The 72,089-nt window shown below is 38.4% G+C and overlaps 1 protein-coding gene across 1 annotated transcript; it reads left to right on the top strand.

Moving 5' to 3' along the window:
• Positions 1–23,505: 23,505 nt before the first annotated feature.
• Positions 23,506–51,566, top strand: CBLN4 (cerebellin 4 precursor). The gene is made up of 3 exons (XM_039343162.1): positions 23,506–24,472; positions 31,402–31,518; positions 50,027–51,566. Exons 1-3 carry the CDS (start codon positions 24,182–24,184, stop codon positions 50,222–50,224), a joined length of 606 nt encoding a protein of 201 aa, XP_039199096.1. The 5' UTR covers positions 23,506–24,181; the 3' UTR covers positions 50,225–51,566.
• Positions 51,567–72,089: the final 20,523 nt, after the last annotated feature.

Genomic DNA, 72,089 nt, shown 5'->3' on the forward strand with positions numbered 1-72,089 from the left:
CTGTTTTTTTTATGAATGTAATAGAAAGACTGACTAATATAATTCTATATGATAAAGGTTTAATTCTATGTTAAAAATTGCTTTCCTTATGTATAACATTATGTACTTCCTCTTTTTAAAATCCCCCTTTCCCTGTTTTTACTCTTTTTGTATCTTTTTTTTCTTTTCTGCTATACAAAAGCAATGCAAGTAAATCTTTAAAAGGGTTACAGAGTTTATAACATAGCTTGCCAACATATTTTGAGTTAGATAAATTTTCTAGGGCTTTTTCAATGTTACCCTAATATGCAAAAAGAGGCAAACTTGGGGACTTGAGGGAATTTTTGAGCAAATGTTGTGAGTATGCACCCAAAATGATTGTTGTGCATGTGGATATTCTTTATTCATAAAATAGCTTCCATGACAGATAGCCGTTCTCAAAACCTCAGTTGAAAGACAGACTGATGAAGCTACAAACTAGCAATTAAGATACCTGCCAGAAGCCAGTGAAAGTCTTTCTAATAATGATCTTATCACTGTATATTTTAGAGAGATGGAAATGGGTCTCTTTCAGGTTCTCACCCAATCAGTTCACTTCTCTTTGGCAAAGACACAGTACCAAGCAGAAAGCAACAAAATAACAGAATAACAGAGTTAGAAGGGACCTTGGAGGTCTTCTAGTCCAACCCCCTGCTCAAACTCTATACCATTTCAGACAAATGGCTGTCCAGTCTCTTAAAAATCTCCAGTGATGGAGCACCCACAACTTCTGGAGGCAAGCCATTCCACTGGTTAATTGTTCTCACTGCCAGGAAATTTCTCCTCCTTGATTTGTTTCCATCCATTGCTTCTTGTCCTGCCCTTCAGGTGCTTTGGAAAATAGGTTGGCCCCCTCTTCTCCAAAGTAGTTGGATTCACCCCTTCCAGCAATCTCAGACTGAACAAACTGAAACGTATCCATTTACTTGGATAAAAACCTCCTTCATTTATCTCAGAAGACTGTATATGGAGTCCAGGTTGGAGTGGACATGTGTCTTTTAGCAGCCAAGGATTTTGTAAACATTTCACAGCAGGTTTCATATTATTCTTCCTCACTACACTGTAAGATACCATTATACCTAAAGGAGGTTTCATTTGATATTTTCCTTCTACCAACAAGAATCAGGAGGCATTTATTCTTACAAAAAATTCTTTCACTGGGCAGTTACAAGCATCCATGACAGATATTTCTGTAATATTGATTGCTGGAATAAGTACTTTTGATATCATAGCACAGCTACAAGACCTGTATCTAGGACAGTGGTTGCAAACCTATGGCACAGGTTCTAGAGATGGCACTCAGAGCCCTCTCTGTGGGCATGCACACCATCGCCCCAGTCCTAGGCCTTCAGCTGGGTTTTATAAAACCTTTTCACTTTAGGCCTCCACCGCCGTGTTCCCCCCCCCCAAAAAAGGTTCAATCAATTTCAACTTCTCGTGGGAAAAAAAAGATCTTGCAAAGTTGGAATTGATTATTGAACTTTTTAGTCCCACCCAGTCTGCCATTACCACTGCAGCCATGCCCACCCAATGGGCCACGCCCATCCAATGGGCACACCCACCTGGCACTCAACGATTCATAAGTGGGTTTTCGGTTGCAGTTTGGGTATTCAGTCTCTAAAAGGTTTGCCATCGCTGATTTAGGATGTTTGTCTGTGATGCTGGTAATCAACATACAGCCACAGTCATTATTTGACTGAATTTAATAAATTGTGTCAAGTTGTCTTGTTCACCTAACCAAAGAGATCAGAGATGCTTCAAATTTCAATTTTGTTATTTTTTTTGTGAGCTATACAAATTATGGCATATAATTTCACTTTCATGAGTGAAACAATATCATGATGTAATACTTTTTTACCTGACTGATTCCAATTTTAAGAGAAAACACTCTTCTTCTGACCCAAAGGTGCTTTTTTCAAAAGGCAACTGGACTTTGTTTTTCCTTGAAGACATTTCACTTCTCATCTAAGAAGTTTCTTCAGTTCTGACTAGAGAACTGAACTGAACCCAAGAAGCTTCTTGGATAAGAAACAAAATGTCTCCAAGGAAAAACAAAGTCCAGTTGCTTTTTGAAAGAGCACTTTTGGGATAACCATGACGTGGATGACTGAGAATCTCCATAGACATTCTTCTTCTGGCGTTGGTGGAAAAGTTAACTGTCAGGATACAAAAGAGAGAGTGGAAAAAATTAATTAGTTGCATAGAATCCTAATAAAGCATTTCTCAGCTAACTAACTATATTTCTTCATCCATATCGTAACTTACTATTGATTGATATAAGTGGTAGAAGGAGAACAAATTACTTATAAGAGATGGGGGAAATGAACATTCATTTGAAGACAGAATTTTGTTTCATCATCTGATCTTAAAAATAGAAAACAGTTATCACATATATTTACAGGCAAGGGAAAATAAGAAATAAGAAATTCTGGTTTTCTTTTTTCCTTCTCTCCCCATTCAAATAGATGTGATTCAAAATCAGTAACTGTGAGAGGGGCCTTGGAGTCCTAGTGGACGATCACTTGACTCTGAGCCAGCAGTGTGCAGCAGCAGCCAAAAAAGCTAATAAAATCCTAGATTGTATAAACAGAGGCACAGAATCAAGATCATGTGAAGTATTAGTACTGCTTTATAAAACCCTAGTAAAACCACACCTGGAATACTGCAACCAATTTTGGTCACCATACTACAGGAAAGACGTTGAGACTTTGGAAAAAGTTCAGAGAAGAGCAACTAAAATGATCAAAGGCCTGGAGACTAAAATATGTGAATAACCAGTGCTTTTTTTCTAGAAAAAAAAAAGTGCTGGAACTCATACGTCATATAACCTGTCCTGCCTACCCTACAAGGTTCCATCCAAAAAAGGTGCCGGAACTCCGTTCTGGGCGTTCTATGAGAAAAAAAGCCCTGTGAATAACCACTGCAGACTTGGGTTTGGTTAATCTAAAGAAAAGAAAAAATAAGGGCAACACAATAGCAGTATTCCCATATCTGAGGGGCTGTCACAAAGAAGAGGGGGTCAAATTATTCTCCAAAACACCAGGGGGCAGGACAAGAAACAATGGTTGGAAACTGACCAAAGAGAGAAACAACCTGGAATTAAAGAGAAACTTTCTGACAGTGAGGACAATTAACCAGTGGAACAACTTGCCTTCAGAAATTGTGGGCACTCCATCACTGGAGGTCTTTAAGAAAAAACTAGACAGCCACTTATCTGAAACGGTATAGGTTCTCCTGCTTGAGCAAGGGGCTGGACTAGAAGACCTCCAAGGTTCTATTCTATTCTATTCTATTCTATTCTATTCTATTCTATTCTATTCTATTCTATTCTATTCTATTCTATTCTACTCTACTCTACTCTACTCTACTCTACTCTACTCTACTCTACTCTACTCTACTCTACTCTACTCTATTCTATTCTATTCTTGTAACTGGACCTTTTAAAATACTGCAAAATTTATAAATTCAGCTCAGTACATTCATTCAACCACACATCCTACTTCCCACTTTCCAATTTGTAGGAGATACTAATATTAACATGCCCATGACAGAACATGAAGGCATTGGAACTGGGATTAATTGGCATATTGCTCCTGAAAGGATATTCCATTTTACAAAGGATATTCCATTTTACAATGGTTTTATGCAGGAGCAAGAATATACTAAGATTTTGCCTGTGTCTATCAAATGTACTTGAAGAAGAGCCTCTCCTGTTCATCATAAAAGATGGATAGGTTGATTAAGCAACAACAAAGGCATCATTATGTCTGGAACAATGATGACAAAGAAGACATGAAGAGAAAGCAAGAGGAGGAAGAACAAAAGAGTTAATACCATCAAAAGAACCCAAAGAATTTCACAAAGAGCTTGAAACATTGTCGGAAATGTAAGGAGGTCTTGAACTATGAACAAATGCAGCAGAAACTTGAAGTGAGTAGTTTCGATTCAGCTGTAATTTTCAATTAAAGTAATCTTGCTTGAGCCCCAAGGACAGCAAAGTAAATAAATCTCAACTAAGTAAAACTGTTGTTGGCTGTAATGTTATGCATTTGGGGGAACAATCTGTTTCATACAAGCTAATTAAAAGAAGCCTAAAATGAGTATGAATTGCAAAATCATATACCTAAGTTCAATACAAATCTTCATTACATTTGAGAATTAATTAAAAACTTTGTTAGATACAAAGATGTCTCAGTTTTCTATCTTGCAGGCACATCTTGTAAAATGCTACTTCATACACAAAAGAGATGAGTAGACTCACATTTATAAACACACCAGAGTATTAAAGATTTCAACTTTGTGTTCAGCTTTAATGCAATATTTAATAGCCTACATCTTGAAATAAGTTCAGGATATATACTTATTAAAATACTTCCATTTGGGGGACTGATAAAAGAAAAAAAAAGAAATGGGGAATGTAGTTTACGTGGGAATTTACAATGAATTACTCTATCCGAGATAACAAAAAAAATGGGAAAATATTGTCAGTATATTGCTATAATCACAACCAAAACTAGTATCAAAGGTTATTTAGATAGGGTTCAAATATAATGCTTATATATAATGTCATTGTTTGCTTTTGGCTTATATCCGTATCTTATGGCATAACATTATGTCTGAACGAATTTATTTCTGCTTGTTTTGTTTAGTAAACTATGGTTAAAAAATATGGAATAGAATAGTCTCACAGCATCTGAATAGAATCTTATTTCATGGATAAAAGTGAATAGCACATGATCAAATGACTATTATTGTCTATTAGCTAATATGTACCATCTGCCTACTATCCAGGAAACAAAGAAAAACAGCTTTAGTAATTTTAAATTTTTAGTAATTTTAAAGTATTTAGGTAGAAACACTTAGCCAATTTTTGGTTAGTATTAGGACAGAAGACTATGGCAATATTCCTCACCTATAAGCTAGACTGGGAATTTGTTTTTGTTTTTTGTTTTTTAAAAAAACATAAACAGCAAATCATTTTATATCACTGCCAGAAAACTATGAGGACATGACCATAAAATGAAAAGAAAGCTTGATGTGAGAAATACTTTACTCTGTTATACATCTGGGACTGATCTTGAAATCAAATCTGGGTTGGTCACCAGGACCAGAGATTTACTCTTCCAAGATCTGAAGATTTACTCTTGATCTCAAAATGTTAGAGATACTACAAGGAAGTTTCAGGCCTGAGTCTAAGTTGGGGAGTGAAGCAAAATCTCTTAAATATCTATGGAGATTCTCAGTCATCCAGGTCATGGTTGTCCCAAAGCTGCTTTTTTTCACTAAACAACTGGATTTCCTTGTTTTTCTTTAAAGACATTTCACTTCTCATCCAAGAAGCTTCTTCAGTTCTGACTGGATGGTGAGGAATGGCAGGATTTATACTCCTTGCAGACAGCATTCTTTTAGTGAGTTGTTGAAGCCCCTAGAGGCTTATCTATGTTGTCAGGGTCACCTGTGTAGTGCAAATGGGTGTGGAGCCTTTTTGAAACTGTTCAAAGGACTGTGTTGTAGACCGGAGATAGATGATGTTGTATCCCTCCCCCTCTGTTAAAAATTTCTTAAAGAAATCTATGGCAAACCACTTTTCTATTCTGACTAGCTCATTCCATATGGTCACTAAGATCAAGGGAGACTTAACTGAAGAAGAAACTACTATGATTTTTAACAAACCAGCATAGAAAATGAGATTTGAAACTTTTCAAAGACTTGTTTATTTTGAGGAGGAAGGTTCTTCTTTAAGGCTAAAGTTCCCCCCATCCTTGATTGTGGGGATTAGGGCCATAGGATGTTGTGGACTTTCTCAGTAGGAATAGAAGGAGATGGATAGATGACCACAAGTCCACCATTCAAAGCTTTCTTACCTGGAGAACTGAAAATGTCATCCACACATAATTCCTTGGTGATCAGGGTTCTTTAGGGGCAAAAAAGATACATGTTGGAGACAACTTGTGGAACTTGAAGTATTTTCTTCCCATCGATGAATTTCCAACAAAATTGGTATGGGTGGGAATAATGCTACACCAATCTGGTAAACTACCATATTTATTTATCAATTTGCATTCTATCTCAGTCATCAAAGTAACTCTAGGTGGCCTGCAAGTTGATCAATACTACTGAACCAAGGACTCCACAATTAAACCCTGAGCTACAGATATTTTCTTCTATTGGAACTTGAATACTTGAAGCTGCTTTAGTCAGCATGGAACAAAGTCCTGACTCTAACTCCATACTCCATACACAATCCCTAACCAGCTCCCTAATTTCTAATCTAGCTTCTCTCCTCCTCTCCTCATCTACCCAACAACATCCTTTGAAAAGAAGGGGTTCATTGGGATGCTAATGGAGGCTAGTAAGAGTGATCAACAAGATCATTCCCTCTTGGAAAAGATCACCTCCCAAATAGCAGAAATTGGCAATAGTCTGTGTTAATTAGGCAAGACCAGAGGGCAGGATGGCCTAATGACACTCACTGCTGGAAAGACATACAGGCCACAGAGAAAAACAGAAAATGCACGTACAACTTTGAAAACTTACTCTTATTTTTGCAGCAGTAATAATTTTGGCTGGTATGTGTAAGCTTAGCTTAGCATCCATTGTTCTCATATTCAAGTAATGTAAAGCTGTTCCACTTGTGCAGAATTCTATAGTTAGGTTAATCCTGAACCCCTATTTGGAATATTGAGAGCTGAATTAAATTTTCAGATGTATTGAAATAAACCAGCATGAGGGTGTAATTTTCATTAGTGCAAAAGAGAATAAAGTAAGTGCCTCTGACTGGCCACATTATAGAAGCTGAGAGCTAGAAAAGTGAATGAATCCTAAAGAGTTTAATGTGGTGATAAATCTCATTGACTGGTAGGTCATGTCAAAGTCACACAGCCGATTGCACCACTCAACCAATCTCTCCATTTCCCTTTATACAGAAATGAAGTTGCAACATGTCATTTGCTAGCGGTAACACATCTAAAACATGAAGAGAACCAGTGGTGGGATTCAGCCAGTTCTCACCAGTTCGGCAGAACTGGTAGCTAATTTTTTGTTGCCCAGACTCAGAATGGACTTCCGGAAGTGGCATCCACACAGAGAACTGGCTGTTCACATATTTGAAGCCCACCACTGAAGAGAACCCACTAAATCGATTAAGCACCTCCAAAACACTTTAATGGGATTCACATCTGATTTGTCCTTTCAAAATGATTCCTGCTTCAGTTCATGAATCTACCTTAAAGTGATGATACGATGAAAATTCCCTGAACTCAATCACCCGTTTGAAATTTTGCAAAGCCCTGTTGTGTATGTCTGTTTCTTCTCAGCACATTCTATTTTTTCCCCCACTGATGGCATCTAATGCTATTGAAGGGCAATGGGGGGCCTACTTAGAGAAGCAAGTTGACATATCCAGCCATTTCCTACTGCTTAGAGAGAATCAGAAGAGCCATGTAATTTTATCTAGCATATAAGATGCTCCTTTGTAGTTGTAATCCCTCACAAGTAAGTATATATTTCAATGATTACCTTGCCTCATGTTCCCAAGACTAAGTATTTTCATTTTTCAACATTCTTTCTTGGTTTCATTACTCTACTTAGGGCTGGACAGTGCCAATAACCAAAGTTAAGCTGATTTAGGTGAAATCTATTTTTCTTATTCCTGTTACGTTCTTCATGGTAAACATCTCTTTGTTTCTATGTGAATTGTGTAAAACAACACTGAACCCAAGTGGTATTTCTATGATATCAGAACCCTAATGCTATAGCCCTTCCTTCCATCATCATCATCATCATCATCATCATCATCATCATCATCATCATCATCAAGTTGGAAGGGACCTTGGAGGTCATCTAGTCCAACCCCCTGCTCAAGCAGGAAACCCTATACCATTTTGGACAAATGGCTGTCCAGTCTCTTCTTAAAAACTTCCAGTGTTGAAGCATTCACCACTTCTGGAGGCAGGTTGTTCCACTGGTTAATTGTTCTAACTGTCAGGAAGTTTCTCCTTAGTTCTAGGTTGCTTCTCTCCTTGATTAGTTTCCATTCGTTGCTTCTTGTCCTGCCTTCAGGCGCTTTGGAAAATAGCTTGACTCCCTCTTTTTTGTGGCAGCCCCTGAGATATTGGAATACTGCTATCATGTTCCCCCTCATCCTTCTCTTCATTAAACTAGACATACCCAATTCCAGCAGCCTTTCCTTATATGCTTTAGCCTCCAGTCCTCTAACCATCTTTGTTGCTCTTCTCTGTACTCTTTCTAGAGTCTCAACATCTTTTTTACATTGTGGTGACCAAAACTGGATGCACTATTCCAAGTGTGGTCTTACCAAGACATTATAAAGTGGTATTAAATCATGTGATCTTGATTCTATCTCTCTGTTAATGCAGCCTAACACTGTGTTGGCCTTTTTGGCAGCTGCAGCACACTGTTGGCTCATATTTAGGTCATTTTCCACTATGACTCCGAGGTCCTTCTCACAGTTACTACTATTGAGCAAGGTACCCCCTATACTATATCTGTGCATTTGGTTTTTCTTGCCTAAATGTAGAACCTTTTTTCACCATTGAATTTCATTTTGTTAGATAGTGCCCAGTGTTCAAGTCTGTCCAGATCCTTCTGTATCTTAAGCCTGTCTTCTGGAGTGTTGGCTATTCCTACCAGCTTGGTGTCATCTGCAAATTTGATGAGTTCCCCATCTATCCCATCATCCAAATCGTTGATGAAGATGTTGAAGAGCACTGGGCCCTTCCTTCCTTCCTTCCTTCCTTCCTTCCTTCCTTCCTTCCTTCCTTCCTTCCTTCCTTCCTTCCTTCCTTCCTTCCTTCCTTCCTTCCTTCCTTCCTTCTTACCTACCTACCCACCTCCCCCACCCTCCCTCCCTCCCAGCCAGTGGATATATTTTATTCTAAGAGACAGAATAAGTAAAAATATATATGCTTGTATATACATTTTGTACTATAGCAATAAGAATTTGCAAAAGGACATAAAACCAAACAAAACCAGCTAGCACAGCTCAGCTCAAAATTCCCCTTTTCCTGCCTGCCAAAGAATTCATCACTCCCTCTCCAAACAGCTAGAGCAATGCAACTCACGCAGCACCAGGTCCCCAACTTTCCTCAAAGTCCCCAAGAAAGCCGCATGTCACAAACATCAATGCTGCTTGTGAGGTTTCCTGCAGTTTAAGGTGTGTCGCTTCAGCTATGACACGCGAGTGTTTCTACTTCTCAGGAGGCAGTTGAGGGTCAACCAGAAGCTCTTCAATACAGCTCACAAATTAAAAATGGATGTCAACAGCAGAGAGAAAAAAGGAGGGAGAAAGGGAAGGGGGTAGAAGCAGGAGGAGGGAAAACATCACATCCAATATCTGGAGGAACTGAAGGACCATTCTGAAAAATACAGTTTGTCATTGTTTGCTGCCTTTTCTTCCAGAAAGGATGCCACACAAAGCGACCATTCATTTATCTAGGAAAAACAAAAGGGGAGAAAAAAAGCATTTCATTGGGAATGTAATCAAGACTGTTTTATTATCAGATTCTCAGTCTCCAATGCAATCTATTATAAGTGCTCCTATCTGTTTCTTTAAAAAAAAAAAGATTTTAAAGACACATACCATTAGAATATGTCTGAGTTGTGCCCAGAGTATATTAAAGCTTCACCCACTGATTAAGAGGGAAGGAATAGCATCCCACACTAGCCTTATCCACGCTAGAGATGATCCATGGGCCATATTTTCTTCTGGCTATCCATGCAGCATTCATGGTAAATCTGGCCCTCTTTGAAATATTAAGCTATAAGCATTTAAGCCTATTTGAGAGGCTGGGGGATCCTGGTCTATTCTTATTGCAAGAAAGAGTGCTTTGTGGATCTATTTGCTGGGCGAGGGTTCTTCAAGCTGGCTCCCTCGCAATGTGTTGAAGCTGCAACTCTCAGAATCCCAAGAAAGCCTGGAGGGAGGGGAGGAGATTTTTGAACACGTGCTATGTATGGTAGAGCAGCGTACACCAATTAGGGAAAACAGCAGATTTCAACTCCAGATTTATTTTAACGATAGCAAGGTTGATTGGGGAATGATCAGAAATGAAGGCCACAGAGCTGGAGTCAGGTGGCACAACTTTCACCCAGAGTTTAGACTCATATCAGGGAACCGTGGTCTGAAATGTGGGATGGACTGCATTATTGGATGCCTTTGAATCATGGAGAGAAGGAGAAGGACTGCTCAGCTCAGTCCCCTCATTGTCAATTAAATAACAAATGATAGCGGCTGACCTGGCATTTAGGAGCAACAGCTGAAAGCCAGGCCCTCTGCAGTCCTGCTGCCTGGGTTCAGGGGCTCAGACTGGGACTGAGACTGACCTGGGACATAAGAAGAGATAGAGGGACAGAGAGACAGAGAAGAGCAACAAATGATTAGGGGACTGGAGGTTAAAACATATAAGGAACGGTTGCTGGAAATGGTATGTCTAGTTTAATGAAGAGGACTAGGGATGATATGATAGCAGTGTTCCAATATCTAAGAGGATTCCACAAAGAAGAAAGGATCAACTATTTTTCAAAGCACCTGAAGGCAGGACCAGAAGCAACAGATGGAAACTAACCAAAGAGAGAAGCAACCTAGAACTAAGGAGAAATTTCCTGACAGTTAGAACAATTAATCAGTGGAACAACCTGCCTCCAGAAGTGGTGAATGCTCCAACACTGGAAGTTTTTAAGAAGAGACTGGACAGCCATTTATCTGAAATGGTATAGGGTTTCCTGCCTGAGCAGGGGGTTGGAATAGATGACGTCCAAAGTCCCTTCCATTACTACTACTACTACTACTACTACTACTACTACTACTACTACTACTACTATTATTAAACTGGTACAAGACATCAGCCTCTCATTGTTTGAGAATGGCCACTTCCTGTCTCCCACTGTCTCCACACACCTGTAATCGCCATAACAGTTTGGTACATCCCCATCTCCTTAAAGCAGTGGTTCTCAACCTGTGGGTTGGACCCCATTTGGGGTCGAACGACCATTTCACAGGGGTCGCCAAACAACGCAGTCCGCCATTTCCCCCCCCTTTTCCTTAGCTGTGCTACTCCCTTTTATTCTATTGGCTTTTGAAAGCCAATAGAATAGACTCTCTTGAATAGAGTCTAATTCTATTGGCTTTCAAAAGCCAATAAGAATTGTCCAGGCTGTCTCTGCCCTGCTGAGCCCGCCAAAAGTCCCATTCTGCAAACGGTGCTGCACCAGTTGAGTAGTCCTCGACTTACGACCGGTTGAGTAGTCCTCGACTTACGACCGGTTGGGGGTTGTGGCATTAAAAAGGTTGAGAACCACTGCCTTAAAGGCAACACCATCCCCCAATCTAGGCTCTCTAATTCTCTGGTGGTGATCTCCCTCCATCTGTTCTCAACATCACCATCCCAGGGCCAGGCACAGGGAGGTACTTTAGCTAAATATTGGCTAACTATTCCATTTTGGTTAGGTTTTAATACAGTTTTAAACTTACAAATTTTACAAGCTTCCCTGGGTACTTTTAGTAGGGGTATTAATGCTGAAAAAGCAAACCAGAAAGCAAACCTACTAATGAAGCCTGGAAGAAATAGCAAGTAATCTATTGCAGTAACATAACAATGTACCTTCATTACTTCGAGTGTATCCAATTTGCTTCTTGTCCATGGGACTGAAATACTCTGCAGCTAGAAGGGAGATGCAAAGCAACAGGAATTTTAAACCAGGAATTTTCTTGAAGTTATCTAAAAAGCTCCTAGAGGCATTGCAGCTAAGGTCCCGAGCATCCTTGCTTTGAAATGAGATTCAGTCTTTTTCAATAGGAATTATTTTCTAAACACGTTTCAGATTGCAATTTATAGCTTGGGAATGCAAACGACATAGTATGTTTTGTAAGATAATAATCAATCATGGGAAAGAAAGCTACGGGTTAAAATATTATTGGTATGGCAATAAGTAGGACGTGCCTACAGATTCAAATCAAAACATAGTTGGTGCCTTCAAAAGGACACTGAGTTTGCATACTTCTGTTTCTAATCACTTTTGGAAAATTGTCAACTATTTTAGAGCTATTAGGAATTCTGGATTGTTAAATTTACAGTATCAAATGAGTTTTATGTAATCCTTAGTGAAAGAAGTTTTAAGTACAAGTTCAAAAACTTATTTTTTTTCTGGAATAAAGAGCAAAAAGTTGATTTTATAAAGTTACAAATAGACTATGATTCCAGATTAATTTGAAATAAAATTTTAGAATTAGCTATAAAGAATATGTCACATGGGAAAAATACTTTTGTTTAGAATTATTTTTTAAAAAAATAAGATTAGACTTTAAAAATCTATTACAATTTTGAAGATTACAATTAAAAGAAAAAACTCAAATTTGACTTACTAAAATGAAGCAAAATATTTTAAATATTAAATATTTAATTGGACCTATTGAAATATATTTTTGAACAATGAGTTCATAAATTAATTTTAAGAAGGTCTGCTTCTAGGGATAGACTGTTTAAAAGATGCTGGGGACATGATAGCAGTGTTCCAATATCTCAGTGGCTGCCACAAAGAAGAGGGAGTCATGCTATTTTCCAAGGCGCCTGAAGGCAGAACAAGAAGCAACGGATGGAAACTAATCAAGGAGAGAAGCAACCTAGAACTAAGGAGAAACTTCCTGACAGTTAGAACAATTAACCAGTGGAACAACCTGCCTCCAGGAGCGGAGAATGCCCCAACACTGGAAGTTTTTAAGAAGAGACTGGACAGCCATTTGTCTGAAATGGTATAAGGTTTCCCGCCTGAGCTGGGGGTTAGACTAGATGACCACCAAGGTCCCTTCCAACTTTTTTATATTATTATTATTATTATTATTATTATTATTACTACTTTAGGTGAATGAGATTGATTTAAAAGTGAATGTAAAAATGACAGGCTACAAAAATGATATGGAAAAAGATGTTACATTGGACATACAAAAGAAACCAATTCATATTTTAATAATTAAAAGGGATATACAGATAACAGAACAAAAGAGTGATCTAGATAATTTTCCTATATTGGATCTATAAAAGGGGCTAAATTTGAAGAATTTTGTAACTGGGAAAAAAAAATAAAAAGTTGATTTATTTGATGAAGCTTAAAATAGATGTGTTGTCATCTCTGTTAAGCCTGAAAGGATTTTGGGTGAACTGAAATGACGATGCTTTCTGGATTTGTTTATAGATACTGTAAGATATAGAAAATGGAGATCATTTGTTGCATTTGACAAGATGGTAAATTACTAAAATTGTTTATACTTGTTGTAAAGAAGAAGGAAGTCATTCTTTTATATATATTCATTTTCTTTTTCTTCATTATATTCTTTTTTCTTTTCTTTTTTTTTTTACTTTGCATTAGTTTTTATGGCTGCAAATTGTAATCTTTATTAAAATTTCTATAGAAGAGAGAAAAAATGAATAGCATGCCTTTCTAGTTTGTTTCATGCTAATGCTTTCTTAAGAGTGGAAGCAAAAGACATTAACATGAAGAAAAAAAATATGCACAAATATCCCTGCATACTATAATCACCCAGATTCTTGAATTTGTGAACAGCTCTTTAATGCTATTCATATGAATGAAATGCTCAAATATGCATATATTATTTCATTGGCATTAAATGTTTTAACCATGGAAAACTCTGGCATTTTATTAATATTCAGCATCAGAAATATACCAATATTTAATGGTTGTCAGGGATTATTATATTTTTGAAAATCTTTAACCATATTTCCCTAAATGAACCACTTCCTTTTTGATACATGTCTCTAGCTATTTTCCTATCCCATAAACCTAAAATTATAATACTAATATTAGATGGAAATAATCCCTGCAAACAATAAGAAATAAAGATTATCATAGCAGTTTGTGAATACTAAAAGGCACCTTCCTGATCTTTGTAAACTGCTGAATACAGTTAAGGCACCTTAAGGGAAATGGTTTCTCTGCATTTATTGGGCATAGCCTGCTGATTATGTCAAAAGGGAAGAAAAAAAATCACCATCTTATCAGTCCTTTGGATTAATCTTTATATTAACTCAGCTGTAATTACTTGCGTCAAAACAGCAGCTCCTGATGGGACTATGAATCCTCATCTGCATCAGACTCTTCAGTGAATTGGTTTAATAATGATAACCTGGGTGACTGACTGAAGAGTTGCCTCATTGATTGACATTTATTGTCATAATAGATGAATAGATGGAACTGTCCTGACTGCATGAAATGCAGCATTAAATATATGCTACAATGCAAGTTGTCGATTGCTGTGTCATGCCCTCGGCCCATCTGGCTATCTTTACTGTCAATTTTGGTAGAGATTCTCTACTTGTCAACAACAGCCACAGCAAACTGCCGTGATGGCAAAAAAATGACAATTGTGTAATGACATAAAACACATATTTGCATATTTGGTTAAAATGTTGATGAAGACACACAAGTTGCGCATATGATCATGCACATGTCATAATTTGCCCATTTTGGACTTTATGCAAGCAAGAGATGAACATTGCAATTGATCTGTTTTAATTTACAAGAACAATTGCTTTGATATTACAATCTTAAGGGATATGTGTGCACGGGTGAACCATCCTTATTTTAAGAATGTTTTATTTGAAAGAAGTGCTTGAATCATTGCTTATGAAAAAATGTCTATCCTATTAAATATTATTATTATTGTTGTTATATTATTATTCTAATAACCTAATATTAACAATTATATAATTTAACATTAATAAAATACAATAGAAATAAAGGTGAAAGGAATAAAATAGCACTTATGAAAACTGCCTTTAAGGAAGTGATTCCCTCAAAAAATGTCTCATGCAATCAAACAAGATGTATTTATTGGATATTGGAAGCTCTTTATTCCTTTATCTTCTCAGTATCTTCTTTCCAATGTCAATTTTTTTCTGATCAATTTAGCCTTCTCATGTAAACTATATTATTTTGCAGTGTGCTCATGTGTGTCTCTTTCTGTGTTCTCAGCAACTGTGAAATAGAAAAGATTAAATATCATAACTTAGCTCTTGAATCTAATGTTGTCATCAATGTCTTGGACATCAATTTCAGAAGTGTCAGGTTTTATATCCCCTTGCAAAGGATAGATCATTAGAAAGCATACTGAGTCCTTCTCTTGACAGGAATCTTAAACCTCTGGATGTGAATTCATCATGTGAATTCATTAGGTTTCCATATGGTGGCTCATAAGAGAGGTAATTGATAAATTGACTGGGTTTCTTCTCCTTCCAGAATGGAAATCTTGAAGAAAAACAGAAAATTGGATAACTAAGGCAGTTGTTCAGTTGTTGATTTGTTGCAGGTGTCAATGATGATGATGATGACAGCTGTCTTCATCACCACCTCAGTTCCCATGAGATCATTATATTTTACAAGATTTTGGAATTTAATCCTCTAGTTCTTGAGGATCTTATTCATGAATACAAAATTTTTGCTAAAATCTCTAAAATCATCTAAAATCTCAAGCAATTTTGCACTTAGGCAACATTCTTGCCTATGTGCAAAAATGCTGAAATCTCACAAGGTGAAATGTTGGCCCTCTTTAATTTTGCAAATAGTATTTTTTATTGTTAGATGTCTGCAGATGCCATTTTGTAGTTCCTGTTGGGTGGGTATGAGCTCCTCCATAACTCCTTAGTACATCCTCTTCCAGGAACTCTTCCTCAAATTTCTCTCTCATGCTCACTTCCTTCAAATCTCTTTTCACATTACTCCTCTCTTCTCTGTCTTTTAAAGCAGAGGTCTTCACCTAATTCCAGTTCTTCATTTCAAGCATCATTAGTTAAAAATGTGTCACTATGGATTCCTTGATACTGAGTGTGGTAGTTTGCTTGTAGTCATTTCATTATCCAACTAGCAACATTGTCAATCTTCTGATGGTGTTACCTAGATGGACAATGAAACATCTGCAAACATCCACACTCAGAAAACACCAAGGATCCCACAGTTCAACTCTGAGCTACAAATATTCTTTCTATTGAAATATTTAACTATCTTTGTTTATAGCTAAATATCTATGGAGATTCTCAGTCATCCAGATCATGGTTGTCCGAAAAGTGCTTTTTCAAAAGGCAACTGGACTTTGTTTTTCCTTGAAGATGTTTCACTTCTTATCCAAGAAGCTGAAGAAACTTCTTGGATGAGAAGTGAAATATCTTCAAGGAAAAACAAAGTCCAGTTGCCTTTTGAAAAAGTATCTTTGGGATATCTATGTTTATGTTAATCTCTTAAAGTCTTTCACTCCCTTTCCTCTTTTTTTCCTCTGAAACCCAAGGCATTTATATTTTAACATTGTAACTTAACTTATATAATAGATTCTTGCCATACACACAACAATGGAAAAATAGTACAAACAGACCTGACGTTTTTTTTAAAGGCATTAATTATTTGTATATATAAATGAAAATAAGAATTAAGAATTTGATCCGGAATGCCATTAAAATTTTAGGGAGCTGCAAGAGAAGAAGAACAACATGAGAGGGCAGGCTTATCTCCTGTTGGTGATCACTCCAGCTAATGTGAAAAACAAAATGCTGGACTAACTTGAGTCTTGCCCTAATCCAGTAGGGCTGTTCCTATATTCTTAATTAGCCTTCCTTCAGAAATGCAGGGTCACTGGTCTTTATGTCCAAATTAACCACAGAAAAATATTTGCTTTATTCAAATATCACTACAGTAAATAGAGTTAGGAAGTGAGGTTGTACCGAGTGACAAGCTTTATACACTTGAAGCACAGTTCTTTGATAATGCAGAGCCATGCTGAGGCTAGATGATCATTTATAGGGTTGATTACTGCTTTAAAAACACTTTAAAACAACACTGTGAAGACGATGAGCAATTAAGAAAGGTTTAACGTGATTGCCATTTGATTCAGCTTCTTATTGCATCAGTGTGCATAGTTCTCCATTTTGGGATATTTATACACAAAAATACTACAGGGAAAAACTGAACTGGAAAACAGTAACCGTAAAATTTAGTTTCTTAATTGGTTTGCAACTTGTCCCAATATATATATATATATAATTAGGAATTTAAACACATTAGCACACTTCTATTGATCTTACAATTTCTGTGTAATGAAAATGGGAAATTCAGAATGGATCACATAAACTGATTAAGTTTGTTGTCTCTCTAATCCAAAATCGTTATTCAATTCTTCCAATCAAGCAGCTGAATTCACACAATTTTTCTTTTCTGGTCTAAAGCTTGTGTGTTATTTTTTTTAAAGCTGATAAATGCATTGCCTCAAACAGACATTGAGATTTTCTCATAGCTGATGCATCTGCTTTTGCCTTTGCAATTCTATACATCAATATGGGTGCATATATGTGTATTTACATAGACATTTTCTTATTTTTTCTCACTTGCATTTTAGATACATTCAGCTACTTTGACTAGAAAGGTGATGTAGAAATTAAATGAAAAAAAAAATTAAATGTTCTCACATTCTGACATTCTGTCATTAGAGTTACTTATAAAAAAATAAAGGCAGGATAAAAATCAAATAAATAAATAAATTAGTGCTGTTTGCCTTCCAGGTCAGTACATACATATCCTTTACAGAAACATTCATTGTTTTATTCTCTAGAAATGGAAATTATAAACAAAATCTAAGCTAGAATTGTACTAAAATTTTGAAATATCACTAGGGGCCACATTAAGAACATGGCTTGGTGCAGTTAACACGCTGATATTTTTTAATCAATCTTTCTTTTCTCTTCATCATATTTCAAGGGATAGATTTATTTTATGCCACTGCTGACACAAGACACTTAAGAGGGAATCAATGCACATTTAGAATATAATAATATAATAACATTGCTTTCTCTTTTCAAAAATAGAGCTTGGGGCATGCTAAAATCCACAATCCTGTGATTTTTAAACTGGAAATATTGTTTATGGTGATGATCTCAGCTCCAAAGTTCAAGAATAAAAGGCTGTGCTAGCTAATTGGACTGTGTTGTATATAAGCTGTTAAATTAATAGAGAATTCACACTTTCATGGAAATTCATCTCAGACATCTTTTATTATTTGAAGTGTGCTGAGCCAGGGAGAATAAAGGAAGAGCTGCTGTGACAACTGATGTCATGTCAGACAAGAGAAGACAAAGTGACAAAGAGGATTGCCAGTGACATCATTATACATCAGGGATGCTAAGGTCCTTGGTAACCTGCTAAAATTGCCTTCCACCATGGCATCAGATAGTTATAATGGCCCGATCTTCAACTCTGCAAATAAACAGTGGTATTTCAAATATCTATCTAAAGAAGGATAATTAGAAGGTGGAAGGAGAATGAACTAAAATCAGTTTGATCTGTATTCACACAACACGTCTCACCTGGTTAATGACTTGGCTTATTTTCTGGTTTTGCACAATGTGTTGACTAAATTAACCAAGTGGGATGAATTAACATAGAATTCTAAACTATCACTATCCCACTGAAAGAACCCAAACAAGGAATTTAAATGTGTTGGGAAAATGCAGATGTTAGATGTTTACCTGGCCTGGTTAAGTATGTTGTGTGGATATACCTAGTATATAAGAGGAAAACAGATTACAAGGAGACCTTGACTTATGACCGGTTGCTTGGTGACTGTCTGAAGTTACAATGTCCAGGTCCCTCCTGAATAACTGTATTTTGGATGCTGAGCAACTGACCTGCATTTATGGCCATTTACAGCACCCCGTAGTCACATTATTGTAATTTCTGACATTTTTGTCAGAAATAGATATTTATAATGACCATGATGTTCATTTAAAGACCATGACATTTGCTTTACAACCATTGCAAAAAAAGGTTGTAAAATTGGTCACAGTCAGGTGGGAACCCATTTTATGACTCTCATTATTTACGACCAAAATTGCAGACTCAGTTATGGTCATAAGTCGAGGACTACCTGCATTTAAGGCCAGTTAAGTCCTTACTTAATTTTTTTTTAAAATCAATCATCCAGGTCATAGTTGTCTCAAAGGTGCTTTTTTAAAAAGGCAACTGGACTGTTTTCCTTGAAGAGGAAGAAGAAGTTTCACTTCTCATCCAAGAAACTTCTTCGGTTCTGCCAAGATGATGGGGGGTGATGGAAGGATTAGTTATGGGGGGGAGGGGAGTGGAAGGTTCACGTTTCTTTGCAGTCTTTAAAAAAATTAAATTAATTTTTTAAAATTATTCATACTGAGATGAACATAGCTCTTTATCAGTTTCCTACAGTACATGGGAAATTGTGAGAACCAGGACAAAGAAATTAGACTTCCATTGAGAAAACAGCTGCTTCCAAAACTGAATTGATCAGTTATGATTAGAACAACCAGTCAATGTGTATAAAATCCAGAAAGCACTGAACATTAAATAAAGGCCTAAATGTAAAGCTAGTAACACAATGCTCATTTCACGTTGAAAAAGACTGATCCAATCTGATAATTCTGCGCTGCAGATACTGAGCTGTATATAGTTTGTCCTTTACTCCTTCCAAACTACAGGAAACGCACTGCATATTGAATAATGGGCAGTTTGAAAAGGTATTATAGGTTAATTCCAAAGAGGTAACTATGTCACTCCACTATAATTACAATTCACTGGCACATTTATTGAACCCAAAGTAGAATAGGGACTATTCTAGCAAGCTGTCTTTTTTTTTAAGTTCCTTTTTCTTTCCAATCTTTGTCCTATGAATATGAACCTATAAACAATTCCCACTTAAGTAATTGGGATTAGAGACAGTGGGGAGGAGAGTCAGCATTGCTTTGCTCCTTTTGTATTTGTGTTGTGATGTCATATACACACACCAAAGGAGTGGAGCTTGCATCATGACACTGAGATGTTGCTTTCAGTTTGACAGAAGCTTCAGATCCTGTGGACCATGAGACTCTGCTATGATTTTAAGTGTGAGAAAGGTGTTAAGTCATTTTTTTTAGTGCCATCATAATTCTGAACAGTCACTAATGAATGGTGGTAAGTCAAGGACAAAATGTAGCCATGAAAATGTAGTCAAAGAGCAAGAAATGCTTATGATTCATAGAGGCAGGGAAATACAGTTATTTTGAAAGTCGGTGAAAAGGGCTAAACAAGGAGTCTCCAGCTGAATGGATTGAATTAAAAGAGGTAAAATTATTTGAGATGAAACTGAAATATGGAATGAGCATGTCAAAGATTTATATGGGAATTAAAGTGAGTTGCCAAAACCTAGAATGAAAACGAAACTATAAATATTAGGTCTCATTTTTTAAAAAAAAGAAACGAAAATCATAAATGCTATGAGGACATTGAAAAATAGAAAGACTTCAGATGTAGATAGTGTAATTGGAGAAACAGGTAGATGTGGGTGTAGTTTGCTCGAAGTGTCTGTCAATTGTTTAATAGAGTGTGCAGAGCACATCTGTGGGTATGATTGGAAGAATGCTATTATTTCCTCCTTTACATAAAATGAAAAATGGATGTAAAAACTGTGTTAATTTGTGGTTAATTTGTTAAGTTAAAGTGGTTAATTTGTTAAGTTAAAGATTTTGACAGAATTTCATCTGAAAGAATATGTCAGCCTTGCAAGGTAGTTTGGACAGGAAGCATACTTAAATGAACTGGAGGATAAGACATATAAGGAACGGTTGCTGGAATTGGGTATGTCTAGTTTAATGAAGAGAAGGACGAGGGGGGGGGGACATGATAGCAGTGTTCCAATATCTCAGGGGTTGCCACAAAGAAGAGGGAGTCAAACTATTCTCAAAAGCGCCTGAGGGCAGGGCAACAAGAAACAGATGGAAACTAATCAAGGAGAGAAGCAACCTAGAACTAAGGAGAAACTTCCTGACAGTTAGAACAATTAACCAGTGGAACAACCTGCCTCCAGAAGCGGTGAATGCTCCAACACTGGAAGTTTTAAAGAAGAGACTGGACAGCCATTTGTCTGAAATGGTATAGGGTTACCTGCCTGAGCAGAGGGTTGGACTTGATGACCTCCAAGGTCCCTTCCAACTTTATTATTATTATTATTATTATTATTATTATTATTATTATTATTATTAACTAATTCTAAGTTATTATAAGGTTTCATTAACAGAAACTTGTAAGTACTTCTCCCCAGGACTTTTGCAGCCAAAGAAATTAGAAAGGGTCCATTCTCAGACATCTGCCATGCCCACCTTCCTTCTGCAGACTCAGCTGCCCCTTATCTGACCAGTCCCCTGGCTGCAGCTCTTCCCCCTGTCTCCCATGGTCATTCTCATATATCATTACAGGATTTGAGTGTGAGCAAAATTTGAAAAAAATGGCTTTATGTCACATCTGTAGAAGCACAGAGATGTCCTTGGAGAAGCTAGGCAGAGGCAGTAATGGCACATAAACAGGATTAAACTTTAACCCTGGGCAATAGTGAAAAAGCAAATGATAAAGTGTGATAAAGTGTGCTGCAGCTGCCAAAAAAAGCCAACACAGTTCTAGGCTGTATTAACAGAGGGATAGAATCAAGATCACGTGAAGTGTTAATACCACTTTACAATGCCTTGGTAAGGCCACACTTGGAATACTGCATCCAGTTTTGGTCACCATGATGTAAAAAAGATGTTGAGACTCTAGAAAGAGTGCAGAGAAGAGCAACAAAGATGATTAGGGAACTGGAGGCTAAAACATATAAAGAACAGTTGTTGGAATTGGGTATATCTCTAGTCTAATGAAGAGAAGGACGAGGGCTGACATGATAGCTGTGTTCCAATACTCAGGAGCTGCCATAAAGAAGAGGGAGTTAAGCTATTCTCCTGAAGGCAAGACAAGAAGCAATGGATGGAAACTAATCAAGAAGAGAAGCAACCTAGAACTGAGGAAAAATTTCTTGACAGTTCGAATAATTAACCAGTGGAACAACCTGCCTCCAGAAGCTGTGAATGGTCCAACATTGGAAGTTTTTAAGAAGAGACTGGACAGCCATGTGTCTAAAATGATATAGGGTTTCCTACCTGAGCAGGGGGTTGGACTAGATGACCTCCAAGGTCCCTTCCAACTCCATCATCATCATCATCATCATCATCATCATCATTATTATATCGTTATTGTTATTAATTGAATGGACTTGAATTATAGAATGTTTTCAGTTAATATAAAGATAACAATTAGTTGTTGCATGCTGTAAAATAATTAGAACTAATTCCTTAGTTCTAGGTTGCTTCTCTTCTTGATTAGTAGTACATGATTTTGTGCATGATAAGGCATGCACAAAATTAAATGGATTCTTTGGAATATGGGTCAATGTGAAATAGCACAGATGTGTGCTACGTGTGGTGATGAATGATAAGAAGGAAAATGTCTTTGTGGTTTTGATGATTAGAAAGAATAGGTTATAGAAAAAAAGGAAAATATAATGAAATCTTAGAATGAAAAGTTTAATTAAAATTTGTATGTGTAGCTGTTGAGAAGAAAATTGAAGTACTATGATTTGTTATATTATTCATAATATGTTTAAGGATGGTAGAAATCTTAGGTATAAATGTTTCAGTAAATGAATACCACCTGTTGCCTCAATCAAAGTCTTTAAAAATGTGAACTCTATTTGTGTCCCTTTCTGGAAGGAAGTTGCAAAGAATGAATAACATAGGTAAGACAGAGAAAACTGTCTTGAAATGCTGTTGTTAACAATTATATTGCTATTATTTTTCTTCAAGATATCCAGCCTTCTGTTGTACAGCATAAATAAATTAACTGAAACATTTTCAAAAAGATCCACTAGGCAGTGCACTAGAATACAAACCCAGCAATCTCAGCATGAAAGTGGGACAAACTATTACTTTTGTTTCAGTTTAAACAATGTGTTGTTTCTTCAAGAAACTAAAGCATTTCATAAATGCTTCAATGATCTGTAGCAATATCATGAATATTAAGAGGGTTTTTAATCAAAAATTTTGTGCACAGGCATTGAAAATATTCTAATGTTATGACTGGATGCAGTTTACCTTATCTCACTATTTGGATTGTTGCTTGGTTTTTCTGACTTTTATACTGCACCTACACGTTGATAACTTCTATAAACATTTTACATGAAACTCAAAACTTTAAAATCTGTAAAAAGTTGCTATACCCAATTCCTCAAATTTCTGCTCAGAAACTAGTCTCATTGTTTCACTGGGTTTTTCTTCCTCATAATCATGTTGAGGGTTGTCCTCTAAAATACTGCATTGCAATAAGCATTTGACTGACGCTTGCTCAATAGTTAAAGCTGCGAAGACGAGAGGAAAGGCCAAACGCTAATTAACACAGTGCGAAACACATTTGCTCCAACACATGATCCTTAAAATAATTGGCAAAGTTATGCTTGGAATGGTAGCCTCGGAGAATGTAATTTCCGGCATTGCTGCTAGACGCTCCCTATAAAGACAATTGTAGTGAGCGAGCAGGAGCGAGAGAGAGAGAGAGCGAGGGCGAGCGAGAGCTGGGCGTGCTTTTGTATGCCGTGACGCTGGGGGGGAATCGTGGTAAAGAGCGAGGGAACTTCGCTTTTTCAAAGCATCCTGGCAAATGAGCTCAGCCACAGTATCTGAGCCAGTTTGGAAGGCAAATCTCTACTATCAATAGTTGAGCGTATCGGCTAAATCCCTGCAGGGCAAGAATGGGGGGCAAGATGAGACGACTCATTGCTACGTCAAATGTTTTTATTTCTTCCTGATCTCGCTCTCGCTTTTTTTCGTCAATAATTTACCTTAGGGCTCCCCCGCTCTCCCGCCGTAGTTTTCTCCTCCTGGATTCTGGGAGCGGGGGGGGGGTGTTCAATGGCAAAGAAATGGGCACCGGGAAGAGCTGATTTTGTCCAGGAGGTGTTTGGAAGCACATTTCCAGTTGCTTTTTGAAGGCTCCCTCCCTCCAGAATCAAATAGGAGGGAAGACAGACTTTGTTCGCTGGAAATGTTGGACATTTTCAGAAGAAGCTTCTTCTGCTGCTGCTGTGCTGGTAGCAAGCGGTGTGTGTGTGCCTGTGTGCCTCTGTCTGTGTAAGAGTGGTGATTTTTTTTTTCCCCCTCCGCTGCTGGTAGGGCTGCTATAGCTGGCTTTGTGGCGTGGTCTGTGTAAGCGTGGACGGAGGTGGAAGGAGAGGAACGTTGGGGCTCTCCGCGCAAGGCATCGCTGTCCGCCGCTCCTGGTGCTGAACATGGGCGCTTTAAGCAGGGCGCTGTCCATGGTGCCCACCATCATCTTAACGCTGGCTCTCTCCGCTTTCCCCGTCTGGGCGCAGAATGACACGGAACCCATCGTACTGGAAGGAAAATGCTTGGTAGTTTGCGATTCCAACCCAGCGACCGATTCTAAGGGATCCTCTTCTTCTCCTCTGGGGATCTCTGTACGGGCTGCTAATTCTAAGGTCGCTTTCTCCGCAGTCAGGAGTACCAACCATGAGCCTTCTGAGATGAGCAACAAAACCAGGATAATCTATTTTGATCAGGTAAAAAAGATCATACTGTAAATAGATCTTGCCGTAAGTAGAAAGACATTCTAATCATTTCCTACTGACAAAAGGAGCGTGTGTTTGGAGTGGGGAAGTTGGTTTGGCCTGAGTTTTATTTAAGTCGTGAAGGTTTTCTTTTAAAGTGATTTCACCCCTGGGAAAGGGACTAGGTTAAAAGTGGAGGGGGAGGCAGCTGCTTACAGTACTGAGATGAGATAGGATAAGGACAGTAGGTGGGAATCAACAGGTGGAGTTGATTTGCAAACTCTTTAATCCTCCTTTGAAAGGAGTGGGTTGAAACTTAGGAATTGCAGACAGAAACTTTTGGTCCATTCAGTCACTGTTCAGTTCATAGGTTTTGTTTTTTCCTCTTAAGATGGACAGCAATTTCACACATGCTTTCCTCTGAGAATGAAGTTATTTTTTTCTATTACTTATTGATTTCAGTTTCTACATTTCCACTTTACATTTAAAGGCACATGGGAGGGGGGAGTGAAATAAGTTCTGGCAGTTGGACTTAACAACGACAACAAAAAAAAGCCTGTCTCACATTATCACATATGTAACAATTTTACCATTCTCGATATGCTGGAATAAATGAGGTAATACTATACAGTGCAGGAATTATTTAATGCTTCAAAGAGGTTAATACTGAGGGAAGACTGTTAAAAATCAACTTACGTATGCATTCTTATACTTTATTCTTGAGAATGTTTACTTAGAAATAGCAAGGCATAAGATTTGGGTATTTTAATTTAACTTTGATATCCTGAAGAAAAGCTGGGAATTTGTTAAAAGCTTCAAAGTACAGGGAGGAGAGATAAAGTGAAGATATATATAAAGAAAATCTCCAATTCCCCAGAAGCACTTCAGTTGGTTTGCAACCAGATTTCCCAGCAACTTAAATCTTTTATGAGTTTTCAAAATCATTCAAATTTTTCAACCTGAAATCTTTAAAAACTTTTATGAGGTTTCTGCACCCTACAGAACCAATATCCTACACTAGGCTTATTCTGGTGTAGTTAAATCGGTATGCATTTGGTATGGATATAGATAATGTACTAATGAAACTGAGTCAGATCACACTAGTAGAATATGGATGCTGTCCTTTGGAAAATTCACTGCATCTTAGTAGCATCACTGCAGAATTTTGCAACCTTGGAAGGACTTTCTGCACTCCTCCCTTCTTCCAAATCCATTCCTGAAATAAACAACAATACTACCTTTAACCATATCTTTTAGAAAAAATAGAAAAATATGCATTTCTCTTACTTTCCAAAATAACATATTGCATTTTTAATTTTGATCTAATGCGTCTTAATATAATCAATCAATTTTAATAGGAAAATTAAATGTGTCAGTTTTCCTGCTGAAACTGGTGCTGTTTACAGGATGTAATTTTGGACTGGCAAAGATCCATGCTTTGAAGGAGAAGACAGAAAGGCATTGGAGTTATATTATGCCAATTCTGGTTTAAAATCTATGTACCATATCTAATATCAGCTCTTTATGCATTATATGTACTTATAGAGTTATAGATACATCACATTCTTGCAAATATCAGCTGTGGGGTTTAATTAAGCCCACAAGTTATTCTTTAGTTTTTCAAGGCATATTCTCTGAGAGGCTGACAGATCTGCATTTTTCTCCAGTGCTAAATAGTCCTAGGAATCTTGTAACCAACTCAGTCACATTGTCATTATTAGCCTTTTCAAAGGATCAGAAGTCAGGTATATATGTAGTGTAAGATACATGGAGATGGTGGAACCCCATGACAGTTATCTATTTCTAAGAAGAAGGAGTAGAAGGCAAAAGATCAGTATTTTCCCACTTCTATCCAGATACAAAATATATAAGAGATGACTTTTAAAAGTATATGCTTGAAGTATATGCTTCTCCCCTTTATAGTTGTGTACCACCTAAAAATACCCAACTCTTTCCGCAAAGTTTGAATTTCCTGTCTTCCTAGGAGATACCATCCACTTCTTGTCTTCATATGTTTCATTAACATCTTCACATTCATTACTGGGTACATTAGCCAGCATATGTTACTCATTATATGCATATGATATTGCTTCTGGAATTGTCATGACAGCTGAAGTATATCCATACCCTGACTGATCCCAAAACATATTGCTAAGGTACACTCCAGTCCTATACATGTTTACTGAGAAGAAAGTTCCATTGAATGGAGTTTATTCTCCTTTAAGCTCACAAAAATGTATTTAGGCAGGAAGTCAAATAGATGGGTAAAGTGGACGATCTATCCCTTTCACCGATGTGGTTTGTTGCTGACATCAAGGCACAGGAGAAAGATTGCAACTTGCCTTATGAGAATGACCCAAGGAGAATTTTTACAAATATTTTTTTCTGCACAACAAAAGAAGATATAAAGCTATTCTTCATGTTACTGGTAGTATTATATTTTTAGATAGTAGAGTCAGAGAGAATGCAATATTACACCTCATTACTTTTATGATAATACATCATTATTGTTTAAATGATACTATATGTAGTTTTTATTATATTAATAATGATTTATCATATAGCTGTAAAGTTTAGTCTAGTACTGGAGCTATAATTTTGTGTTATTAATTTTAATTTTTAGTTATCTTTATGTCATCTAAAGAAACTGTTTTGGACAGGAGGGTAGATAAATTTATGCTGTAATATTTATTCAGTGGCAGAAATATACATATGTAGCTATCCTTGGGCTGTATCAGATCAGGGATGATCTAGTTCAAAAGACTCAATCCTTTTCCATCCCTTGCAAATGACCTGAGAGGGTTTTCTCTTCCCCTGTATTTCACATATGTTGGGCTACATTTTGTGCCAGCCCCTTGCAGTATGATTAGTGGTCAAAGTTTAATGGGTGCTATGGTCAAAACCTTTCAATGGCATCAAATTGAGAAAGGCTGCTGAAGAATATAGGCCTTATATGCAAAGTACATGTTAGGTAGCTATTATTCCATCACGGTTTATTGAAAACTTCAGATGATGATCTGCTTATATATAAAAAAGGATTCACTACTGTGTGTAATTTAATTGAAAGGCAAACTAAAATGTACAATATACAAAGCAGATATTTCGCAGCAAGTTGCATTTAATTTGAACAGTGCCCTCTGATAAAATATAACAGGGCAGAGGTAGAGGGAGACACATACAAAGCAGAATAAAATGATAAAGCAATTTTAAAGGCAACAAATTATGAAAAGGTAAATTATACTATAAAAGGTCCAAAGCACAGTATTAATACATCTAAGGTGCTAGGGGAAGCTGGAAAAGACATATATTAGATTCTCTGATAAATTTGTGGCAGAAATGAGAACTGCATGAGCCATACTGTAGTTCAGGTTTTTATAAATTCTTCTGTATTATATAGAAAGCTTCTGGATTCTACACTTTTATTGAATAAAGTGGTTTAATTAAGTGGGACTCATTCCCTAGTTAATGGACACAGAATTGCAAAACTGGCCAGGCAGTTAATAACAACAATAATAAAAAATTGTCAACATCAGGCACACTGAAGTCTAGAAGAAGGTTAATAATAAATACATCAGAAGACTGAAGAAGACCTTAAGGTCCAAACTCAGTGGTGGAAATACTATCAAGGCAGTTAATACCTAGACAATTCCAGTCATGAAATATGTAGGTGTAATAGTGAATTTGACTCAAACTGAACTGAAAGCCCTGGATAGGAAGCCCCCCCAAATAATCACAATGAATGTTGACAGAATCTACTTAGCAAGGAATATAGGTGGGAATGGAATGTTGCAAGTACCCCAGACAATTGAAGAAGAAAAAAAGGTATTTGAAGACTATCTGAAGAATAGTGTAGAGGATAAGGTATGATATCATGAAGGCTTACTGAACACCAAAGAGACCAAACTGGCCCATGTGAAAGAGCAAATGAAGAATAGAAATCAGACATGGCAAGGCAATTATAAGCCATATTAATATAATATGGCAATTATATTAAAAAAATAGCAAGAAAATGCAATAACAAGATCTGGAAAGGGCTAAGAGCAGGAGAGTTGAAGAAAGAGACAGAAGGGCTGAATCTGACTGCACAAGACCATACCTTAAGAATAAATGCATATAAAGCCAGAATTGAGAAGCCAGCAACAGAGAGCAAATGTCATTTTGGCAAAGAAGCTTAATAAACAATGGACCACCTAGTTATGTGCTGCAAGAAGATCACAAGAAGATTACTAACAATGACATGACAAAGTACCAACAATGGTGCATACAACTTGACTAGAAGCAAGAATTGGTAGAACCATAGAATAGGCAAAGTAACAGAAAATGAAGGAGCTAAAGTGCTCTGGGTGTTTAGAATTTAACACCCTAGGTTTAACAATTATCACACAACACCCTAGGTTTAACAATTATCAATAAGAAAGACAAAAATGTCTGGATAGTGGATGTTGCAATATCTGAAGACAGCAGAATAGAAGAAAAAGAACCAGGAAAAAAAATCACAAAATATAAAAACCTGCAAATAAAAGTAGAACAACTATGGCAAAAGAAAACAAAGATAATAGTAATAGGTGCTTTGGATGCAATCCCAATACCTCTGGAGTACCACGTGAAAACCATTGGCATTAACAAAATCACCATTAGCCAAATGCAAAGGCAGATTTGCTTGGAACAGTTTACAGCCTGTAAGATTACAATACCTTTACTACCAACAAAGAGCAACATCCCAAGTCCTTGAGAAGGACTCTTTAGGTGAATAAAAATATATCAGTCTAAACATCTATGTGACAAACAACAACAACAACAATAACAACAACAACAATAATAATAATAATAGGCACCTTGGATGCAATTCCTAAACAACTTAAGCACCAGTTGAATACCATTGACATTGACAAAATCAACATCAATCAATTGCAAAAGGCAGCTTTAGTTGGAACAGCTTACAGCCTGCACTAATACCTTAAACAAACAACACCATCTGTCTATATGAGGTCCTTGGTAAGGACTTAATAGATGGACAAAAATGCCAAATCATGTCTATACATATGTGACTGTGGCTGACTGTGTGACTATAATAGTAATAATAAAAAAGTTAGGGAGGAGAGATTGGCTTAAGAGCAGCAAAGAACAGAAATGCATGTTTCTTTATGAACTCAGCTATCATTTTTGTAAGCAATAAGGATTATGAGATTAAGCACAAGCTTAGTGGGAAAGGTGGGGTTTATGTTAAGGTTGTAAGGCAAGGGTGTTAAACTGCCGGCCCATGGGCCAGATGCTTCATGCCGAAACCATGCCCACCCCAGCTACGGCAATGAGGAAAAAGTCGCAACACATCATGTGACATGACAAGTTTGACATCCCTGTTGTAAGGAATAGACAGAGAAATGATATTACTCAGGAAATGAAGACAAGAATTCTAAATAGTTCTACTACTAAACTAGATCTTTTCCTCAAAAATAGATTTAATTCAAGAATTTTTGTATTGATAAAAAAGACATGATATTTACCCATTGCTTATTTGCATAAAAAGTAAGACATAGTTATAGAACTGGGAGAAGAAACTTTATCCTTTCTATTTAGAAAACACCCATATCAATGTGGGTCTTTTAAACATAAATGCTGCATGTGTACAACTTCAGACTATCTGATGTACACTCTCAATTTATGTGGGATATTGGAGTCTGCATTCCAAAATGAGTGGGACTATAGTGAATATTTAGGAAGCTTAAGGGGGAGATGAGTGGTTTAAACTTATTTGCCTCTTAACCTTCATTTTAATATAGGATTGGCAGTATGCAATCTGAGAACTACAGACAGCCTTTCAAACCCTTTGTGGATTATCTAGAGCTGTGGTGGTGCAGTGGTTAGAATATATTGAGGGCTAACTCTGCTAACTGCCAGGAGTTTGATCCTGGCTGGCTCAAGATTGACTCAGCCTTCCATCCTTCCAAAGTTGGGAAAATGAGGGCTCAAATTGTTGGGGGCAATATGCTGACCCTATAAACCACTTAGAGAGGGATGTAAAGTACTATGAAACAGTATAGAAATCTATTGCTATTGCTGTCTAATCATAAGTCCTCAGCCTCATGGAAGCATTCACAAACTGAACTGTAAACTCTAAAATAGTCTGTACAAATTTAAAACAAAGAAACAAATCAGCAATAGCAACAACAACAGCATGCAGCTCTGCCTATTTTACATTATAACCTTACCCATTCCCAAGTTGAATGGGATTCAACATGTCACTTCAAGACATGTAATCTGCTCCCTTAGGAATAATTTATGTCATGAGAGCATTCTGGATCTATCATTGGACAAATAATCTTGATGGTTCAGATGTGTCGTAAAGCTTGACCCACTTGCTTGTGTAACGGAAGTTTGTGGGCAGCTGTTTATTCAACAGTTGGCATTCATTGTGCTTTTGTTTATATCTGCCTGGCTACTTTGGCGAGGCTTACATAACTAAACCATTTGAAGATTTGTGCTACAAATGTTTTTTAGCTACCTAAGTAATTTAATTCCATGTGATGAGATGACTCACCTGCTTGAAACTCAGCAGGAACTGTAGTGGAACTAAGCAGCTTCTCAGCTAGTTGTACAAAAAATGTCACGTGATTCTAAGTATACTCAGAAATAGGTTCCTGTTGCTTTCAGTAATGCTTACTCTCAACTAAGCATGTGGAGAAGTTAAAGAATTTGAGAAAGGAATTTCTATTCCTTTAATTGAAAATAAGTGGGTTTTATTGAAATAATAATTGCACACATTACATCCTATTATGAACTTGTTGGAAGTAAAATCTGATTACGGTATTTGCATATACTTGCATACATTGTCAGATGAACAATGTGCAAAATCTGAAATTAAACTTGGGTTCATTCAAAATAATTATTCCATTGTTTTCCATTCTTCCATTAATTACTGGTTTCTTTTCTTTTATTTATAGATCCTAGTAAATGTGGGCAATTTCTTTACATTGGAATCTGTGTTTGTAGCACCGAGAAAAGGAATATACAGTTTTAATTTTCATGTAATTAAAGTCTACCAGAGCCAAACAATTCAGGTATGTTGAATTAAAAAATAATATTTGGGGTTAGTGTGGTTAATGTTTCCTTCCTTCCTTCCTTCCTTCCTTCCTTCCTTCCTTCCTTCCTTCCTTCCTTCCTTCCTTCCTTCCTTCCTTCCTTCCTTCCTTCCTGTTATATTTATATTGGATATCAGCTTTAGTCTAAAAGCATGTTGTAGCTTATAAAAAAAATACAACATATTATAAGAATGCAGTATAAACATGAATGAAACAATAGGGATAGCTACTGGTCAGAAAGACCAATACCAATAGATTTTAACAGAGAATTCAGATTACAGTCTTACATGCCCATTCTAGATATGACAGCTTCTTCATAATTTACTCATCAAAGAGCATCAAAGGAGAAACTTCCTGACACTAAGGAGAAACTTCCTGACACGAAGGAGAAACTTCCTGACACGAAGGAGAAACTTCCTGACAGTTAGAACAATTAACCAGTGGAACAACCTGTCTCCAGAAGTGGTGAATGCTCCAACACTGGAAGTTTTTAAGAAAAAACTGGACAGCCATTTGTCCAAAATGGTATAGGGTTTCCTGCCTGAGCAGGGGGTTGGACTAGATGATCTCCAAGGTCCCTTCCAACTTTATCATCATCATTATTATTATTAAATACCAGGAATGCAAGGCAGCTGAAATTAAGTTGGCACAGTTTAAATAATTTTGAAATCAAAAGTTTTAAGTTAAAATAATTTAAATTAAAAAGTGCTTGGCTTTAGGCGCTACATTCCCTTGACTGACTGACTGACTGACTGACTAACTTATTGAGAAATTTAAAAAAAATATTATAATGAACAGTGTTGACAATGGCCCACCTATAAAATGAGTAGCAACAAGTTTTTCTTTTGAATGTGCAAATTATTATGCAAATAATTCCTTTGAATCTTTAACTCAATCTACTTACTCCATCAGCTAGCAGATAGTATCACAACCAAGCATTTTTTCATATTTCCTAATAAGGTTCAGCTCATTGTAAACAGAAAAGTGTGTCCTTGCATATAGATAATTATATTTTCTATTTTTGATTGACTACTCCACCTAATATGACTCAGTAAAATGTTTTGGTGGGACATTTTGGATGTGACATGTTTGGATGTGATATTATGATTATTTTTTGGCACTTTTCTAGCACACAGTGACTTGAAATATCACCATGATCATCCTTGTATTGAATGATTGGTATATTTAACCCATTCAGATGCAGTGAGTTGGACTAAGACTGGCAAATCCCACATTAAAGTCCATACCTACAAATAGAAGCTCACTGGAAGATTTTCTACTAGTTACCATCTTTCACCTGATCCATTTCATAAGGTTTCTGTTCTGGTGCATTGTTTTAAGCTACTGGAGAATAACAGAATGACAGATCTGGAAGGGACCTTGGAAGTCTTCTAGTCCAACCCCCTGCTCAGGCAGGAAACCCTATACCATTTCAGACAAATGGCTGTCCAGTCTCTTCTTAAAAACTTCCAATGTTGGAGCATTCACAACTTCTGGAGGCAAGTTGTTCCACTGATTAATTATTCTGACTGTCAGGAAATTTCTCCTTAGTTCTAGGTTACCTTTCTCCTTGATTAGTTTCCATCCATTGCTTCTTGTCCTGCCTTCAGGTGCTTTGGAGAATAGCTTGACTCTCTCTTCCCTGTGACAGCCCCTTAGATATTGGAACACTGCTAGCATGTCACCCTAGTCCTTTTCATTAAACTAGATATTGTGCTGCACCACTCACTCACAAACACACATAACTGTGGTTCAATGAGTTTATTAACATTCTCCAGCAATTCCCTTCACCAAAACCCAGAACTGTCCCAATTAAGTCTAGCTATGAGCAGACCAAGGTTAGTCCACAAAGCAGTGGCCAAAGAGTCCACAAAGTGCTTGACAGTTTTTCAAACAAAATAACTCCACCAGACAAACTTAAACCCACCAGGCAAACTTACATCCACGCACAAGACAGCTCATGAGACAAGAAAAGTCCAGAGTTTCCAAGGCATGATTCAATTCCAAACATGGTGTCAATCCAAAGTGAGGCAGGAATCACAATGATCAGAATACACACAGCTAGAAACCAAACACATTGTTCCCAGCAACATCCCCCTTCATCTGCCATGCTAAATAGCCAGCTTCTGGTGCAGCCCATCAAGAAGGGCAAAGCTTTCTCCTCTTGAGTAATCTGGCTGACCTTCTCTGCTCCTGCCTTTTCTCTGCCCTATGAATTCTCAAATTAAGTGCAGAAGGCAGTTCCTCCTCTGACCACCTGCAATTGCATGCTTTCCCCAGCTGGAACCTCAGCCAAATCCCTTCTGTTCAGAGCCATCAATTAACCCAGCTTCTGATGTGCCAGGAACCAGTTCATTCTGCCCCAAGCTGATATCTAGAGAGGTATCCAGGGAATCATCTGGGGGAGTCATCACAGACATACACAATTGGTTCAATCATTCGTCATATGTTTTAGGCCCCGGTCCCCTAATCATCTTTGTTGCTCTTCTCTGTACTCTTTCTTGAGTCTCAATATCTTTTTTTATATTGTGGTGACCAAAACTGGATGCAATATTCCAAGTGTGGCCTTACCAAAGCATTATAAAGTGGTACTAACACTTCACATGATCTTGAAAAGCAGTACACACATCCAAAAATATATTTTAAAACATTATCCAGAGAGAATGTCATCTCTAAAGCCATCAGACTCCAAAAACTTAGAAAGATCTGTTGAGATTCTTGTAAGCAGTTTCTTTTGTTGTTCTTCACCTATAGATAGACATCTTGTCAAACTAAAGCAGACTATATGCACCTTAAAACATAAACTCTGGAAACTATTAGAAGCACCTGTGTTCATGCTCTGTCTACCACACAAAGTATCTAAACTGCACTTTTCTTGCTCCTCTGAAATTTACTCCTGCTTCCTGGGAATTCAGAAAACGTTCCATCACAGGTGTGTTATTTCTTTTTGTAGCTGTGTACAGTAGCCTGGGTAACTGTGGAAAGTCCCAGAATTCTTTAAAATGGCTATTCTGAGTAGGGAATTTTAGGAGTTAAAGTCCATGTTTGTCCAATTACAAAACACTGCTTTATAGGAACAGATGAAATAACAAAAAGGCTATCCCAATGTAGATATCTTACAGACTTTGAAAAACTTACCTCAATATAATGCAGGATTTTAAAAGGTCAAAATGCAAGTGTTGGAGTCTGAAATGCCATGGAAAAGAGGTAGATCTTTAGCTGGTATTATAGGAAGATCAGTGAATTGTCAGGCAAATTTCCTGGGATGGATGGTATTCAAGATAGGAAATGCCATAGTTTAGAAGAAATTCTGCCTTGTAGTCATTGGCCTTGTTTCACTGACAAGAATTATTCCAATAATTTCTCCAAAGTGCTTGAGGGCATATATGTATGTATGTATGAGAACATTCCTTTAGCCTTACTGGTCCTAAATAATTATAGTATTTAAAAGTCAGCACCAAAGCTTTGAACTAGGGCCAGAAATGGACAGGAAGTATTTGGCATAACTGTGGTGGTATAAAATTTTTGCATGAAATGTCATTGGATAATAATAAATATTCTCAGGAATGAATTTGTAAGCAAAGATATGTAGGGTTGAGTCATAACAAATCTATGGCAAGAGACCAGAAATTATTATTAAAAATAACATTAAGACTTCAGATCATTTTTTCTGAAATGGGAAGCCAGTTTTCTAAGATGATATCATGTACTTTTGAATATTTAGAAGACACAGAATGACACCATGTTCATGAAGTTGGTTTGTTTTGGCCCTTGGCCAAAATGACTTGCCTCCAGAAGCTGTGGGTGCTCCGTCACTGAAGGCGTTTAAGAAGAGACTGGACAGACACTTGTCTGAAATGGTATAAGGCAGGGTCTTCAAACTTGGCCTTTTTATGACTTGTGGGCTTCAACTCCCAGAATTCCACAAGTCATAAAAGGGCCAAGTTTGAAGACCCCTGGTTTAGGGTTTCCTGCTTGGAAGACCTCTGTTATTCTGTTGGTTAATCATGTGTAGTTCATTGTTTTCCAGGAGCCCATGAAGTTAAAAAAACAATGGTTAGACTTTGAAGGATTGCTAGAAGTTTTTTTGTGTGATGGAAGTTTAAAAGCCTCTTTCACTTCTATTTCAAAACCCTTGCAGACGATAAACATCATAGTGAAAGACATACTAAATACTAGTTGTGGGCTTCAATTTTAAACTCCTTATATTTCTGCAACCAACTGCCTCTTTTTTTTCCACAAAAAAAGCAAGATGAGCTATGATAAGGAGGTGGAACGGCATCTGGGGAAATGAATGGTCAACAGAGCATGCCTCTTCTAGGCTTATAATGCCTATCTTCATTTCACTGAATATATTACTGCAATAGCTTGAGAGCAATTTTGTTGTAATCTGCTTCTGCATTGCCTGAGCTCATGAGTCTGAAGCCTATGCCTCAGAGACAGTGAGAGTTGAAGTTAGCAAGGCATGAAGCCTGGGAATAGAGAATTCCTTTATGAAAGCATTATGCAGGTGGCTGTAACAACCAATTTTGAGAAAAGAGTGGCTTTTATCCTTTGCAATGGGAGAAAGAAATTTGGGATTTATAAATCATGCATATATATATATATATATATATATATATATATATATATATATATATATATATATATATATATATATATCTTTGAAAAGTGAAAGCTGAAAACACCAGCCTGAAGATGACGAATGGGACTTTGTCGAAACGTCGCCAAGACACTTCCAATTTTACATGGGAGAAAACCCGAATAACCAAAAACCTACATACAAACATCCGCAAAAACCTCAGAAAACAAATATATATACTACGCATATAGATGGGGAGAATGAGGACAAACTGAGCAATTATGTAGCAATTGACACAGGTGCAACGATTGGCCGGTTGGGACCTATTACGTGGTCCAGGAGTCTAGTGCAAGCACTGGCTTGTTTATAAATGTCTCCCCCACTGATTCATTTGCACCCTGATGATGTTGGCAGGAGCCAATGAAAGCTAGGTTTGCTTTTTAAAAAATCTTTTAAATGTTTTATATTTAAACTTTTAATGTTTTATAAAACTTTAAATGTTTTAACTTTTCCTGGTGCTCACGTTTTATTTCTTAGTATATATATATATATATATACATACATATACATACACACACACACATACATACATTCATACATACATACATACATACATACATACATACATAATTTGACTCTTAGTTTGGTAGAGGATGCTTTTCTATCATTAAAACATGTGTGACAGCAATAAAGATATTTTATATTCAAGCTGAATCTTTTCTCTGGGGGTATCAGGGTCTGGCAGGAACTTTTGCAGGCATCTGAGGGCTACATTGACAGAGGCTACAGTTCTCCTCTGGCCTTTTATATATTGCCCTTATCTTTCCTAGTTTCTCATTTTCTAAAAAAAATAAAATTAAGAATCAATATGAAGGGCAGCATGCATTGATAGAGGGTAGTGTGTATGTTGGGGACAGAGTAAATCAGGGGTCTTCAAACTTGGCCCTTTTATGACTTCTGGACTTCAACTCCCAGAATTCCTCAGCTACATTGGCTGAGGAATTCTGGGAGTTGAAGTCCACAAGTCATAAAAGGGCTAGCTTTGAAGACTCCTGGAGTAAACTGACAAGAATAGAGATTTACTGTGAATTCGTATATTTTTCCCCATGCATTCTTTAAAATGCATTGCTTAAAAATGACAGCCAGTTTGATGTAGTGGTTAAGATGCTGGTGTAGAAATCAGGAGACTGTGAATATCTAGTCCTGCCTTAGGCATGAAACCTGCTACACGACTTGGGAGCCAATCAGTAGGAATCTGTGCATTCTAGTCCCACCTTAGGCATGCATGTGAGCTAGGTGATTTTGTGCCAGTTATTCTCTCAGCTCAACCCACCTTACAAGGTTGTTGTTGTGAGAAAAATAGGAGGAGGAAAGAGTATTAAGTATCTTTGCCACCTCAAGTTACTAATCAAGTAATAACAGTGGAATAAAAATTGAATAAATAAATAAAATAAATAGAACCTCTGGGAAGTCCTCCATTCCCCTGGTATTGTACCCCTGAGACATCAGCAGCATAAATTCAAAGACAGCAGCTGAAACAGCACAATGAAAGCTCTCTCTCCTTTTTCCTTTACAACTCCTGTAAAAAAAAAAAAGTTGGGACTTTGAATACCTTCTTCCCCAGTCCTTATTATACTACATTATACTGAATGCTAGGAGAATAAATGACAGCCTTTAGAATGACTGGGAATCTCTACATACAGTTCTGTAAGCCAGTCTAATTAATTTTTTCCACTCCTGATGTTTGTGCTTTCAAAACTACTTTTCCACAGAGGAAAAGAAATGGGATTCAAATATATATGTTTCCTTGCTGAGAGAACAAGTGTTCAGGGAAGGCATTTTCCAACTGGGGGTGAAGAGATTAAACAGCATTTCCCACCCTTTGTTGTTAGTTGCGAAGTTGTGTCCGACCCATTGCAACCCCATGGACAATGTTCCTCCAGGTCTTCCTGTCCTCTACCATTTTCTGGAGTCCATTTAAGCTCACTCTTACTGCCTCAGTGACTCCATCCAGCCACCTCATTCTCTGCCATTCCCTTCTTCTATTGCCCTCAATCTTTCCCAGCATTAGGCTCTTCTCCAGTCAGACCTTCCTTCTCATTAGGTGACCAAAGTATTTGAGTTTCAACTTCAGGATCTGGCCTTCTAAAGAGCAGTTGGGTTGATCTCTTCTACGACTGACCGGTTTGAACACCTTGAAATCCAAGGGACTTGCAGGAGTCTTCTCCAGCACCATAGTTCAAAGGCCTCAATTCTTTGGCGCTCAGCCTTTCTTATGGTCCAATTGTAACTGGGAAAACCATGGCTTTGACTGTACGCCCTTTTGTTGGCAGGGTGATGTCTCTGCTTTTTCGAATGCTGTCTAGATTTGCTATAGCATTTCCCATCTTTACTCTAGTTCAAATCAAGAAATTTAATAGAATATAATCTCCAATCTGGGACTCAGCATCATCATAGAAGTCATTTTAACATACGTAGGACGCAATGGGATTTGTTAATTTTCCAGATGATTATCTAATGATTGAATAAATATGTATTCAAAAGATCAACTAGAATATCATACAGATGCTCATGTTTCCCCTCAGTCCAACTCAACTACTCTCCCTGTGCCTGAAATTGTGTTGTTATTGGTCACAGCTAAGAGGTGTATATAGTTCTTTACACATGAGGATTTCAAACATGAAAGCAATAGCAATACAAACAAATTCCTTACAGTTGTTAATATTCTCACACTTCAGCCAGTGAAGGATGACTTTATGCAGTCTGCAAATTAGCCCTCATATAGAAACTCATATGAATCTTTAAATATTTAAATATTCACAAGGGTGGCTTTTTAAAATGATTGCTAAATTCTTTAGTTTTCTGATATGTATTTTTATACTGTGGTTTTAAATTTGTGCTAGTTGCCCAGAATCCTGTTAGTGATATGGGCAGGCATATCAATCAATCAATCAAAAAATCAATCAATCAATCAATCAACAATCAATCAGAGACCCTGGAGTAGCTTGCCACCAATTCTAATTCTGAGAATGAGAATGAGAAATTAAAAAATAAAAATAAAAAGGAGAATGAGAATTAAAAATGAAAAAAGTGTTATGAATAGTATTTAATTCTACTGAATACAGTCCAGCTTTTTTCTTGCCCCATCCACTTCTTCACGCTGGGTTATATTTAGTTCCCCAAAACTACATATGCCATTGGGTTCATCTTTCTTTCCAGCAATACCTGGAAAATTATTGAAATGAATTTGCCTAGCTTTTTAGCAAAGGAAATAACATTTGTGGAATATAATGATTCCCAGGGTCTAGCCATCTTTTTCCCATATGCCTACGCAGATCCATGCAATCAAATTCACTTAGTGCTTTGCTATCTTTTGATTTTTGGAATCATTTTGTGTTTTTCTTATAAAAATAATTACATTTGACTTAGTAATAGCAGTTGTAGCAGACAAATATTCCATGGGCAGTGGCCACCAGAGATAGGGTCCATTAGCCAAATTTGGCTAATGAAGTCGCTGCTCTACTTCATGTCAGTGGAATGATCATATGAAACTATTATTTAAGTGATGTATTGCAACTTCATCAACTACAGAAGGATCTGCTGAAGAATGCATAATTAAGAGCAACTAGCTTTAGTGAAGGATTGGTAATTCCTTGAGATCCCACTGGGTGATTCTATCTATAGGTAGTCCTTGATTTATGAACACAATTGGGATGAAAACTTCTGTTGCTCAACGATGTGGTTGTTAAGAGAATCACACCTGATTTTAAGGCCTTTTTTGCTGCAGTCTTAAGTGAATCATGTGGTCAGTTATTGAATCTGGCTTCTCCAATGGTCTTTGCTTATCAGAGGCCCACTGGGAGGGTTGCAAATGTTGGATGGCAAATGTTGGAGACCCTATCTTAATGCAGATGATTTTATAGACTGTATAAGGAGACTGAGAAAAAAAAATTGCCTCACAGCTCCAGACACATCAATATGCTGATCACAAGCAATAAAGTTTTCCTGGCATAGAATTTCACTATCTGAGATCCAGCAAATAAGGGCTATTTCCAAAGGAGGCAGAGGAGGAGAGGTCCTGGGGCTTATGGAGTGAAGGAACTGGATGAGACTGTCGGCAGGCCCAGAGGGTGGGAGACAGGTTTTTGGAAGAGTTGGTGGGGGTGGCAGCATTCTCCAGGGGCAAAAAGGAGTGAGGCCTCTTTAAGGAAAAGCTGGAAGAGACAATATCAGACAAAGGAAAGGAGGCGAGGTTGTTGTGCAGGAATACAAGCTAATGTGAGGGCTAATCTACATGGAGCTCCATTTCCATCTGTCCTGTTTGCCAGTGTTTGCTCCCTAGAGACTAAAATGGAAGATCTGTAACTTGAGCTGGCCACGAACAAGGAGTGTATATCGGAGGTGGTGACCCTTTGAGAGCTGTATGCAATGAAATTTCATTTTGATGTATGCCAATTGGTGTACTTTCATCATCATCATCATCATCATCATCACCATCATCATCTATTTCCTTCCACCCTGTACAATCAGCTAGAATGGGCATGTTGATCAAACAATGTCACCTGAGAAGTCCAGGGAAGTATGACTTCTTGGTCATGTTGCCTGCCTGGCATCTTCCCCAGATACTAGCATGACCTCTTCTCTGATTATCTTTAAAAAGTCTTTGAAAAATATGCTGTTCCTCCAGGCTTTGCATTAAGGTGGATGCCAGCTCCTTTAGATTTCAGGTGAATGTTCTGTTTCAGGATGCACATTGTTCTTTTCTCATTTTTGTTTGGTTTCCATTACTTTTAATGCTGTATGCAACCCAAAGTCTTCTGAAGTTGGGTGGCCTTCTCCATTAAATAAGTATGTGGGGATGAAACAGGTTTTCCTGAACCCATTTCAGGGTTTCATTTGGGGATATGCTTTTATGTCTCATAAATGACTTGTCCTAGAAATTAAGCTTTACTAGTTCGCTTGGATAGTTTTGAAATAACTGACCATGGTATCCTTTCAGGCAATCAGAGTTGGGCTTTAGATGCTCAGTTTCACAATAGTGTCACTTCTTACTGTCAAAGACGTGCTTAGAAAGAGATTCTTGGAACCATGGAAAAAATCAGAACCCGTAAACACTGCCTAATCTTAATAATAGGCAAAATAAGGCTAAATAAATTAAACCTAAATAAGATAGAGATTCTGTTAATAAGGAGAAAATCACACACCGAAAGGGCAGGCTTACAGCTGGAAGTGCTCCTTGATGTCCAACTGTCATTGGATATGCAGGTAATGGCTGTGATGAGAAGCACTTTTGCACAATTTCTGCTAATTATGCCAGCGTGGTCCTTCTTGAACTGATTGGATATAGCAACAGTTATCTATGTCTTGATTATATTCTATCTTGACTATGCAGGGTGTTTTCTGGGAATTTACCAATGTTTGGAAATTGCAACTGGTGCAAAAGTGCAGCAGGCAAGCTGCTGGCTGCTGATTGGTACAAGATACTGGAATCCTATGATATGTATACTAAAATGTCTCTTGGCTACCAATTACTTACTATGCCCAGTTTAGATGCTAGTGTTGACCTTTCAAGCTCTAAATGACTTTGTGCATGTTTATGTATGAGATTGCTTCTCCTTGATATTACAGTGTGAGAGGTTCTTTTGAATATGCCATCATTGCCAGAAGTTTGACTGCTTAGTCTGCAGATAAGGGGTTTCTCCTGTATGGCTTTCAGCAATTGCCTCTCACTTTCTCTCAATGTTTAAGAAAATGGTAACATGTTTTGTTTAGCTTTGATCTACTGTTTTTTTCTAACAATTATTTCATGTTGGTTTGGCTTTAAATTTTGTTAGGTTTTGTAGTCTGTTTTTTTATGGTAGTGAATTGCTCTGAGAGTTAAAATAAACAGAAAGATGGGATACACATCCATGAAGAAAAGAAACAAGTCTTTGGGGAATTATGTAAAGTCTGTATGCCAGGGGTGTCAAACTGCCGGCCCGTGGACCAGTTTCATCATACTGAAGCTGCACCCACCCTATTGCCAGCAATGCAAAAAGAGTCGCAATACGTCGCAACATGTCACATGACGTGGTGAGATTGACACCCATGCTCTATGTAATTTTTTGCTGCAGTTGGCGAACAGTTTCCCTGAGTGAAATAGGAAAGGACCAATTCTGTGCTCTTTTGCATTCCTGCTCCCTCTTCTTAAAATGTGCTTGGAAGTTATCCTTCTTCTGTAAATTCCAGATCCCACATATGGTTGGGTACTATTACCTCCATCACTTCTTTAAATTTATTTATTTCTTTTTTAAAAAAATTGATCTTACCTTCTGTTAACTACTGTTTTGCTTTCAAAATCAATACTTCATGACCTTCTTCAGCATTATCCTAGATTTTGATATTAGATTGTTTGGTTTCTAGAATAATAGAATAGAATAAAATAATAACTTTATTGTCCTTTTGAATGTACACTAATTGGCATACATTAAAATGAAATTTCATTGTATACAGCTCTCAAAGGATCACCACCTCTGATATGCACTACATAAATATGACAAAAATAAATAAATAAATAAATAAATACAGAATTATGCATATACCCACATATATTATATGACACAGAGAAACAACAGTCTAGTTCAGGTTATGTATACATGTGCATGGTGAGAAAAACAAATCTTGCGAGTTTACTAGATGGATGGCATAGGGAACAAAGCTATTTCAGAATTGGGTAGTCCTGCTAGAAATACTTCGAAACCTCCTCCCAGAGGGGAGCAACAGAAACAGACTGTAAAGTGGGTGTATGGGTCTCTAACAATGCTTTGAGCTCTAAGCACATAGCGCTTATAAGCAGCATTCTGAATACCAGGGAGCGAGCATCCTATGATCTTCTCAGCTGTCCTTACCACTCTCCGTATGGACTTTCTATCTGAGGCACTGCTGCCACCAAACCAGACACTGATGCAGTTTGTTAAAATGCTTTCAATCGTGCCTCCGTAAAAAGTGGCCAGGAGAAGGAGAAAGATGTGCTCTCCTCATCCGATGCAGGAAATGCAGACGCTGGTCTGCACACTTCACTAAGGATGATGAGTGGAGAGACCAACTCAGATTGTTAGTTACCTGCACTCCCAGATACTTAATACTGTTGACCACTTCTACAGTTGCATCCTTGATACTGAGTGGAGTATGACTATGCCAGCTCTTTCTGAAATCTACAATGATCTCCTTTGTTTTATCAACATTTAGAACCAGATTACTTTTATGGCACCAGTCCACCAGAGCCTTCACCTCTTCCCTATAAGCATTTTCATTGTCTTCCCAGATAAGTGCCTTCTAGTGCCTTGACTCTTGTGTTTCCTTCTGCATTATTAAAGTAGAGATGTTGACCCTTCTCCTGTCATTTGGTACTTCACCTTTCATCAGGATTTCTCAAATACGTGAGGTTCAGTCAAACATGAGCAAGTTCTTTCAGTACCTTAGTATGAAGCTCAGCTGGTTTTGGGTCTATAAACTCATTCAAAGTAAACAGATCTGACAATATATTTTTTTATCAGTCTCACACTTTGTTCCTGTCTTTCCATCCTCCTTGTCGTAGTTTTCAGATAGAAAGCATATCTTTTGCTGAAGACAACTTAAGGGACAACAAGAATTAAGTAGCTCTGCCTTATTTGTAATCATTTAATATTTCTCCATTTGACTGAGTAGTTAGTATATTGATTAAGTTCTCTTCTTTGTGTGTCACAATCCAATTATATTTCATCTCTAGTTATCGACTATGGAAAACCCCATTTCTGCCCTCTCTGGATTCTGTCATACAATGAAGGGGAAGGGGGGTGAACAAAGGTGTTTATGGCCCTCACTTCCTTTGCTACAACTTCAAAGGGATTGAATGTGGATACCACCAAAAGGACTAAATCATAACAATGGGGCCATCAGCTTTCATCTACTCCTCTCTGAAATCTCCCTTCCATCGGCGGTGAGGAAAAAGGGGGTTGAAATGTAACGTCTGGGATTGTCACTGGAAAGATGGTGGGGTGGGGTGGGGCTGCTTGGGCCCCAGGTCCTGTCTAGAACATCTGCAACCATTTTCTATTAATAAAGGATGCCTGTTGGAAGAAATATTCCAAGAGTTCTATCTTCTTAAGATGCAAAGTGGGGTGGGTCCTTACATTGTGTTTTGATCATATTTGAGAAAAATCTTTCTGTTTTTCCTATCACCCGTTATCAACTCTTAGCTCTGGCCTCTCTGACACTGGCAGGACAATTCTGGGTTACAGTTGTGCCATTCTTTCCCCCTTTTTACCTCCTTGGTTGCTTTCTGGTTTTAATAAGGGATGGACTATTTTCTGCAGCCCCATTGGTCTCTTTTGCTGCCTAGGAAATAATGTCAAACAGAAAGTTTGTTGTGCTATCTGTCTTTCCAGAGTGCAGAACACAAAGTAATGGATTTTAAGTGCAGTGGTTAGAATGCAGTATTGCAGGCTAATTCTGTCCACTGCCAGGAGTTTGACTCTGATCACCTTAAGGTTGACACAGCCTTCCATCCTTCCGAAGTTGGTAAAATGAGGACCCAGATTGTTGGGGACAATATGATGACTCTATAAACCACTTAGGACAGGGGTCCCCAACCTGGCAGCATGCCAGCAACCAGTCCGCACAAACAAGCAAAGCCCCATCTGCAGGATGCAGGCAGCAGAGCAAAACCACACACCCTCCGGTCTGCGGAACCAGTCCTTGGTGCCCAAAAGGTTGGGGACCTCTGACTTAGAGAGTGCTGTAAAGTACTATGTACTGATATATAAGTCTAAGTGCTATTGCTATTGTCATATAGCAGAATGCACAAAACAGGGGGATCAACCTTACTGACCTACCTATATTTAAGAATTTTATCATTATTTATGTTGTTGTTGTAGATAATTGCGAAGTCGTGTCCAACCCATTGTGACCCCATGGACAACGTTCCTCCAGGTCTTCCTGTCCTCTACCATCTTCTGGAGTCCATTTAAGTTCACACCTACTGCTTCAGTGACTCCATCCAGCCATCTCATTCTCTGTCATCCCTTTCTTCTATTGCCCTCAATCTTTCCCAGCATCGGGCCCTTCTCCAGTGAGTCCGTCCTTCTCATTAGGTGGCCAAAGTATTTGAGTTTCAACTTCAGGATCTGGCCTTCTAAAGAGCAGTTGGGGTTGATCTCTTCTAGGACTGACCCGTTTGAATGCCCTGTAGTCCAAGGGACTCGCAGGAGTCTTCTCCAGCACCATAGTTCAAAGGCCTCAATTCTTTGGCGCTCAGCCTTTCTTATGGTCCAACTTTCACAGCCATACATTGCAACTGGGAAAACCATGGCCTGGACTATACACACTTTTGCTGGCAGGGTGATGTCTCTGCTTTTTAGTATGCTGTCTAGATTTACCATAGCTTTCCTCCCCAGGAGCAAGCGTCTTTTAATTTCTTGGCTGCAGTCCCCATCTGAGGTGATCTTGGAGCCCAGAAAAATAAAATCTGTCACTATCTCCATTTCTTCCCCATCTATTTGCCAGGAATTGAGAGGGCTGGATGCCATGATTTTGTTGAGTCATTATTTATATAATTGTATAATTAAGAATTTATCACCTCCACAGTAATGTAAACCTTAAAGTACTACATATAGAAATTAGAAAGAAATTCTCAAACATTCCAAGACTACAGTCAAAAAATGGATGTAACTTTCACTAGAAAAATTGCAGAACAGAATTAGATATTCATTGTCTAGTTTCGTTGTCATCTGATGAATTTAGATTCTGTTATTATTAGCTTTCATGTCATGGATCTTGGCTTCTCTAATTCCTTTTTTATTTAGCTGACTGATGCTGTATGTTATGTCAGTTTGTTTAATGGTTTATTTTCCCATTAAAGCTTTCTCATCTTTTATACTTTCCTTTCTTTTAACCTATTGGCATCATTTCAAAAATATTTATGTCTTTTCTAGTCATTTGAACTCCTGTTATGTTGTTTTAAAATATTTTCTAAGCTCCCTGATGCAGTCTTACATTTCTGTCTGTTCCTTTTATATTCCATCTAGCTAAACTTCTCCTTTTAAATGAAAATAAGCCTCCATTTGAAATTAAATATTTCTTTTGAACTTTCTGGGCTGTTTTCCAATTCCCTAGGATGTTGTGTTTGCTACTATTTCACTATTTCATGGAAATTTGGTGATCCTAACAACTTGTTCCCAATTTGGGAATAATTTAAGATCATATCAAAAGTCATCTCTTCTGCTGCTCTTGCTGCTTGCTTCTTTGGCAGTTGGTCCACTGAACCAAATGAAACTTATTTCTGGGAAATAAATACAGAAGCTTGCAAAATTAGTATAGCAAGACACAATAATTCATCAAATCTACAATAGTTGGGAAGAACCCAGTTCAATGTTGAGCATGTGCATGCCTGCTGTTTACCTTCTAGGAATGATACAAATTTGTATTTGGCCAGCTAGTTTAAGATTCACTAAGGTAATTGATTCTTAAGACATTTTCAGTTTATCTTACTTTGGTAATTCAGAACATAAGAAACTGATTTACATCAAGTCTATCAGCTCAACTATTGCTGGCAGTTGGTCTTGGTTGAATTTTAAAAAACTAAGCAGGGTTAGATCTAATTAGATCTTTCTTTCTTCTCTTTCCTCCTCTCCTCTCCTCTCCTCTCCTCTCCTCTCCTTTCCTTTCCTTTCCTTTCCTCCAATTTATATAACCACCCATCTTGGAAGCAAGCAACTCTGGCCAGTGCAATTCTGGGTAGCGTACAACAAATCTAAAAAAAGAATAAATACATTAAAAATATAAAATCCAGTGTAAAACAAAGAATAATAGACAAAGAGCTATTAAAAATAAAGGATAATTCTGTGACTTAAATTTTTTCTAAGTTATGGTTTGTTTGACTATAGTTTGTAAAATGAAATTCAGTCAGCTATGGTTACACAATACACCAAGACTAAGTTTTACAAATTATTTTGGCTGAATTTCCAGAATATGCTAAACCAATTTATGGCTCACTGACAAAAGTTTTTTTTTCCTTCCAAAACTATGGGACTTTGTGGCTTCCTATTACCAGAATGATGTACCGTGGTTTATCTATGAATTGTCTTCTATTGATTTTCACTGCACTACTGGTCTTTGATTAAATAAAGATATCTATGATATGTGTGTGTGTGTGTGTGTGTGTGTATACACACAAAGGCTTTTCTCAATCCCTGCTCCACACTCTTTCTTCTCACTCCTCCACTGTCATGAGTAACTTTCAAACAGGTGTTGAATATTTGGGGGTCTATGCCCTCCTCTTCCGTCTTGGCAATCTTCGTGTTGGCAGTTCTCCACCGTTCCATTTGTTTGCTGCGTGATCGGGTGCTTACTCTGTCTCTCAATTCATCATCCCCCCTCCTCCTCATGACAGTGGAGGAGTGAGAAGAAAGGGTGTGGAACAGAGATTGAGAAAAGTGTGTGTGGGGGGGGGAGCGTCTGTGAGCCCAGGGAAGCTTGTAACACTGATAGAGGAGAAACAGATGCCCCCAGGGTGGAAAATGAAAACAAAAAGAGGAGGAGGGTCAGTACTATGGAAGGAAATAAGGATAAAGGGGTGGTGGAGGAGATGAATGCCAGTAATGAGATAGTGGAAGGAATGATCCGGAAGAACCATAGAAGGAAGCGTAAGGAGAGTAATAAAGAAACATCTGGAACACTAATTAACCGGCCGGGACCGGTGACGCGGTCCATGAGCCGGGTGCAGATGCCGGCAAAACCCATTTAAGTCATCATTGTTTACTGGCTCCTTAGCCCTGATGATGTTGAAATCCCATTCGTCATCTTCAGGCTGGTGCTTTCAGCTTCGTGCTTTGAGCAGCAATGTGTGGTCTTAGCTGTTTATTCCTTTTAACTGCCAGTGGGGGTATGAACTGATTGGGTGGGAGCTTGGCTGGGTTCTGATTGGGTGGAGGTGTGTTCTGAATGGTTAGGGGCTTGGCTGTGCTCTGATTGGCTGATATATATATATATCAGGTGTTCATTTCATAAGTCTTGTGCTATAAAAGCTTCTGGTTCACTTGCTTTTCTTAAGTTAGGTGGGGGTTTTCTTGAAGAATTCTTTGCTTCTACTGTAGTGATTGCATGGATATTTCTATGCAATTTTCTTGGCAATAATATGAAAGTGGTCTATCATTATTTTCTTCCACAATGTTTTTCCAATTCCCAATTCAGCTGGTAGCCTGGGAATTAATGGTGATCTCCTATCTAAGTACTAAACTGATCCAGCCCTCTCTAGGAGTTTTGTTGTTATTATTGTTGTTAAGATTAGCCAAAATAAAGGTAAAGTCCAGGATGTAGTATGCTTCTGCAGGATCTTCCCCTTTCATCAGAATGATACATGTTCCTCTTCTTTTGTACATTAATATGATGTCACAACCTGGGATCAAAACAATCTACTTAATTGTTACTGGACCGTCTCCCGGAGACTCCACGAGCTGCCCCTTCGCAGCCAGGGACGGTCTGGCACCAACGGCCAAGCTGCGAAGGGGCAGCTCGTGGAGTCTCCGGGAGACGGTCCAGTAACGATTAAGTAGATTGTTTTGATCCCAGGTTGTGACATCATATTAATGTACAAAAGAAGAGGAACATGTATCATTCTGATGAAAGGGGAAGATCCTGCAGAAGCATACTACATCCTGGACTTTACCTTTATTTTGGCTAATCTTAACAACAATAATAACAACAAAACACCTAGAGAGGGCTGGATCAGTTTAGTACTTAGATAGGAGATCACCATTAATTCCCAGGCTACCAGCTGAATTGGGAATTGGAAAAACATTGTGGAAGAAAGTAATGATAGATCACTTTCATATTATTGCCAAGAAAATTGCATAGAAATATCCATGCAGTCACTACAGTAGAAGCAAAGAATTCTTCAAGAAAACTCCCACCTAACTTAAGAAAAGCAAGTGAACCAGAAGCTTTTATAGCACAAGACTTTATGAAATGAACACCTGATATATATATATCAGCCAATCAGAACACAGCCAAGCCCCTAACCATTCAGAACACACCTCCACCCAATCAGAACACAGCCAAGCTCCCACCCAATCAGTTCATACCCCCACTGGCAGTTAAAAGGAATAAACAGCTAAGACCACACATTGCTGCTCAAAGCACGAAGCTGAAAGCACCAGCCTGAAGAAGACGAATGGGACTTCATCGAAACGTCGCCAAGACACTTCCAATTTTACGTGGGAGAAAACCCGAACAACCAAAGACCTACATATAAATACCCGCGAAAACCTCAAATAAAACAGATATATAAAAGAGTCAAGGTTGCCTACCCCTGTTCTAGGGTATGGCTATTCTTCTCCTGTTCCTCATCCTGCTCAGGTCTGCCCAGTCTCTTAATTTTGGCTTTTCTCTGATGGAATTTACTGCTTCCCCCCTGGGAAACTCTACACTGCCAAACTATTCATCAGATTTTTAAAAGAATAAAAAGATAAAGGTTTTCCCTGTCCAGTTGTCTGGTCAACAAGCCCAATGGGTCCCCCAACTCCTGGGCTGCAGCCCACTACTGGGTTGGGAGCCATTCAGAACCGGGCCGCAGACACGGTGGGCACATGTGTGCATACTCCATTTCCACAGCAGGTGTACATGCCCATCACTAGCACAAATGGAGCTGCATGCACATACTTGCTGGTTGCTTGCACAGAACCATAACTTCTCCATCCCCCACCATTCTGCAAAGCCAGAATGGTTGTGGAACATTCAATTTACTTAATTGTTTATTGATGTGAAATTGGCAAACAGCCTGTAGACTGCACTGGCCTTCTAAGGATTTTTTTCCATCAACATTAGTAGTATTAGATGGCTATGTCTTAACTTGAGGTTTTTTCAGGACTTTTTCTTTTTGGTTTTTGGCAGGTGAACTTGATGCTAAATGGGAAACCAGTCATTTCAGCTTTTGCTGGGGACAAAGATGTCACTCGTGAAGCTGCCACAAATGGAGTCCTACTCTACCTAGACAAGGAAGATAAAGTTTATCTTAAGCTGGAGAAAGGTAACCTGGTTGGCGGATGGCAGTATTCCACATTTTCTGGCTTCTTGGTCTTTCCCCTGTAAGATCAATCTTCTTGTGACTTTCACCTATGTGTGGACCAATCATTGCTTCTGTTCTCTGAAGATCATCTTCTCATCCTCTGGACTGATTTTTTTTCTTGGTTTCTCATGGGTGAAATCTGGATTCTATTGTATGGCATTTTGACCCTGTTTGAACTCATCCTGAGATTTCAACGAATTTTGTGTGTTTAAATACGGGACATTGGAAGCAAGACTTAAAAGCAGACAATACGTATCTATGCTTGATGTTACAAAATGAAGCTGCCTGCAAGATTCATTCCAAGTTCCTTTACTGGACATATTGGATTTGTGGGAGAAGTCAATAATTATATTTGCCTCTTCCCTCCCGTCCCCTGATTCCATTTTTAAAAGACTGGCAACCAGGTTTATAATTTAAGAATTTCTGGATCAAATCTTCAATCAAGATTAACACATAGCTGCCAAAGAACTGTTCATTAATATATAAATTATATCTTTCTTCCCCTTGCGCTAAGAATTAACATAAATTCATGCTGTTCAGTTGCAAAAAAGAGTTACTGATAAGCATTTGACTTCATTAATTTTTGTGTACTCTGTTTCTGGAAGAGTCACACATATGTTTTCCTTCAAATAGTTAAGCTCAAAGAGGAGGGCTCTCTGAAAATCTGTAGGTCAGGGTTGGATGTTCTCATAACACTGAAGGAATTTGTATACTATAGAAAGGATTTTCTTGTTACAGGAAGAGTTTATCATGCTAACAAAAATTGCTTACCAGAGTTAAACAGAATCATTTTGGCAAACCTCTGCAAAACAACCTTGTTCCTTTTTTTTTTAAAAAAAAACCACCCACATAGTGTTACTTTTAGTTCAGTTATTGATAGTAGCTGTTTCTTAAAGAAAATCATCCGAATGCATTCCTTAGATATAGCTAAATTTATCAGGTGGAGATGGAAATCCTTCCCTCTTATTTTTAAATAATATCTGTTTCTCAAGCCTTCCGTCCTTTTTCAAGTGTTATCTGGTTTTGCCTTAACTCCGTAAATGTATATAATGATGATAACTCTCAGGGGCATTGTCTAGGTGAAGTTAAGCCCTGCCCAACGTAATCCTAGGCATATATACTCAGAAGTATGTTTGGCTGAATTCAGTGGGAGAAACTCCCAGGTATATGTGTAAAGGATTGCAGCCTTAATGTCCCATTGATTTCAAGGAGAAACATTCAAACTTCAAGTTAATTTTTTCTACTGAAATTAGAGGGACTTAAAGACGCTTAACTTTGGGTGCAGTGCCCCATCTTTTCTTTAGCAAATATTCAGTCCAAATAGCCAGTACCTAAACTTGGTGCAATATCTTCTGTCTTTTTGTAAAGGCCATATGACTTCATAAATTTATTTATTATGTTGCTGTTACATAATAAAAGTCAATCTATGTTACTGTATCTTGTTTTACCTCTGGGTTTCTGGATGATAACATGTTTAAAAATTAGGTATTAATGAGCATTATTTTATGCAAACCTTTAAAACAACAACAACCACTGTAGAAGGTAGTCCACACAGGTTCTCAATTACTGAAAAAGATTCAGAAAGCAATCAGCATGAAGTCAAGTAAATGACCAATTTCAATTCACAAAGCAACTTTAGACTGTGAAGTGGTTTACATCCATCTAATTATACCTGCATGCACAGCAATCCTGTAAATTAAGTTACTCTGATTTCCATTATATAGATTAGGGAATGAAACTGAATGGCTGTGATTTAGCCAAAGCTGAACAATAACTCTAAACAAAAAAGTGGAACTTATATGTGTATTTTCTAGACTATTGGTGTCCAAATCTCTTTTTCTTATCTACAAATGGCCATGACATTTTTTTCACAGGTCGACCATGCTGAAGATAGCTTCCAGCCACTATAGCTTCTTCGGAGGTGATAAAGTTTTCCAGAAAGTCTGGCTTAATGACTTTCTCCACCTCCTCCCCTTTAAATGTTGTTGGTTATGGAATTGTCTTTGTGTTAATCATAGAAATGTCCCCTAGTATTTAATGTTTCAAGTGATGGATGCAGAGGTTTTGAGGACTTATTTTGAGAAATGAAAAACCTTTGGAGACTTGATTTTATCTTTTGCTCATACGGCAGACTTGGAGTCAAGGAAATAGCAATTGCTTTATACTTCCTGAAGTGTATGGCAGCTACTTTGGGGGTGGGGGGAAGAACTGGGAAACAATTGAGAGGTGAAAACACTATGTACCTCAAGAAAAGCAGACAATGTTTTAATTTTAAAAGATAAGAAAACTCCTTCTCCTTTTACAGTATGGGTAATTTGCTATATTCTTTATATAGCAAGAAGAAGGGGATGACAGAGAATGGGATGGCTGGATGGAATCACTGAAACAGTAAGTGTGAACTTAAATGGACTCCAGAAGATGGTAGAGGACAGGAAGACCTGGAGGAACGTTGTCCATGGGGTCGCGATGGGTCGGACACGACTTCGCAATTAATAACAACAACATTATATCAAGGGTGGGTGATTAATTTTCCCAAGTGGTCACATGAGAAACTGGGACTGTTGTGGAGGGCTGCTGCCACCCCACTCCTTGCCAGTGCCCTGAGCCCCCCCCCCGCCACCCTGCTGCCCCGCCCTGCTGTCCTTCTGCCACTGTTCCCCACCATTTGGCACTTCCTCATTCAAGTGTGGTACACAGTTGGGGGGGGGCTGTTTTGATTTATAACTCCTGCTCACTGAGTAGGAGGAAGCTGTGGCCTGGAAGGCCTTTACACAGCTTCATCTAGTACCACAGATATATCCTTTCCTAGATTGGGGTTCCTTTCAGGTATCATTCACACCCTAGTCATCAGACTTCAGCTGGTCCATAATGCAGTAATGTGAGCAATGATGAATTTGCCTCAGTGCCTCAGTGTATCCATGAAGCACCTCTGCTTTGAGAGTTGCACTGGTGTCAGTTTGCTTCCAGGTAAGATTTAAGGTGCTGGTCACCACTTATGAAGCCCTACATGGCAAAAGCCCTGATTACTTGACAGACCACCAGTTTCCCATAGTATCTAGTTGATCTGGCAAGGTGGGCATGCTCCAGATTGCATCAATTAAACACTGCCACTCATTGGGACCCCAGCCACGTGCCTTCACTATAGCAGTGCCCTCTGCAATGAAGTACCTCTCAAGATATGAACAGCCCCCACTCTATTCTTTCATAGGGTCTTGAAGATATGGTTCTTTGCCCAGGTCATTGGTAAGGACGAGCGATGCCGCTTTTCTTCCTTTCCTTTTTTCCAATCCAGGTTTGTTTTCTTTGTCATCTCTGTACCTTTGTTTTGTGTGGGTTTTGTGTATTTTGTTTTAATGCTTTAAACAATCTAAAGTAGAGTGACTGGAAGTTGGCCAGCATATAAATTTAATATGGGCAGCTTATATATTTAATACATTAATATTAATAATCCTAAATCCAATGGACCAGAACAAACACAGACAATAAAAATGAATATTTTTAATTGACCTGCTCAACCCTGCCTTTTTGAGCTTATAAAGGCTCTGCTGCTATAAATTGCATCTTTCATGAATTGGATAGCTACGGTAATCTCTAAAGTTACCTTGAAAAGTGTGAGTACTGCTGTTCCACCTTTTGTAGCAAGCAGACAGTTACAAAAGGTCATGAAACTTTGGAATGGATTCTGATGTTCCTTCCAAATCTCTGCCAAATATGGTAGGTCTAGAAGTAGGAAGGAAAGTCCTGATCAAATGTTCCCTGGTTTGAAATCAGCGCTGACAATAGGTATATTGCAGTCGCCTCTCATCTTCTCTCTTTCTGTTTATCCTGGCTTTTTCCTTAAACTGCAAGAGTCAGCAAGTAATGATTTCCCAAAGCCTTGGATGGGGTTACTCCAAACATAGGTATTAAACAGCATCGCTCAGTATTATGGGAAGATTATTAAATGGCACAAGAAACAATCATATTGACTCTATTTACTTTACATTAAGCTAATCTAAAGCAAAGAAGAAACAGAGGTGACATAATAGCAGTATTCCAGTATTTGAGGGGCTGCCACAAAGAAGACGGCATCAAACTATTCTCCAAAGCACCAGAGGGTAGGACAAGAAAAAATTGGAAACTGACCAAAGAGAGAAGCAACCTGGAATTATGGAGAAATTTCCTAACAGTGAAGATAATTAACCAGTGGAACAGCTTGCCTCCAGAAATTGTGGGCACTCCATCACTGAAAATTTTTAAGAAGAAACTGGATAGTCACTTGTCTGAAATGGTATAGGGTCTCCTGCTTAAGCAGGAGGCTGGACTAAAAGATCTCCAAGATCCCTTCCAGCTCTATTTATTCTATAATTTAGATTAGTTTGCTCATTATTTTATTCATTTATTTAATTCTAGCTTGTTTTTCTATTATAGGTTATCCTCGACTGAGAACAATTTAGTCACCATTTGAATTTACAACAGAAAATGTGACTTGATCATTTTTCACACAACCATTGCAGCATCTCTGTGGTCACATGACCAAATTTTGGATGCTTGGCAACTGGTATGTATTTATGACATTTGCAGTGTCCCAGGGTCATGTGATCACCTTTTGTGACCTTCTAATGATCAAAGTCAATGGGGAAGCCAGATTCACTTAACAACCATGTTACCAACTTAACAATGGCAGTGATTCACTTAACAACTGTAGCAAGAAAGGTCATAAAATAGGGCAAAACTCAATAAATGTCTTGCTTAGCAGCAGACATTTTGGGCTCAATTGTGGCTGTAAATGGAGGACTACCTATATAGAGAATTCAGAAAAGCCACAATTCAACACGAGAGTAGAATACTGCTGTCTACCAGATGAGGAACCCATGAAGGAAAAGGACAATATTACCTGTTCTTACCATTTTAACTGATTTTTGAATTTTAGGGTTGTCATTTCTTTTAGTGCTATTGTAACTTCAAACAAACAACTAAACAAACTGTTGTAAGTTGAAGACTACCTGTAAATGGTGTTGGGCATGAAAATAGTTGATATTTAGGTAGCTGATAAAGGATAGCATTTCCAAAATAAGATGATTATGCAAATACTGGTTCATTATCTGGGAGGCATTATGGTGGTAGTACCTTTGTACAATAGACTTAAGAGCCGTGGTGGCACAGTGGTTAGAATGCAGTATTGCAGGCTAACTCTGTTAACTGCCAGGAGTTCGATCCTGACTGGCTCAAGGTTGATTCAGCCTTTCATCCTTCTGAGGTGGGTAAAATGAGGACCCAGATTGTCCTGGGTAATATGCTGACTCTGTAAACCACTTAGAGAGGGCTGTAAAGCACTATGAAGGAGTATACAACCCACCCCACTTTGCATCTTAAGAAGACAGAACTCTTGGAATAATTCTTCCAACAGGAATCCTTTATTAAGAGAAAATGGTTGCAGGCATGCTAGACAGGACTTGGGGTCCAAGCTCTCCCATTCAAGGTTTTAAGGGGTTCCCCAGTAGTCCCACCCAATCAACCCCCCTTCCAGTGATAGTTTCAAGTATCACAATTCCACTCCCTTTCTTCTTTCTTCCGTCTGGATGGAGACTTCAGATAACTACATGAAAGGCAATTACTCTCCTTTGGTATGCTAACACTTCGAGGTTACAATAAACACACATTCAGCATTTAGCTCTTTGAAGTGTAAAGAAGGAAGTGAGGGCCATAAAGCCCCTTTGTTCTCCCCCTTCTCTCCCTCTTATGGCAGAATCCAGAGAAGGCAGAATTGGGAGTTTTTATATTTGATAATTTAAAGATGAAATATAATTGGATTCTGACATCCGGCTCCTCTTAACAATAAGAGAGATCCACCTGAAAGAAAACACAAGTATAAAATTTAGTCAGGCTTGTTAGGATACTCTGTGTGAAACTTCTTCAATAGCTTCGGGGCTCTGACATGACGTTTATGGACCCACTCATTTTGTGAGGGAGGGAGGTGTTTCCAGGCAACTAGGTACTGAGTTGCTCCATGATATCTCCTAGAGTCAAGGACTTCCTTTATTTCGAAGTGTTGTTCACCCTCCACCATGATTGGAGGTGGTGGGGGGGGATTTTTGGCCGTAGAGGTGACTGATGCTCTCTTTTCAGCAAGCTGCAATGAAAAATTGGGTGTATTTGCCTGAGATTTTTGGGTAATTCTAATTCTACTGTTACTGGATTTATGATTCTTTTAATTGGAAAAGGTCCTATATATTTTGGTCCAAGTTTTTTACAGGGCTGTAGGGACTTTAGGTATTTTGTAGATAAGTACACCATTTCTCCTATAATGAATGGTGTAGGCTCAACCCTTTTTTTATCGGCTTGTGTTTTGTAAGCCTGCCTAGCTTCATCTAGTGCTTTTCTGACTATTGGCCAGGTGTTTTGTAATTTTTCCATCCATTCTTTCAGCGAGGGGATCGTTGGTTCGTTTGGGGTTAATTCTGGCATGGGGTTGAAGCTTTGACCGGTGGCTATTTGAAAAGGAGTGTAACCTGTGCTGGAGTGGACTGCATTATTGTAGGCAACTTCTGCAAAGGGGAGTAAGTCCGCCCACTCGGTCTGCTGGAAACTAAGAAAACATCTTAAATATTGCTTAAGTACTGAGTTCATTTTTTCAGCCCCCCCATTTCCTTGAGGGTGGTGGCTAGATGTCAGTCCCTGAGTGGTTCCTAAGAGGGATAAAAATTCCTTCCAAAATGCAGACGTAAATTGCACCCCCCTGTCAGAGATGATGCGTTGGGGTGCCCCATGCAATCTGTAAATGTGTTGGATGAAAAGTTTTGCTAAGGCTTTTGCAGTGGGAATCTTTTGGCAAGGGATAAAGTGCACCTGTTTGGAAAACAAGTCCGTGACCGTCCAGACCACAGTATTCCCATTGCTTTCTGGCAATTCCACTATAAAATCCATGGCTATTTCTCTCCAGGGGGCTGAGGGACTTGCCACTGTTTGCAATAGTCCTGGCACTTTCCCTTGCAACCTCTTTGCCGTGGCACATTTTGGACAACTGGCTATATAACTTTCAATGTCCTTTTTCATGGATGGCCACCAAAATTGCCGTTTAATTAAATGTAAAGTTTTTACAAATCCAAAATGCCCTGCTGATTTTGTGTCATGGCAAAGGTGCATGAAAGTTACTCTTTGAGTTGTTGGTATATATAACTTTTCCCCTACCCAAGGCAACCCGTCTCTCATTGTGCACACATTTTTGTTTTTCTGGAACCATTCATCTGTTTCCAAACTTTTTCTGAATTCAATCCCAGTTTGGCTGTCCAGTTGTGGTTTTATTTTGGCTTGGGTTCTTGTGGTTACTGGTGCTGCCAGTTGTGACTCTGCCATTATTGGTCTAGAGTCTGTGGTTCGTGCGCTGTTATATTGGGGCATGCGAGATAGAGCATCTGCCAGGAAGTTCTTTCTTCCTGGTAAATGTTTGAGTTTAAATTGGAATTGGTGAAAATGCTGGGACCAGCGGGCTTGTTTGGGATTGAGTTTCCTGGAAGTTTTCAGGGCTTCTAAATTTTTGTGATCAGTCCATACCTGGAAGGGGATTTTGTTGCCTTCCAGGAACTGTCGCCACGTGAGTAATGCCCAACGTATCCCATAAGCCTCCTTCTCCCATACGGGCCAGCGCTGTTCTGTTTCCGTGAGTTTGTTGGATGTATATGCACAGGGTTGCAATACTGCATCATCATTTTCTTGTAATAGCACAGCCCCCACTGCCACATCACTTGCATCTGCCTGTATTACGAAGGGCTTGTCCATGTCTGGGTGCCTTAGTATTGGTTCAGCAGAAAAAAGTCTCTTTAGTCTCTCAAACGCTGCTTGGCACTCCATTGTCCATGTTAGTGGCTGGCTAGGTTTTACTAGGATGCTCCCTTCGTTTTTAGTAAGTTAGTGAGGGGCAAGGCTATCTGGGCAAATGAGGGGATGAATTGGCGGTAAAAGTTTGCAAAGCCCAGGAAACTTTGTAGTTGCTTTCTTGTGCGGGGTGGTGCCCAATTTAGTACTGCTTTGACCTTCTCTGGGTCCATTTCAATGCCCTGTGGGGATATGCGATAGCCTAGGTAGTCTATCCTTTCCTGGTGGAATTCGCATTTTGAGAGTTTGGCATATAGGTGAGCGGCTCGCAGCTTCTTTAAAACCGCTCTGACAAGTTTGACGTGTTCTTCTTTTGTTTCAGTAAAGATAAGAATGTCGTCCAAGTAAACAAGGACCCCCTTAAACAGGTGCTCCCTTAGAACGTCATTGATTAATTGCATAAAGACTGCAGGGCCCCCTTGTAATCCAAATGGCAAGACTTTGAATTGATAGCACCCCATGGGGCAGTTAAATGCAGTCTTCCATTCGTCCCCTTCCTTGATTCTCACTCGATAGTAAGCTTCCCTTAAGTCTAGTTTAGAAAAAATTTTCCCTTTCGATAGGTGTGACAGCATGTCTTTCATGAGGGGCAGCGGGTATAGGTTGCTTTCACTGATTGTATTCAGGGCCCTATAATCCACGCATAAACGTAAAGAGCCATCCTTCTTCTCTCTAAAAAGGACCGGGGCAGCCACTTACTTGGCTGGCTCAATGAAACCTCTCTCCAGGTTTTTTTTTATAAATCTTTCCATTTCCTCCTTCTCCTTTGGGCTCATGGAGTATAATCTGGGCTTCGGGAGTTTTGCCCCAGGCTTGAATTCAATGGTACAGTCTGTGGGTCGGTGGGGGGGAAGCTCATTCGCCCTCTCCTCACTGAAGACTTCAGCAAGGTCCCTATATTCCTCTGGTATTTCTGTTAATCTTTTTTCCTCTCCTATGGATGCTTTTTCTATTCTTGATTCTGGTAGCCTCCCTTGGGGTTTTAAGTCCATAGGGTCCCCCTTCGGGAATTTGATTTCTGTCGTCCTCCAATTTACCCAGGGGTTCCATTTTTTCAACCATTCCATCCCTAGAATCATTGGGCATTCCATACCTGGGGTCACCACAAACGTTAAGTCCTCTTCATGGTTGCCCAGGGAGAGATGTATTGGCAAAGTGGCTAGGGTAGCTGGCACCCCCCCTGCTATGGATCCATCTAGCTGGCCAAATGAGATTGGTTGTTCCAGTCTCCTGGATGGGATGCCCAGATTCCCCACTAGTGTTGGGCTAATGAGGCAGCGGGTACAGCCAGAGTCTATTAAGGCTTTCACCTTCACAGCTTCGGGCATGGGGGGGATTAATATAGTCACTGTTTTGAAGATGGGTGTGATGCATCCACTTACCAGGGGTTCGCCCTCCGAGCTGTCATCTGAGGCATCCACCGGCCCTGTGGTGTAGGCTGGAGTCCTTTCCCCTTGGTGAGCAGAGGTGGGGGTTTCTGCAATTTCCATCATTCTCATGGCCGTTTCTTTTGGCTTAGCTGAATACTTTCCGGGTTTGTTGATTGGGGATCTGTCTGGGTTGTGCTGGGGGGCCTTTGAGCGGCATTCTACAGCTCGATGCCCTTCTCTTCCGCACTTGAAACACCCCATTTGCTTCTTGGCTGTATCCGATGATTTCACCGGTTGGTGTGTCAGCTCAGGCGGGGGGCGGCTCCATTGTTTTCCTCGGCGGTGCCTCTTCAATATGTCGATCTCTGCTTCCTCTGCCAAGACGTACCATTCCTCAAGTCGATGTGGGTCCCCTCGGGGCAGGCAAGCATCATATAGATCATAGTTTAGTCCGTCTTTGAAACGGCCAAGGAGGATGTCTTCTGGCCAATTCAGTTTGCTGGCAATGGCCCGGAATTCTTGTGTATACTCAGCCACTGGGCGTTTGCCCTGCCTCATCGTTGTTATTCTTTCACGGGCTTTGCGATCAGCCAGGGGGTCTTCAAATCGTCTTCTCAAAGAGGACATGAAACGGTTGAAGTTACTGAGTTCTGGGGCATTGGAGTCATGCAAGTTCACTACCCAATCCGCAGCTGGTCCATCCAGGGCAGATTGCACGATCCGGATGCGGGCTTTGTCGCTGGGAATATCCTGCCCATATTCCTCCATGTAGCTGAGGACTTGGGTTAGGAAAAACCCCAAGCGTGTTGGCTCCCCTTTGAATTTCACTTCCAACGGTGGACGTCTTGGAATGGATCGGTGCCTCTGTTGTGGGTGGTAGTGCCTTCCGTCCAGATTGCCATCTGTGGTCCGGTAGGGGGTGGGAGCTCCTGGATCAGTAGATGTCCCTGGGGTTGCAGGTTCCATGTCCCCCTCGGTGTCTCTCCCTTTGCGGCTCCAGGAACTGGGGCGGCCGTAGGGTTCAGTATTCTCCTCTCCTAGGGAGCTGAGAGTTCTCTTCATCAGGTCAATAGCTTTCTCTAGGATCCAGTCTGAGTACGGTGCCCAGCTTCCTCCCTCTTCACTTGCGTGCAGGGATTTCTCCATCTCCTGCTTCCATTCTGGTTGCTTGGTCCCCCGTCTCAGGGTCACCTTTCTTGATTCCTTTCCCCACTCACTTTTCTTTCCAACGCCCATCGACCAGCGAGGCTTGTGGTCCTGTGTCTCCACCACTTCTTCTCCTGAGGAATCTGGCCTCTCGGATCCCAACATCTGGCAAGGTTCCAACTGGGTCAGCGGCTCTCTTTCCAGGGAGTTTTCCCCCTCTCTTGCTCCATTGTCTGACATGGTAAATTTTTGCAAAATCCCCCGGCAAGGGTCTTCCTTCCAGGTGGATTAATTTTGCAAGTCCTGTCTAATGTAAGGACCCACCCCACTTTGCATCTTAAGAAGACAGAACTCTTGGAATAATTCTTCCAACAGGAATCCTTTATTAAGAGAAAATGGTTGCAGGCATGCTAGACAGGACTTGGGGTCCAAGCTCTCCCATTCAAGGTTTTAAGGGGTTCCCCAGTAGTCCCACCCAATCAACCCCCCTTCCAGTGATAGTTTCAAGTATCACAATTCCACTCCCTTTCTTCTTTCTTCCGTCTGGATGGAGACTTCAGATAACTACATGAAAGGCAATTACTCTCCTTTGGTATGCTAACACTTCGAGGTTACAATAAACACACATTCAGCATTTAGCTCTTTGAAGTGTAAAGAAGGAAGTGAGGGCCATAAAGCCCCTTTGTTCTCCCCCTTCTCTCCCTCTTATGGCAGAATCCAGAGAAGGCAGAATTGGGAGTTTCTATATTTGATAATTTAAAGATGAAATATAATTGGATTCTGACAGTGCTATTGCTATTTCTGGAGGAAAACACAGATAGGATTTTAAGAAATGACAAGGTATGATTCTGTCTAGTAGTAATTTAGAGGAATATCCTGTCTGGCAACTATAGACTCTTATTAGATTTCAGCCATGCACATATTTTTCTTTCCTAGTATGGGTCTTATTCTGCAGCTTGCCTAATATATGGGATGTTGCCTCCCTCTAACCATAGGATTTTACATCTCTTTTGAAGCCATCTATGTGTTGCTATTGTTTTCAAGAAAAACAAATACTTTGTGCTTGGGGAAAAAGTGGAACTGATTGGCAGACTTCTTAAAATATGAAGGGGAAAAAAAATCCAGAAACAAGTTTCATTTACCATTCAAATTACTGAATGTATGTTTGTATTATAATGTTTTATGTAACATAGGTTGGTAAGATGACTCTAGTAGTCAGCTTTGGGTTCTATCAACACAATGCCTTCTGGAAGGATTTTTTCTAACTTCATGTGTTCTTACTGATGATAGCACCCAGGAATATTGGTCAGAAGCATTACAGAGTTGCTGGGAACCGTCATTTCACTTTAAGTCCTTGATTTAATACATTATTTGTTCCTTGAAAACTGAAAAAAAAAAGGCTGGTTAGAAAGCAGTAAGTTTTGAGATGGTGCTGAAACCTTGGCAGATAGTTTTGGATAATACATTCTGTTTTGGACTTGACCATAACAAAGAAAGAAGATCCCAAAACAACTAATATGTCAACATTATGCTACTTTTTTGTTCTTATACTTCATTCCACTTACACTCATTTAACTGTGCGATCTTGTAGGCTGAGTGTTGTCTATCATATAAAACTCTAGTACAGCAGTCCCCAATCTTTCAGGCACCAGGACCGGTTTCATGGAAGACAATTTTTCCATGGATCTATGGGGCTTTCCATGGTTTCACACAGAGGTGGGATTCAGCCAGTTTGTACCACTTCGGCAGAACCAGTAGCTAATTTTTAGTTGCCCAGACCCGGAATGGACTTCCGGAAGTGGCATCTACACAGAGAATCCCACTACTGGTTTTGCATACTACCAAGATCCCGTGTACGTGCAGATGAACTTGCGTGGCCCAGTTCCTAATAAGCCTTGGACCGATACCGGTCCATGACTCAGGGGTTGGGAACCCCTGTTTAGTATTTAAGTTCTGCACATAATTCATTCAAAATGGCAGCCAAAGAGAAAAGTATAACAAGATGATTTTTTTGTGATATTTGAACTCTGAATAGGAATAATCTCAGATATAAATTTGAGGAAATGAATCATTTTTTTCCTAGAAAATTTAGTGCATAGAAAGATAAAGCTAATTGAATTTAAAGGAATTGACATATTTCTGAAAATAATAATAGCACCAATAATAATATAGTAATGATAAAATTTTATTACCAAGTTCCATAAGGTTATACACTAATTAAAGCAAGATAAATGAGTGAAATATGACACATGTCATTTTTTATTGTTATAAGAATAGGTTTATAGAATATAACATCCCAAATAAAAAAATTGAATGGGCTTTATTATACAGTTAAAAGGAATTGGTGGAAAACCACACCTTGTGCAAAGTTTAAATCTACAAATGAGAAACTCATTTTATATACCTCACATTTCAATCACTTATGAAGAAACACATCTAAATATATATTTCCTTTCTTTGATTCTAAAGAATTTAGATTCTTAGATATCACAATTCCAAATAGGTATGTAAGTAAAACAATTCAAGCTGAACAATTTCCAGTCTGTTATAGGAAAATGTGTCAAAATAAATATATTGATTGTTTGGAATTGAAATGCAGGCTAATTCTTGCATTTTCTTTAAGCTGCAAAAAATATTCTGCAATTTTGACATCCAAGTGGCAGATAAATATTGTACCTATTTATGGATAGAGATATTTTCCCCAAATCCTTTGTAATAAGTATCATGATTTATTGATATTTCTTTTTGATAATGTTACTTTCCTTGTTTCTACCACTTTTTCCCCCTAGTGCTTTATAACTTTTTGGATCACTCACAAGGAATCTGGCCAAAAGAGAGGCCACTGAATGAGAACATGGATTTAGTGATTAAGTATGCTATTTTATAGAGAGCAAAGTTTTTTTGAAGGGTAAGTAGAATACAGTCCTTTATTTGAAGACATTTAGGTTTTGAAAAACTGCCTAGTCCAAGTTTGCACTGAAAATATAGAACCGAAGAAGAGATCAGATCTTTAAGTCAATACTTAGGATATAAACTCTGTGGTGAGTAGACATGTAAGTTTCCCATTGTGGCGAAGAGGTATTGCATTTTGGTATAATTCTGATTATTTTAAAATTATATCTATATCTATATCTATAACTATATCTATATCTATATCTATATCTATCTATCTATCTATCTATCTATCTATCTATCTATCTATCTATCTATCTATCTATCTATCTCTATATATGTAGGTCTTTGGTTATTCAGGTTTTCTCCCGCGTAAAATTGGAAGTGTCTTAGCGATGTTTCGACAAAGTCCCATTTGTCATCTTCAGGCTGGTGTTTTTGGCTTCGTGCTCCTAGAAGTAGGAAGCCAAAAACACCAGCCTGAAGATGACGAATGGGACTTTGTCGAAATGTCGCCAAGACACTTCCAATTTTACGTGGGAGAAAACCCGAATAACCAAAGACCTACATACAAACACCCACGAAAACCTCAGAAAACAAATATCTATATCTATATTTATATATCCACACATACGCATACACACACACACACACACACACACACACACACACACTGTATGCAAATCTTTTGTTTCTGTTCTCTCTCTCTCTCTCTCCCACTCCCTCTCTCCTTCCCTTCCTGCTCCAATGGAAGAATTAGCTTGACAAGCAAACAGCCGACCAGAATGGCAAAAGAACATGGGCAGAAAAATATCTTTTTCCAACACCGTAAAATATATATTTATAAAATACCCTACAGAGTTTCTTCCCAGAGCTACATTTAGAGAGAAGTTCACACTAATTTCCAAAAGGTTTAGCTGGCCTAAGGCTTGACCTTTTGATATTTAAATTTTTATTAAGTTTATTAGGATCTAAAATACAAAAGAAAATGAAAATCGTGAGAAAATGGAGGAAAAAGAGAAGAGAAAAAAGTGTAGGGAAAAGGGGGGAAAAGAAAGAAAAGCATTGACTTCCAACTCTTTTTAGTGCAGTAATATAAAATAATATCATTGCAGTCTCAACTTTTAGTTTCTATAGCAACCAACTTATGTAATCCGCAAAAACCAAAGTCAAAGTTTCATTATTCCTCAATAGAGCCGAGGTGGCGCAGCAGTTAGAGTGCAGTACTGCAGGCCACTTTAGCTGACTGTGTTCAGCAGGTCAGTGATTCAAATCTCACCGGCTCAAGGTTGACTCAGCCTTCCATCCTTCCGGGGTAGGTAAAATGAGGACCCAGATTGTTGGGGGCAATGTAAATATATATATACATTGCTTACTGGTGTACACCGCTTAGAGAGTGCTTGCACTTAAAGCGGTATATAAGTCTCATAAATAAATAAATAAATAAATCTCAAGCACAAAATCCAGAAGTGGCTTCCAAGCAGAAACATGTGGACACAAACACAAGTTGGAGGTGTTCTTTTCTTTGATTGAAGCAATCAATTTAGCCATCTCCGCTGTTCCCATCAATTTTTCCAACCAATCATCCATTGCGGAAATTAAAGTATATTTTTGGGCCTAAGGCTTGACATGAAGCATGTCTACAAATGAAAACCCAGCCTCTTGCAACCAGTCCTATCCTGTATATGCTCCTGGTCTTTGGCAATAGATCATGGATTCCCAGCTTTCAGCTGCCATTATTTTATCCCTCTCAAATATTTGTTTTGGAAGATACATTTTTCAGCAAAAGCACAGTGCATGGCAATATGATTCATGCTAGGGAAGAGACTGAATGAGTTCTTCAATGGATGCTGCATTAGTATATTTATACAATGTTATCCATGCACAAAGAGTTCCTTGGAGAAAAGACATTGTCTCAGCTACAGAGCTAAGATGCAATTTATTTGTTATCCCTTAAGCATTAAGAGAAAAGGATTACAAAGCAGAATGATAAACTCAGATCCTCTTACATAAGTGAAGATGAAGACAATAAAAGGACAACTGGATTTCATTCTGTTTGAATGAAAAGTTGTGATCTATGACATATGAGTAAAGAATCTTTGTTGTATCACTTTGGAAAGAGAAAAAAGCTGGCCATTTTTTTTCCCTTTAGATTTTCTTTTTTTAATTTCCTTCTTCTGGTTCAGCTGAAGTTTTTTTTTTTTTTTTTAAAAAAAAAACTGATCCAAGAATCAAACTAATCTTCAGAAAGGCACATTATTTAAATTGACTTGAAATGAATAATTTTATTTTTTATCTGATGAGGTAAAGCAATGATTTTGGAGAGTGGGGAGAATTAAAAAACGTTAGTTATCCTGAGAAATGTATTAACTGAAGGCTTATTACTTTTTGGTTGTAAGAAGGGCAGGCGAGTTCTACTTTTCTGCTTCTAAATTGCTTTTACAATTTGCATCCAAATCCTGTATCTTTGGGTGCATCACAGCTCTGGCTAGGACAATCAATCTAGTAATGCAAACTAGCTTAGTTCTATTTTGGATGACAATATAAACACTGAGGTGAACATTTGAGGTGAACTTAAGATCAGTCCTTTCAGATCAGGCCAAGATTTTAGTCTGAGCATTTGTTCATTTCCCTCTCTTGTTGCTTTTATTTGCTGTATACCATTTTTGCGGAGAGGAGAATATGCCATTGCACCATTGTAGTTTCTGGTGACTCCTGACACTTTTCATCAAAAAATAAAACATATGTTTTAAACAAACAAAAATAGGAATAAAACAGGTATAAACACAGTGATGCAATTGCCCGTGGCTCTGCTCCTCTTTGGCACAGGAAACTGGCAACTGATTTGGGGGCAATGTATTAGACTGTCTGGTTGGCTGTTTTTTCTCAGTGGTCTTGAAAGGTAGTAAAGTTATTAAACAAAGGGACCAATTCTGTTTCAACCCTAGGACTTCTCTGAATCCCAATTAGAAAGTTTCCAGAGAATCTACTACTTCCATATCCTTAAAATGGAAGAATGGAGACTGGATCATGGTTTAACATTTCTTTTGAGAATAGGCACACCACCTCTTTCATCAAGATTGATGAAAATGCTCCCCTCCGAAAGAGAAATTGAAAACTTTATGGAGTCACTCTATCATTCTGAACCCCCCCCCCCCAAAAAAACCAAAAAACAATAGGAGCATGGATTGAAATCCACAGTTAGTAGAGGACATACTAAAGAGCATCTTATTCATTTTTTTGGGATTCTACTGGCCAAACGAAGTTCAACATAAGAATTGTCAAATGTCACTTCAGCTATCAGCCATGAAACCTCAGGAATATGGTGAAACTAAGCAACATTATCAGCAAAATATTGCAGTAAAAATTCAGAGTGACCAGATAGTAGCATTTCCTGCCCATCCTTCTCTAACAGCTATGGGAAATCTTAAATAAAGCTGCTGGATAGCTTTAGCCTCATCCCACCATGATTATCTCTGCTGGCTGATTTTCCTCTGAAGATCTTGCCCATGGGTCTAGAGTATGGCTCCAATAGACTGACATGATGTAATGGAATGTGTGGATGACCTTGGGGGATGAGAAAAAGATGCTGCCCTGGGAATGATAAGACAAGAAAGAGAGGAGCCTGAAGTCACTTAATGGCCAAAGAAAAAAACTTAGGAATGACATCCCTAATTAATCAGATGATTAAAAGTAATGGTGTGTATGGGGGGGTTATCTTCAGACTTGCAAGATTCTGTTTCAATAAAATAGATTTAGCTCATATTGTCAAGTTTTCTGCCTGGTTTACTCAGGAGGGCTCACAACTTGTAAGTGGAATTGCAATATTTAGGATTCAGATCCAACATATCACCATCTGCCATAGTAGATGATGATATGATGATGATGATTAGCTGCATTGAGTACATCTTATCATTGTAAGATCCATCCAGTTGATCAGATGATGGGTGGACATTAGGTTAAACTCAACTGATATCACTGAATTGGGCTTAACCATTGGTGACTATATGAATAATTGTTTGCCAATTAACCTGTTTCTGGTAATAATCTTTGCCTTTTCCAAGAACATTATAGTAATCTCTTGATCACATTCATCCTCTTTATTTGTTGTCTTTCCATTCATATGAGTCCCTCAACTGTGCCAACACTAGGAGTCTATTTTCCTTAGTGTCTTATCTGCTCATGGCCCAAAACATGTGAATTTTTGCTCGCTAATCATTTTCTCAAGGGGGCTATTAGATTTATCGCAAAAACAGCATTTTCTTATAAAAAACAGACTGGTTTAAAAAATGATAAACAAACATGTAAGAGTGAAACCCTATTCTTGGATTATATTAAGATTATTGCAAAAGCAACTTTCTTGACATGATCCCCAAAGTTATTTTAGTTTAGCCTTTATCCAAGTGAGATATCCTAACAGGTTTTGGAATTCCTCTAAAGTTTAGAAGGAGAGATGAATGCTTACAGAATCACTCATCCAAAACAACTGTCTGCATTTACAACTGGTTATTGAAGCTTCACCACATTCTCCTATTCTTCAGGTTCAACACCTTCCTCTGTGCAAATCCAGTTGGGATGATCAATTCATGGCCAAAAGCTTTACTGATTACCAATGTTTTTGGTAACTTTGCAGAGCAAAAAAGAATAAAATAAGAAAACATCTGGTAATAGAATTTAAGATTCATGAAACTGATATAGGTGTCATACTCTACCACATATTTGAAAATATCCACTTTTTGCAGTCGCATGTGGACCATAGGATCATCTCTAATGGATCATTGTAAATATTTTTTTTTTTGCTTAATGGAACACTTGCTGTAGTCAATGAAAATAGCTGAAAGAACATTTCCATCACCATTTGCAATTAGGAGATGAGCAGGTAGAAGAAAAGATGTTTACTTACTTTTTTTCTGTCTACTTCTTTGACCAAAATGTCTTCCTAATGTTTTATACAAGTGTCAAATTAAGTTTGGCTCAAAGATTGGAGTCTCCATTTCTAACAATTACCTGGATCCCACAGAATTCAGCATAACATATTTTTCACTTCAAGGTCCACCTCTTGAAGCAGTTTCTGGAGAGGACATTTTGATTGGTTGTTTTGGCTGGATTTGTAAGAGGGGTGATGGTGCAATTCCAAAGAATAAGATCTTTTATTTGCATCTTTGTGTGCAACTGGACCATCAGAGTGTTGCCTGCTTTTACTCTGAATATTTTAAATTGGGTGTTCTGAACAGATAGTCTTTCATATATAGTATATATGTGTCTATACCTATATCTGTATTATCTATATCCATATCATCATCTATCTATATCTATCTATGTCTATGTATCATCTCTATATCTATCTATCTATCTATCTATCTATCTATCTATCTATCTATCTATCTATCTATCTATCTATCTATCTATCCCTCTTTCTATATCCATATCTATATCTATCTTGAGTTACTAATAAAGTAAGAAAGGTGGGATAAAAATAAAATAGATAGATAGATAGATAGATAGATAGATAGATAGATAGATAGATAGATAAATGAATAAAGTTTCTAAGCTGCAGCTAAACAAAATCTCTTCCAAGCACCCTAATCTTAATTTGTGCTGCTTGATTTCCTTTTATTTCTTCATCCATTCTTAGCAGAATATGTTTATTTTTCTCCTTTACTTATACAGATGTTCCTGTTTTGGACACTGTGTCATTACAACTGCTGCTGTCTATAATATCATCTTGTCAAGGTCTGGACTGTTGCCAGGGCCATCAATATCACCTGCCTTTGTTTTCCTTTGAGTGAGCACAGTCATTGATTTAGTCAGTGATTTAGCTACCCATACTGCCAAGATAGCAATGTTAATTTAAAGAACAAAGGTCTGGCTGTGCAGCTTTGCTTGGAGTGCTACTTTGGCAGCCAAGTAAGCTTACACTGGCTCACTGGCAAAGATAAATTCTAACCCATGAGGTTCTTGTAGAAATTTCTAAGGATACTTCAACATCTTTGGTTTTGCACCACTTTGGGAACAAGTTTAAATCTGATTGTCTCTCACTGCATTGCTTTTGGGGAGAAACTGAGTTCAATTAGTTCTTCTTCTGATCAGTTTGGTCTGGAACTACAGAAAATTGCATTTTTCTTTGAATAGCTACAGCTATTGGCAAGAACTCTTCTTTGACCTGGTTCCTCAAATCAAGCCAGCCACTATTTTCTCTTCCCCAAACTGAAAATAGAGCATCCAATTTCTGGAACTTGTATTTTCCTAGGCACATTACTTAAACCTGCCTCTCTGTCTTCCAAACAGAGACACCATGCTGTTCATGGAATCATGATCACAGATATTGGGAAAAGAGGCTGGGTGCAAGATAGCAGACATATTAACATTTCAGTTTCTCAGCTTTTAGGTCCTTTTAAATGCAACAATATCAATGAAAAGCTGGGAAGTGTCTTTGGAGTGTCAAAAGAACAATAGAATAACTGAGTTAGAAGGGACCCTGGAGGTCTTCTAGTCCAACCCCCTGCTCAGGCAGGAAACAAATGGTTGTCCAATCCAACTTCCAGTGTTGGATCATTCAAAATCTCTGGTTGTTCCACTGTCAGGAAATTTCTCCTTAGTTCTAAATTGCTTTTCTCCTTGCTTAGTTTCCATCCATTGCTTCTTGTCCTGCCTTTAGGTGCTTTGGAGAATAGGTTGACCCCCCCTCTTCCTTGTGGCAGCCCCTGAGATATTGGAACAATGCTATCATGTCACCTCCCCTCCTTCTTTTCATTAAAGTAGACATGCCCAATTCTAGCAACTGTTCTTTATATGTTTTAGCCTCCAGTCCCCTGATCATCTCTGTTGCTCCATATCATGTTTATGTTTTTTTAACAATTGATCTTCCTTTGCTGAGCTTCCATTATATAGCAGTGACCTTGTAGATATTTTTTTTCATCTAAATCACCAGATGACACAAATATACATATTGGGAAAAATGAACAGGTGACAGAAGCTTGCAATTTAATTTAATTTCCTTTTTTTGTGTGTGTAGTGGCTTAGGATGTTTTTCTTATTTTATTTTGCTGCATTATTAGTAAATGAGAGGTCAGGACTCTGGTTCAATGACAGATTTTGCAATCTGTTGTTGGTCCAACTAGAACAAAAGAAAATGGACACAGATTAAATCATGTGGCATTCTTTGTTTGTTTTCTGCAGTTTGAGGTCAGCAGAAATAAAAAGGAGTTTTGTGTCAATTGCAAACTGCTTTGTGAAAAGGTTGGTGGTAGTAGGAGAAATGTTTGTGCTGCAGAAGTGATGTAAAGCGGTTCCTTCATTGTCCAGGAGCTTTGCTGTAGTGTTATTGTTTTAAAGACCATCTTCATCTCAGTTTTCCTTCTTCTATTTGGCAGGAATTATTCATCAATCCAGGGGACTGAAATATTTGCAGTTGCCTCAAGCTTAAATTACTGAAAGGCTGGGACAATATTTGGAAGACAGATTTCAGGATTCCTTTCTTCCCAAACCCTAATGGTAATAGAAAGTTAGCAACTAAAAGCAAAAGTTGCATGGTGCAGAATAAGTGGCTCACCATTTTTCAAAATCATTTCTATGCTTTACAGTTCTATATCTAGGGAGGAGATGGCCTGGATGTGTCACTGGCTGTGGCCAAGCATAGGCTGAACAACAATCGAACGGGATGCCTTAATTAGCATTCTTATGTTGGATCCAATGACCTAAATGATCCTTCAAACTCCATGGTGCTCAGATTTTGCTCCCCTGAGAGTTACGTGTGGATGATGAGAAACGGATTCCTGCAAGAAAAAAATAATAATTTGGTGACAAAGCACATGCTTTGCTTGTAAAAACCTAGATTTAATACTGAAAAAGCCTGTGCCCAAACTAGTGTAAAACAGAAGTGGGAAACTTGTCAATCTCTACAGTTTGCTGAACTACTACTTTTAGCAGCCAGCCAGTGTGGTTAAGTGAAATGGTGAGCAAAGCTGGGAGTTATAGTAGAGCAACATATGGCAGAAGACAGATTTCCCTCTCTTGATGGAGATAATAACTATATCAGTGGTTCTCAACCTTTTTAATGCCGCGACCTCCAACCGGTCATAAGTCGAGGACTACTCAACCGGTCGTAAATCGAGGACTACTCAACTGGTTCAGCATCGTTTGCAGAATGGGATTTTTGGCGGGCTCAGCAGGGCAGAGACAGCCTGGACAATTCCTATTGGCTTTTGAAAGCCAATAGAATTAGACTCTATTCAAGAAAGTCTATTCTATTGGCTTTCAAAAGCCAATAGAATAAAAGGGAGTAGCACAAGGAAAAGGGGAAAAAATGGTGGACTGCGTTGTTTGGCGACCCCCGTGAAATGGTTGTTCAACCCCAAATGGGGTCCCGACCCACAGGTTGAGAACCACTGAACTATATGGACCAATGATCTGAACATTGCACTGCAGCTTCAGGTATTGTTGTGGGCATCCTGTTCTTCCTTCCATTATGTCACTGCCTCCCAAACTTTCTCCTTCATTATCTAAAATCACTTATCAGAAAGTCTTATTGAACTGCAAGAATGGGTCATGAGTGCCTTCCTTCTAGCACTGTCATAACTTTGAACAGTTGCTGAAAGAATGGTCATAACTCAATGACACATTATAA

The sequence above is a fragment of the Crotalus tigris genome, unplaced genomic scaffold (assembly GCF_016545835.1).
Source record: "Crotalus tigris isolate CLP2741 ecotype Arizona unplaced genomic scaffold, ASM1654583v1 scf7180000017834.3080900, whole genome shotgun sequence".
NCBI classification, from domain to species: Eukaryota; Metazoa; Chordata; class Lepidosauria; order Squamata; family Viperidae; genus Crotalus; species Crotalus tigris.

Coding starts and splice junctions, on each gene's coding strand:
- CBLN4 (XM_039343162.1), top strand. CDS start 24,182: ATGGGCGCTTTAAGCAGGGCGCTGTCCATGGTGCCCACCATCATCTTA. Junction 24,473..31,401: donor GGATAATCTATTTTGATCAG/GTAAAAAAGATC, acceptor TTTTATTTATAG/ATCCTAGTAAATGTGGGCAA. Junction 31,519..50,026: donor ACCAGAGCCAAACAATTCAG/GTATGTTGAATT, acceptor GGTTTTTGGCAG/GTGAACTTGATGCTAAATGG.